This window comes from Solea solea, chromosome 7, assembly GCF_958295425.1.
Source record: "Solea solea chromosome 7, fSolSol10.1, whole genome shotgun sequence".
Classification (NCBI taxonomy): Eukaryota; Metazoa; Chordata; class Actinopteri; order Pleuronectiformes; family Soleidae; genus Solea; species Solea solea.
Window position 1 is genome coordinate 2,757,305 of NC_081140.1, and position 66,531 is coordinate 2,823,835.

General features: G+C 43.5%; 2 protein-coding genes and 2 long non-coding RNA genes across 11 annotated transcripts; 1 reads left to right on the forward strand and 3 right to left on the reverse strand.

Annotated features, from left to right (window-relative positions):
* Positions 1-4,122: 4,122 nt before the first annotated feature.
* Positions 4,123-5,269, forward strand: LOC131463045 (vomeronasal type-2 receptor 26-like). The gene is made up of 2 exons (XM_058634704.1): positions 4,123-4,244; positions 4,323-5,269. The coding sequence occupies exons 1-2, from the start codon at positions 4,166-4,168 to the stop codon at positions 5,231-5,233; spliced, it is 990 nt and encodes a 329-aa protein (XP_058490687.1). The 5' UTR covers positions 4,123-4,165; the 3' UTR covers positions 5,234-5,269.
* Positions 5,270-40,829: 35,560 nt separating this feature from the next.
* LOC131463055 (uncharacterized) lies at positions 40,830-43,369 on the reverse strand. Its single transcript, XR_009240938.1, has 2 exons — positions 42,750-43,369; positions 40,830-41,419 (listed from the first exon to the last, which is right to left on the reverse strand). It is a non-coding gene; the product is annotated as an uncharacterized LOC131463055 (long non-coding RNA).
* Positions 43,370-47,699: 4,330 nt separating this feature from the next.
* LOC131463043 (N-lysine methyltransferase KMT5A-A-like) lies at positions 47,700-55,096 on the reverse strand. Of its 8 annotated transcripts, none has more exons than XM_058634699.1 (11): positions 55,031-55,096; positions 54,483-54,599; positions 53,860-53,989; positions 53,021-53,228; positions 52,878-52,940; positions 52,170-52,232; positions 51,575-51,617; positions 51,380-51,487; positions 49,796-50,772; positions 49,553-49,642; positions 47,700-49,067 (listed from the first exon to the last, which is right to left on the reverse strand). In XM_058634699.1, exons 9-10 carry the CDS (start codon positions 50,698-50,700, stop codon positions 49,627-49,629), a joined length of 921 nt encoding a protein of 306 aa, XP_058490682.1. In that variant the 5' UTR covers positions 50,701-50,772; positions 51,380-51,487; positions 51,575-51,617; positions 52,170-52,232; positions 52,878-52,940; positions 53,021-53,228; positions 53,860-53,989; positions 54,483-54,599; positions 55,031-55,096; the 3' UTR covers positions 47,700-49,067; positions 49,553-49,626. The 8 variants fall into 6 exon arrangements, with proteins under 8 accessions (XP_058490682.1, XP_058490684.1, XP_058490681.1 ...); XM_058634698.1 differs by lacking the exon at positions 55,031-55,096 and having other exon boundaries at positions 54,483-54,942; XM_058634702.1 differs by lacking the exons at positions 49,796-50,772; positions 51,380-51,487; positions 51,575-51,617; positions 55,031-55,096 and having other exon boundaries at positions 54,483-54,931.
* A 716-nt stretch (positions 55,097-55,812) lies between these two features.
* LOC131463053 (uncharacterized) lies at positions 55,813-56,665 on the reverse strand. Its single transcript, XR_009240937.1, has 3 exons — positions 56,356-56,665; positions 56,145-56,270; positions 55,813-56,061 (listed from the first exon to the last, which is right to left on the reverse strand). It is a non-coding gene; the product is annotated as an uncharacterized LOC131463053 (long non-coding RNA).
* Between the last annotated feature and the right edge of the window lie 9,866 nt (positions 56,666-66,531).

Genomic DNA, 66,531 nt, shown 5'->3' on the forward strand with positions numbered 1-66,531 from the left:
TGAGTCAATATAGAGCTGTTAATTAAAGGAAGCACATCTTTAAACAGTTTGGTGGGGATAGGATCTAACTGACAGGTTGATGGTTTAGATGATGAAATTAATGATGTTAACTCAGGGAGATCTATAGGGGAGAAACGGTCTAACTCTGCACCTGGTGCTTCTAAAGCTCTTGTGCTAAAAGATGAGTCAGTCCCAATATGAGGGAGGAGATGATAAATTTTTTCTCTAATTTATGTTATTTTATTCACAAAAAAGTTGATAAAGTCATCACTGCTCAGTGTTAAAGGAATAGATGGTTCAGTGGAGCTGTGGCTCTGTGTCAGCCTGGCTAAAGTGCTGAAAAGAAACCTATAATTATTCTTATTTTCTCCAATTAAAGAAGAATAATAGGCAGCTCTAGCTTTGTGTAGGGTTTTTTGTCAGCTACAAAACCATCTTTCCAGGCTATATAAAATTCCTCTAGGAATTTTCTTTCTAATCTACGTAAAGCCTGTTTAAGAGCACAAGTATTGGAGTTAAACCATGGTGCGTCTCCTCTGATTCACCACTTTCTTTTTCAGAGGGGCAACGCAATCTAATGTAGTACGCAGTGAGGCCGCTGTACTATCAACAAAGTTATCTATGAGGGCGGGAGTAAAATCACAAAAGGTACCTTCAGATGTACTGACATATGGCACGGAGTTAAATAAAGGTTGCACTGTCTCTTTGAATGTATTAATATTATTATCAGACAGGCATCGAGTGTAGCTGAATTTCTTATTTTTGGGGGAAATATGTTTAAGTTATCAATATCAATACCATAAGTTAAAACAAGATGGAGGGTGTGACCAAGGCAATGAGTTGGTTTATTAACGTGTTGAATAAAACCAATTGATTCCAACTGCGAGTTAAATTTAAATGCGCAGCTAAGACTATCACGGTCAACATCTCATGGATTTTGAAATCCCCTACAATTATGATTTATCTGTCTTAAGCACTAACTCAGATAAGAATTCAGAGAACTCTGACAGGAACTCTGAATAAGGTGCAGGTGGACGATAAACTGTGGCTATCATAATTGGTTTCTGTGTTTTCCAACTAGGATGAGATAGATTAAGAATGAGGCTTTCAAACGATGAATATCCTGGTTTGGGTTTGGGATTGATTAATAATCTAGTATTAAAAATGGCTGCTACTACTCCTCATTGGCCTGTGCTTCTAGGAATATGGGTATTAGCATGAGTGGGTGGAGTCGACTCGTTTAACATAATCTTCTTAATGTAACCAAGTTTCAGTAACACAGAATAAATCAATACAATTGTCACTAATAAGATCATTCATTAAAACAGATTTTGAGGAGAGTGATCTTATATTTAATAGTCCACATTTAAAAGTGGTATTTGACTCTATTTTATTGTCAATATTGATCATTATTAAATTAGAATGTCTAACTCCTCTTCTGTTTGTTATTGATTTATTTACTTTAGTAGGTCAGGGGACAGACACAGTCTCTATTGGGTTTTTAATTGGTGACTGCTCGAAAAGAAGCTCAGAGAAGCGTCTAAGACTGCAACTCTGTCTCCGGGTCTCAAACTAGATTATACTTTACTGGTATGAAAGTATGAATTCATATACATGTGATAATACAATGTACAGGTGGTGAGGCAGAATGTGACAGGCCTGCAGTGGATTGCCATTGAAGCCTGGACATCAGCTGATGTGCTCCAGACTCCTCACCTCATGCCGTACCTGGGTGGAACACTGGGCATCGCCATCCGTCGAGGAGAAATACCAGGGTTCAGGGAATTCCTGTTACAAATACATCCTGATCTACATCACAACAACACTGATGGAAACAGCATGGTGAGAGTTTCACTCTGATTTGGTATTTTTTGGAGAAAAAAACATATTGTAATCAATTTAAGATTAACTACATTACAGGTGAATCAGTTTTGGGAACACACATTTCAGTGTAGATTTGCACCACCTCCAGCAGGTTGGGTGGAAGCTAGAGGAGAATTATGCACTGGACAGGAAGTTTTAGAGAATGTGGAGACTGATTTCTTGGATGATTCAGACCTCAGACCAGAGTATAATGTGTATAAGGCTGTGTACGCGCTGGCTTATGCTCTTGATGACATGCTGCAGTGTGAGCCAGGGAGAGGACCTTTCAGCAACAACACCTGTGCTCATTTACAAAGAATGGAGCCATGGCAGGTGAGATATCAGTTTACACTCAACTATTAATTTCACTTAATCCTTCGTATTTCATTTGGAGTGTGAAGTGTTAAGAAATAATAGACTAAATCCGACTTCTGGGATTAGGCAAATTGGACACTCCAAATTGACCATAGGTGTGAGTGTGAGAGTGGATGGTTATTTGTCTCTATGTGGCCCTGTGATGGACTGGTGACTTGTCCAGGGTGTGACTACGCTTTTAGCTCCATGTCAGCTGGGACTGGCAACAGAGCCCCCCTCATGTGGAGGATAAAGCGGTAGAATATGGATGGATCCTACTACTACTAAAATTTTAAGACCAGTTGAAAAATTGCAAGAATTTACATTTTGCATTGTTGGATCTTAACAAGGTTCTAAGTAGTGCTTCAAAATGCAAAAAGAAGAAATGGGAGTGAGACAAAAATAATTTTTAGTAAACAATGTATTGTAAACAACCATTAAACTGAAATAGGCTGTTCATCAGCTGATCAAAAATTTAAGACCACAGCATTTCAAAACGTAAATCTTTGCAAAAATGTGGATTCAGTGCCATTTTCTGTCAGGTATCCACACTGTCATGACCTTCGGACAGCAAGGCAAAAAAGCCTTCCATTGACAAGCTTAATTTGGGCCGAGGATCGTCCCGTGTCTTGACAGACAGCCATTTGGATCCTCCAACTCAGGGCCGGTGAAATTTATTTGGGTCTACCACTTGACTTTTTTGTTCCATATCGCTCAGGATCTTTTAAGAAGTTTAAAATGACCTGACAGAAAATGGCACTGAAGAAACAAAAAATATTGTTGAGGGCTGGGCCACATTTGAATTAATTAAAATTAAATTTGATCTCTTTTATCTAAAAAAGCAGTAAATTGTATTGTTTTGGTGTAAATTGGGCAGCATACAAACACACAATTACTAACCAACTCTATAAAAAAATATCAAATTACTACACTATATAATTCAATTCAATTCAATTTTATTTGTATAGCGCCAAATCATAACATACATTATCTCAAGGCACTGTACATAGACAACATCAAGGAGAGCAGAGAACCCCAACAGTTCACACAATGAGCAAGCACTAGGCATCAGTGGAGAGAAAAAACTCCCTCTTAACAGGAAGAAATCTCCCACAGAACCAGGCTCAGAGATGTGCAATCATCTGCCTCGACCGGTTGGGGTGAAAGGAAAAATGGGGGACAGCGGAGTGGTGGGGGACAGAAAGGGGGGAGGGGAGAAAGGACAAGAGGGCTATATAAAATTCCTCTGGCTAGCGTCACCTGTCACTGTGCAGACAGACGCAGATACGTGCGTCCATACGTCAGGCTTTTCAAAATAAAAGCAATACAGTTGTATTGCATGTGCAGCATAAATACTTGTTCATCTGTGTTTATGACTGACATACCGCGGGCCGGACAGGGATGACCAAAGGGCCGTATGTGGCCCGCGGGCCCTAAGATACCCATGTTTGAGTTAGAGCCTTCTTAGGATCCAACAGTGCATGTCAATTCTTGCAATTTTTCAACTGGTCTAAAATTTTGATCAGGAGTGTACTTTTAATGTTTTTTCTCCTTTGTAACTTTCATAGATTATTCATTACTTGGAAAAAGTCAATTTCACAACAACATTTGGTGATCGAGTGTCATTTGATGAAAATGGTGATGCCTTACCTGTATATGACATCATGAACTGGGTGTGGCTCCCTGATGGAAGAACTAAAGTTCAGAGAGTGGGTGAGGTTAAGAGGTTAGCCTTCAAAGGTGAAGAACTCACACTGGATGAAGACAAAATCTTCTGGAACTTTGAATCCAAACAGGTTATTTCAGACTACTCAGACTATTTATCTCTTTGCCTAAATCATTATAGATAAATGTCACCTGATATTCTCCACACTGATATTGATACTGATTTTTCTCCACACAGCCTCCTCGGTCAGTGTGCGGTGAGAGTTGTCCTCCCGGTACCCGCATGGCCAGAAAGAAGGGGGAACCTGAGTGTTGTTTTGACTGTGTCCCTTGTTCTGAGGGAAAGATCAGTAATACAACTGGTGAGTGTACAGTTTTAAACACCACAGTTTAGAGATGTTGTATAAACATGTTTCTCATCACTTTTCTTCTTTTCTTAGACTCCATTGAGTGCACCAGTTGTCCAGAAGATTTCTGGTCCAGCCCGCAGCGTGACCACTGTGTCCCTAAGAAAACAGAGTTCCTCTCCTACCATGAGCCTCTGGGTATCTGCTTGACAACCACCTCACTGTTGGGCACATTTATCTGTGTTGTTGTTCTGGGCATCTTCATCCATCATCACAGCACACCTATAGTTCGTGCCAACAATTCAGAACTCAGTTTTCTTCTCTTGGTGTCACTTAAGTTCTGTTTCCTCTGCTCGTTGCTCTTCATTGGACGACCCAGATTATGGACTTGTCAACTAAGACATGCAGCATTTGGCATCAGCTTTGTGCTTTGTGTCTCATGTATCCTGGTGAAAACCATGGTGGTTCTGGCTGTGTTCAGGGCCTCCAAACCAGGAGGTGAGTCCAGTCTCAAGTGGTTTGGTGCTGTGCAGCAGAGAGGGACAGTTCTGGTTCTGACTTCTGTTCAAGCAGCAATCTGCACTGTCTGGCTTGTCTCTGCTTCACCAGTGCCTCATAAAAACACCCAGTATCACAGTGGCAAGATAGTTTATGAGTGCGCAGTTGGGTCCACAGTTGGTTTTGCAGTTTTACTTGGTTATATTGGTTTACTTGCTGTCCTCAGTTGTTTGTTAGCTTTTCTAGCAAGGAATCTTCCAGACAGTTTCAATGAGGCCAAACTCATCACTTTCAGCATGTTGATCTTCTGTACAGTGTGGGTGGCCTTTGTCCCTGCTTACATCAGCTCACCAGGCAAATATGCTGATGCAGTGGAGGTATTTGCCATCCTGGCCTCCAGTTTTGGCCTGTTGGTGGCGCTGTTTGGACCCAAATGTTATATAATCCTGTTCAGACCAGAGAGAAACACAAAGAAAGCCATCATGGGTCGTGGCATTGGGTCATAGAAACTGTGAGACCACATTAGTCAATTCTAGCTTAAATGTACACATACAAATGCAGATAAAATAATGTTTAAATATATATTTCAACATTATATAAATGGAGAAAATAAATGTAATGGTAAAAACTGTTTCTTTTCTCCTTTCCCCCATTCTATTTAAGTCTATGTATGCGTATGATTCTTTTGATGCTCTGCTCAATGGACGGATTATTCAGATGTATCAACTCTCTCCTCACCAGCTCCTCAGCATTGCGTATCAGTTAAGAGGGATATAACCGTAGTCCAAAAATGTTCTCATCTATTCTCAGAAACATATCCCTCAGCTTCCTGTTCAGTTTGAACCACATATACAATGGTGGTGGACAGATGTCCTCCATATCATCCATGTCAGCTGTTTTCCATGTTTCTTCATGTTATCAAAACATCACTAACATAATGATGGAGGGTCTACCTTTTGAACATGTAACAATTTAAAACTTTTCAGTTTCCTTCAGTATGATTGAATTGCAGGAAACATGCAATCAAATCCTGATCTTCTAATGGTGAGACATTTTAATTATTAAAATGTCTCACCATTAGAAGATCAGGTTCTGAAAAACTACCAATTGTTCTTAAAAAAAAGCTGTTCTTTTGTAGTTACTTTGTGTTTTCATTGAGGCATGGGTTGTACAGTTAATGGATAAATTGAACTCCTCACATTACCTCAAGCCAGTGTCCATGGTTACCAACATGTTTGTTGTGGTCTTCTATGCTGCCACCAACTGGACAGGGAAGTGTTCTACACGGAGTCCCATGTTTTAATGTGTTGTTGCCGTAACGAGCTAATCTGAGCTAAAGGAGTTAGCGATCTTTGGAGGTCTCCTTTGTTGGAGGTCTCCAACCAGCTTGGTTGGTAACACTGCATACATCATTGCTAAATTGTTATTTGGAATTTAGCAGTCTGATGGCCAGCGGAAAGTAACTGTTCTTGAGTCGGTTTGTTCTGCAGCGGATGCTGCGGAACCTCCTGCCAGACGCCAGCAGGGAGAACAGTCCATGGTGGGGGTGGGTGTGGTTAGTGAGGATCTGGTGAGCCCTGGTTAGACAGCGCCTGTGTGCAATGTCTTTGATGGGTGGGAGTGGAGTCCCAATGATCTTCTCCGCTGTTCTCACCACCCTCTGCAGAGACTTCCAGTCGGAGGCCTTGCAGCGCCCAGACCAGACGGAGATGCCACTGGTCAGCAGGCTCTCGATGGTCCCTCTGTAGAAGGTGTAGAGGATGGGAGGGGGGAGAGACACCCTTCTCATCCGTCGCAGGAAGTGTAGGTGCTGCTGGGCTTTCTTCACCAGGGAGGTAGTGTGAAGTGTCCAGCTGAGGTTGTCTGTGATGTGGATCCCCAGGAACTTGTTGCTGCTGACGACCTCCACCGTTGTGCCATTAATGAGGAGTGGTGTATGGCTGGGTCGGGATCTTCTGAAGTCGAGGATGATCTCTTTTGTCTTGTCAACATTCAGAAGCAGGTTGTTCACCCTGCACCAGTCCACCAGATGTTGCACTTCCTCTCTGTAGGCCAGTTCGTTTTGTCCTGAATGAGGCCCACAACTGTTGTGTCGTCTGCATATTTTAGGATGTGGTTGGTGTTGTACCTGGGACGACAGTCGTGGGTCATCAGGGTGAACAGCAGGGGACTGAGGACGCAGCCTTGTGGGGAACCGGTGCTCAGGGAGATGACACTTGAGGTATTGTTACCCACACGGACAGACTGGGTTCTGTCGGTGAGGAAGTCCAGCAGCCAGTTGCACAGGGCGGTGTTGAGGCCTAGGGGGCCCAGTTTGTGTACCAGCTCCTGATTGTGTTGAATGCTGAGCTTAAGTCCAGAAACAGCATCCGCACGTGGGTGTTCTTGTCCTCCAGGTGCTCCAGGCTCAGATGGAGAGCAGTGGAGATGGCGTATCCAGTGGAGCGGCTAGGTTGGTACGCAAACTGGAGCGGATCGTATGATGGAGGCAGTATGGAAATTATGTGGTCCTTAACCACCCGCTCGAAGCACTTCATGATGGTCGTTGTTAGTGCAACAGGGCAAAAGTCATTGAGGCATGTGATGGTTGGTTTCTTGGGCACTGGGATGATCGTGGCAGACTTAAAGCACGGGGGGACAACAGCCTGGATCAGTGACGTGTTGAAGATGTCTGTGAGCACACAGGCCAGCTGGTTTGCGCACTCCTTGATCAGCCGTCCTGGGATGTTATCGGGGCCAGATGCTTTCCGTGCATTAACTTTTCTCAGGGCTCTCCATACAGCAGTGGTTTCGAGCCTGAGTACCTGTTCATCAAGGTGGGGGGTTGCTTTCCTCGCTGGGGTGTTGTTCAGAGCTTCAAATCTCCCAAAGAAGTTGTTGAGCTCATTGAGTAAGCTGATGTCGTCTCGGCAGGGTGAGGGTGTGGCTTTGTAGTCTGTGACGGTCTTGATGCCCTGCCACAGTTGTCTGGAGTTGCTGGGGTCATGGAAGAAACCTTGGACCTTCTGGCTGTGGGCGCGTTTTGCTGCCTTGATAGCCCGGTTCAGATTAGCCCTCGCTGTTCTGAGTGCCACCGCTTCACCGGATTTGAAGGCAGCATTACGTTCCCTCAGGCTTGTGCGCACCTCCTTAGTCATCCAAGGTTTCTGGTTGGCCCGTGTGAATATTGTCTTTTCTACTGTGACCTCCTCCACGCACCACTGGATGTAGCCGGTCACAGATGCAGTTGACATCATCTGTATGTTGACTGTCGGTTGCAGCCTCTCTGAACATGTCCCAGTCAGTGCACTCAAAACATTCCTGCAGTGCAGACATAGATCCCTCAGGCCACACTCTCACCTTCTTCACAGCAGGCTTTTCTCTGGTGAGCAGGGGCTGATATGCTGGAATTAGCATAACAGAGAGATGGTCCGAGGAGCCGATGTGGGGTCGGGGGGCTGCTCTGAAGGCCTTCTTGATGTTGGTGTAGACTAAGTCCAGTGTGTTTTTCCCTCTGGTAGCAAAATCCACATGCTGATGGAATTTTGGAAGAACAGTCTTCATGTTGGCCTGGTTTAAGTCCCCAGCAACGATGAAAACGCCCTCCGGGTGTGTGGTTTGCATGTCACTGATGGCACTGTAGAGGGTACTTAGCGCTTGCTTGGTGTTAGCGCTGGGTGGAATATACACAGCAACAATGGTGACGGTGGTGAATTCCCTGGGCAGGTAGAAGGGACTGCATCTCACAATCACAAACTCTATGTCCACAGAACAATGACTAGAGACCAGCGTAGCGTTGTTACACCAGCTGTTATTAGTGTTGATGCAGATTCCACCCCCTCGGGTTTTACCTGTGAGAATGTGACTCCTGTCGGCTCTGAATGTTGTTAGCCCGTCCAGGCTAATGGCTGTTTCGTGGCAGATGAGTTTAGTCACGTCTCAGTGAAAATGAGGATGCAGCAGTTTCTTGTCTCCCTTTTGGTGGTTAAGTCCAGCTTCAGATAGTCCAGTTGGCTTTCCAGGGAGCGTACGTTGGCGAGCAGGATGGAGGGAAGCGGCGATCGGAACGGGTTAGCTTTTAGCTTAGCTGTAAGTCCACCGCGACAACCGCGCTTCTGTTTCCTCCCGCACCGCCTCCGGTGTCTCCGTGGGCGGTCAGTGCTGGTGGGAGACTCCGCTGCTTTGTAGTGTGATCCGCGTCTCTAAATGTACGTAGTCGGAAGGACTGAATTTGCGAAAACTAAGCATAACCTGAGCTGTTCCGCTGAGCAGACAGTAATGTAGATGGCGAATTAAGCGATGTATTGGCTATTTTACCGGGAGCCGAAGCAGCCACTGCCGTACAGGGCGCCGCCATCTTGTTCTTGGCTGAACAAGTTTTCTTGGCGGAAAACTTGTTCAGTTTTCCGTCATTCCACAATTGGGCTCCCCCGACAAGTTCTCTGGGTCGTCGGGTGAGTGTCGCCCTTTCATTCATCAGTGCAGGTTGCATTTCAAGTTAACGCCACAAACTTATAGCTCTGAATTGAACAAAGTAGCATTCATTGTGTCTCATCTCACCGGCCACGCCTCTGTGTGGGCCACCGAGGTACTGGATCGACACGCACCTGCCTCCTGCACGGCGGAGGAGTTGTTTTCGGCTCTCTGGAAGGTTTTCGACACCACTCTTCCTGCCACGGAGGCGGCCCGATCCCTGGATAACTTGCACCAGAACCGTGACAGTGTTGGCAAGTACGCCATCAGGTTCAGAGCAGCAGCAGTGGTGCTGGAGTGGAATGACGCGGCACTGCAACACTCTTTTCGCCGAGGGTTGTCCACTGCAATCAAGGACGCTTTGGCGCCCCTCGAAAGTCTTCCTGATCTGCACTCGTTGATCGACCTGGCGATCCAGATGGATTTTCGGTTTCGGGAGAAGGAGAGGAGACAGGAGCAAACGGCACGCAGTCATCGATCTCCATTGGATAACCCCCAGATCGTTGGCCCCAGTTCCAACACTACTCCACGAGTCTCTGCCCTCCACTGAGCCGGGCGAGCCCATGCAGCTCGGCCATACCCGACTCGCTCCGGAGGAACGTCAGCGCCGCCAACGGGAGGGGCAATGTTTCTACTGCGGACAACTGGGACACCAGAGAGCTTCATGCCCGGTAGGCACGTCACGCACCACCACCCTGAGTGGACACTATTTACCAGGGCACATAACACGCAGAATCACCAGCATTACTGTGGGAGTGGGAGAGACTATGCGTCAGGTTGACGCTTTAGTTGACTCTGGGGCTGATGAAAACTTTATAGACTCCACTCTGGCCCAAGATCTCATGTTGAACTGTGCAGCTTCCGGCACCGATCACGACCAATGCGATAAATGGACAAAAACTGTTTGAGATCACTCATCGCACAGATCCGATAGAAATTACTATTGATTCGCACCACGAACAGATCGTTTTTCATGTGTTCAAGCTTTCAGTTCAGCACAAACCTCACATTAATTGGCGTACAGGGAAGGTCGTTTCGTGGGGAAAGGCCTGCTTAGACTCGTGTTTGCGTAAAACGATCAGCACCACCGCTACCTCGGCAGAAGTAGCGGCAGAATACATGCGTGTTTTGACTCCCGAGCCCATTGATTCAGACCTGACTAATGAACCTCCCTGTTATCACCACTTGAGGGAGGCATTCAGCAAGGCTAACGCCACCACCGTACCGCCTCATTGGCCATACGATTGCGTTGATTCCGGGGCAACCATTCCTAAGAGTTGCATTTACTCACTCTCTCAACCCGAACGTCTAGCCATGGACGTTCGCAGGGGCTGGCTTTTTCTTTGTAGCCAAGAAAGATGAGTCCCCGGGACCATGCATAGACTATAGCCCTCTCAATGCCATCACCATTAAGAACAGACACCCACTCCCACTAATGTCCACAGCCTTCGACCAGTTTCAGGGGGCTAAATACTTCACAAAATTAGATCTAAGAAATGCTTATCACCTGGTTCGCATCCGTCAGGGCGACGAGTGGAAGACTGGTTTTAACACCCCCACAGGGCATTATGAGTATTGGGTCATGCCTTTTGGGTTGGCTAACACTCCTGCAGTGTTCCAGAACATGATAAATGACGTGCTTCGTGATTTCCTTGATTTGCTCATGTTTGTGTATCTGGACGATATTTTGATTTTATCAAAAGATCTTGATTCCCACAAGAAGCACAATTGTCAGGTTCTCCAGCGACTTGGGGAGAATCAGCTGTTTGTAAAGGCCGAAAAATGCGATTTTCATGCCAGTTCTGTCGCGTTCCTCAAGTTTGCAATCTCCCCAAACCAAGTCAAGATAGACCCTACCCCTAGTAATCACAAGAAGGTGCAACAGTTTTTATGTTTCACTAATTTTTATCGACGATTTATCAGGAACTTTAGCAAAGTGGCTGCACCTTTACATGTCTTAACCTCTCCCTTAACCTGTTTCCACGTTTAGTCACGAGCCACGTGTTTCTAGTTTTGGTTTTCTAGTTATAGGTTTTGCTTTGCCGTTTTCTCTTGCCTTTGGTATTCTTTTATTTTTCGTGTTTTGAACAGCGCTTATTTTTTGTTTGTGTTTTTGAGAGAGCAATGAAGCCTCATTTTAAGTTTACGTATCTGACTCCGTCTTGTGCATTTTGAATCCAAGTTCTGTGGTACTATTCCTGACACCGGCTTGTGTGCCTGTTGTTTTGTTTCCGGTCTAGCTAGATCCAGTGTGGTGTTGTAGTTTTTCTACATAACTAGTTTTTGCAACAGCATGTGAAAAAAATTACAAAGTTTGCATTAATCTCGCGATACAAAAATTGACGCCATTAAAATAGGTTTACACTCAGCATCCCATCTTGACAGAAAAAAAACATAAATGTAGAAATTTTGGCAAATTTATTAAAAAAGAAAAACTGAAATATCACATGGTCATAAGTATTCAGACCCTTTGCTCAGTATTGAGTAGAAGCACCCTTTTGAGCTAGTACAGCCATGAGTCTTCTTGGGAATGATGCAACAAGTTTTTCACACTTGGATTTGGGGATCGTCTGCCATTCTTCCTTGCAGATCCTCTCCAGTTCTGTCAAGTTGGATGGTGAACATTGGTGGGCAGCCATTTTCAGGTCTCTCCAGAGATGCTCAATTGGGTTTAGGTCAGGGCTCTGGCTGGGCCAGTCAAGAATGGTCACAAAGTTGTTCCGAAGCCACTCCGTTATTTTAGCTGTGTGCTTAGGGTCTTTGTCTTGTTGGAAGGTGAACCTTCGGTCCAGTCTGAGGTCCTTCCAGGATATCTCTGTACTTGGCCGCATTCATCTTTCCTTCAATTGCAACCAGTTGTCCTGTCCCTGCAGCTGAAAAACACCCACATAGCATGGTGCTGCCACCACCATGTTTCACAGGTTTTCTTGGAGAGGAGAGGCTTCCGTTGGGCCACTCTGCCATAAAGCCCCGACTGGTAGAGGGCTGCAGTGATAGTTGACTTTGTGGAACTTTCTCCCATCTCCCTACTGCATCTCTGGAGCTCAGCCACAGTGATCTTTGGGTTCTTCTTTACCTCTCTCACCAAGGCTCTTCTCCCACGATTGCTCAGTTTGGCTGGACGGCCAGGTCTAGGAAAACTTCTGGTCGTCCCAAACTTCTTCCATTTAAGGATTATGGTCTTATATATAGCTGTAAGGTCTTATATAGACAAGTGTGTGCCTTTCCTAATCAAGTCCAATCACTTTAATTAAGCACAGCTGGACTACAATAAAGGAGCAGAACCATCTCAAGGAGGAGCAGAAGAAATGGACAGCATGTGAGTTAAATATGAGTGTCACAGCAAAGGGTCTGAATACTTATGACCATGTGATATTTCAGTTTTTCTTTTTTAATAAATTTGCAAAAATGTCTACATTTCTGTTCTTTTTCTGTCAAGACGGGGTGCTGAGTGTACATTAATGAGAAATAAAATGAACTTTTTTGGTTTTACCAAATGGCTGCAATGAATACTTCCATACCCACTGTATATACAGTATGTGTATATATATATATATATACATATACATACATATAAACATATATATATATATATATATATATACATACATACATACATACATAGCTGGTAAAGTACAAATGACTGTAAAACATAATTATTCACACTTACTGTATGTATGTAAGACTTGTGATCGTCCAGGGTCACTGGACCAAACAAAAAGACAGTCTTAGCTCTGCACTGTACTCTCTTTGCTGATATACAATATATATATAGTCCGGTTAGGTCTGAGCACTTCCTGTCTCACTAATATAACAGCCTAATTTATTTAATTAGGAAATACAAATGTAAACGTGATTATTTAACACCTTAAAATGATCGTTCCATTCAACGTGAAACAGAAAAACACATAATAAATCGTACATGTAACCCACTCTCCCACAGCCACTCACACACACGCCCCCTGCTACTCTGCGTTGTGTTCAGGTGTTGTTAACATTGACGGCGGGGGGAAGTGTGTCTCGTGAAAGAACCACGGGAGGCTGGAAAGTCGATCTTTGATGGTCAGTAGCATCAACAGCATGTATTGTAGAATAGACAGCGAACATTGAACGCAATACATCAGCTGCAGAGTATGCGGCACACATTCACGTCAGCTAGTGCCCGGGAGCTAACATAATTAGCCACCAAAAATCACAATAAAGAGCACAGTGCTTGCTCGGGATAACACAATGCAAAATATATCCTCCAGTCTTACACTCCAACAACACGGAGAACACAACATGACTCCCTCAGAGAGTTTCAGCAGCATTTTACACCAAAATGCGATATAATTTATAGGAGCAACATTCACCTTGACCTACCTGTAGAATAGACAGCGTACATTGAACACAACACGGCGTCTCCGGCGTAACGCACATTAATCCTACGGGCAGTGGGAATGGACAAATAGTGCAAAAAAACTTCAATACTGACTCTGAATATAACAGTGTCACCTAGTAACGCAGTACATACACCATGTTAAATACACATGAGCTATTCCACCTGCAGCCACTGCAAAGTCAGGTCACCATTACAAGGCTGCACAGCTAATGTGGTTGGCCTGAATTAGCATCGGAGGCTAGCAACAGTTAGTGGGGGTTTTCTCACAGTGAACGACCTGAAACACAAATGGCCTCATACCAACAATGTGAATACTCTTAATATCAATTTATATGGCGCGTGTGAACCTTTTCCTCACCTGTAACAAAACAAAAAGACAGTCTTAGCTGTGCACAGGGTTCTCTGGTGTCCACGTCTAAGTTCTTCCTTTTCACAGGAGTATAGCGCAAAACAGCAGAGTAGTCAACCAATTACTGACATCTACTGGTAGAAATAACTACTGTCCCCAGATCCCCACAGATATCTTCAACACCTCCCCCAGGCAGTCAGTTGTGCCCACCTGTCTGAAGACTGCCACCATCATCCCCATCCCCAAAGGCTCCACCGTGACAGGCCTGAATGACTATCGGCCAGTAGCTCTCACCTCGATAGTCATGAAGTGCTTCGAGAAACTGGTCAGAACACACATCAAGGACAGTATCGACATCACTGTGGACCCCCACCAATATGCATACAGGAAAAACAGATCCACAGAGGACGCCATCTCTTCTGTGGTCCACACAGCCCTCACTCACCTGGAGAGCAAAGACTCCTATGTCCGCCTGCTCTTCCTCGACTTCACATCCGCTTTCAACACCATCATACCACAGACCCTGATCCATAAACTTTTTTCACTCGGACTGAGCCCCCCCTCTGCAACTGGGTCCTGGACTTCCTGACAGACAGGCCGCAGTAAGTGATGATCCACAACATCTCCTCCACCTCCATCACCCTTAGCACTGGCTCCCCCCAGGGCTGCGTGCTGAGCCCTCTTCTGTTCACCCTGCTCACTCATGACTGCTCACCTAAACATCCGAGCAGTCATATTGTGAAGTTTGCTGATGACACAGCAGTGGTTGGACGCATCAGCAACAACGATGAGTCCAGCTACAGGTGGGAAGTGGAACACCTAGGGGGTTGGTGCAGGGAAAACAATCTCTGCATCAACACAAAGAAAACAAAGGAGATGATCGTGGACTTCAGGAGGAGCAGACATCCCCTCCATTCTCCCCTGCACATCGGAGGAACAGCGGTGGAAGTGGTCTCCAGCTTCAGGTACCTGGGCGTGCATCTCAAGGACGACCTCACCTGGAGCAGCAACCCTTCCAGCCTGGTCCGGAAGGCACACCAGCGCCTGTACTTCCTCAGGAGGCTGAGACGCGCTGGACTAGGAAGGTCAGCCCTTATCACCTTCTACAGATGTGTAGTGGAGAGTGTCCTGTGCTCCTGCATCACTGTGTGGCACGGCAGCTGCCTACAGCAGAGAAGAAGGCTCTGCAGAGAGTGGTGAAAGCTGCACAGAGAACTGTGGGCAGCAGCCTCCCCACCATCACGGACATCTTCACCTCCAGATGCAGGAAAAGGGCCACCTGCATCATGAGAGATCCCACCCACCCAGCACACACACTGTTCACCCCCCTCCCCTCAGGCAGGAGGCTACGGAGCATCAAGAGCAGGACAACGAGACTGAGGAACAGCTTCTACCCTGGAGCTGTCAGACTCCTGAACTCTCTGTAGCCCCCATAGCATTGCTGCCCCCACCCCCCACGGACTGTACTTGCACATGCCCCCAGTACTGTACGCCACCTTGCACCAATTTTTGCACAGCACCTTACCTCCAGAGGTTTAACATTTTAATCTTTTTAATTTATATTTTCTTAAGTTAAAGTGTTGGTTCTTCTTTCTTCTTTCTTTCCTTTATTGCTGGGCTGACCGGGTTCTGGAGGGACTGCAATTTCGTTCTGACCTCATGTCTTAATGTGTGTTGGTATGACAATAAAGAACTCTTGAATCTTGAATCTTGAATAATTCTGAAAATATAGGAAGGGGCTAAAGTTTACTTCAAGTTTACTTGTGTAAAATGTATAAAGTATAATCAATAAAATGAAAATGAACACAAAAAGGCTAAATACAAAGTTGTTTTGTAATTGGAGAAACAAATTGAATATCCAAGTGTTTGATAGAAAAAAAAGCAGGTAAGTGCATGTAAAATTTAATTTTGATTTTCAGTAAATGCTGTTGTTAATATTCTGTGCTGTGGCTTTTAATTTTTTATTTCTTCAATCAAACATCAAAAGCTGTCATTTACAATACTAAAGCTCAAATAATAATTAATAATAATATCTACAAAGTAATTTAGTACAAATCAGTATCAGTTGGGATTTATTTTGGGCCCTGCCCCTACAGCTTCACATCCTCCTCTGCACTGATGGGTGGTGTTACAAGATTAATCAACATGGGCAGCTGCAGATTAATAAAATGTGTTGATATTGTGATAAGACTGCACTCAGAAAAGGAGATGAGCCAAAGCAAAGTCATGAGGGCATTTTTAGACACCAGCCTCTTCTTCCTAATGTTGTATTTCTGCTTCTCCTCTGCTGTGTCCTCCTCTCTTTATTCCTCCTCTTGTCAGTCAAAGGGACAGTTTCATTTAAATGGGATGCACAAAACTGGAGATGTGATTCTAGGTGGACTGTTTACAGTCAACTTAATTTCAACTGATCCTGACCTGTCATTTACCTCAGAGCCACAAAAGTCTGACTGCTATGGGTGAGTCTGTGAGGGAAACAGCACAAAGCTGATGAAACCCAAGACTATAAGTAAACTGTATATATGATTCATGTAACATACTTACAGTGTGTATGTATATGTGTGTATATATATATATGTATGTATATGCCATTTTAAGTCATGTTACGTTTGCCTTCACATTTTGTTATTATGTTTTGAACTATTTATCTGACTGAATTCATAATATGTAGTTGTGAAACATGTAGCTTTGTATTGTTCCTTTAAAGTTTATTTTATCGTAAACACTTGTGCTATGTTGTTAGTTTTGATATTGTAGGATTCAGACTGGCTCAGACCATGGCCTTTGCTATTGATGAGATCAACAGAAACTCCAACCTACTGCCTAATGTGACTCTGGGATACAGTCTGTATGATAACTGCATCCAACTAGGAATTGGATTTCGTGCAGCACTGACCTTAGTCAGTGGTCAAGAAGAGCAAGTTACATTAGAGGAGAACTGTGTAGGAACTCCTCCAGTCCTTGGGATTGTGGGAGATTCTTCTTCTACACTTTCTATTGCCATATCCACAGTCTTAGGTTTGTACAGCGTGCCTCTGGTAAGTTTAAATAAATGAAATACATGAACATAACAATCAACGTTAAAATATTTTTTGGAATGTTGAATTAAAGAGAGTCTGTATTGTTTTGCAGGTGAGTTATTTTGCCACATGTTCCTGCCTGAGTGACCGACAAAAGTTTCCATCTTTCTTTAGGACGATCCCAAGTGATGCTTTTCAGGTGAAAATGTATCTACAAAAAGAAAAGAGTGTGTCACAAATCATGTTATATGTTTCATTGACAGAGTTGTGTGGTGTCAGATATTCAACACTTAAAGAAAGTGATTAAACATGAGTCTTTGATGAACCTGTTTAGCAAGATTTCTAGTAAAGATGATTCCAGCCTGTGCACTAATCCCTCTGCTCTGTGTCCACATAGGTGAATGCTATGATTCAAATTCTAAAACACTTTGGTTGGACTTGGGCAGGTCTGCTCATCAGTGATAATGACTATGGATTACATGCTGCCCGATCCTTTCACTCTGATCTGGGTCCAGCTGGTGGAGGTTGTCTGGCTTACACAGAGATTTTGCCCCGGGGTGATGACCCTGCTGAACTAAGGAGAATAGTGGATGTGATGAGGAAATCTACAGCTCGAGTGGTGATTGTGTTTGCAAATAATATTGTCATGATTAACCTCATGAAAGAGGTCAGTCCTGAAAAAATTATGTAGCAAAAACCATTTAACCTAAAAAAAAAAAAACAGATTTCATGAATTCTATTTCACATGTCATTTGTTAAAGCTGCTGCTAATGTTTAAGAGTAAGATTGTTTACTAAGACAAATTGAGATTTGACTGTAATTCTGGTAGTACTCTAGGTTTGTGTGTGACATCAACTGTGGAAACTAGATTATACTTTACTGGTATGAAAGTATGAATTCATATACATATGATAATACAATGTACAGGTGGTGAGGCAGAATGTGACAGGCCTGCAGTGGATTGCCAGTGAAGCCTGGACATCAGCTGCTGTGCTCCAGACTCCTCACCTCATGCTGTACCTGGGTGGAACACTGGGCATCGCCATCCATCGAGGAGAAATACCAGGTTTCAGGGACTTCCTGTTACAAATACGTCCTGATCTACATCACAACAACACTGATGGAAACAGCATGGTGAGAGTTTCACTCTGATTTGGTATTTTTTGAAAAAAAAAATATTGTAATCAATTTAAGATGAACTACATTACAGGTGAATCAGTTTTGGGAACACACATTTCAGTGTAGATTTGCACCACCTCCAGCAGGTTGGGTGGAAGCTGCAGGAGAATTATGCACTGGACAGGAAGTTTTAGAGAATGTGGAGACTGATTTCCTGGATGTTACAGACCTCAGGCTAGAGTATAATGTGTATAAGGCTGTGTACGCTCTGGTGTATGCTCTTGATGACATACTGCAGTGTGAGCCAGGGAGAGGACCTTTCAGCAACAACACCTGTGCTCATTTACAAAGAATGGAGCCATGGCAGGTGAGATATCAGTTTACACTCAACTCTTCATTTCACTTAATCCTTCATATTTCATTTGGAGTGTGAAGTGTTTAGAAATTATAGACCAAATCCAATTTCTGGGATTAGGCAAATTGGACACTCCAAATTGACCATAGGTGTGAGTGTGAGAGTGGATGGTTTGTCTCTATGTGGCCCTGTGATGGACTGGTTCTGGGTGTGACCCCGCCTTTTGCCCTATGTGATCTGGGACTGGCACCAGAGCCCCCCCCCCCTCGTGTGGAGGTTAAAGTGGTAGAATATGGATGGATGGATCCAACTTCGGGTATTCTTTATAGAGTGAAATTTACTGGATAGAAAGCACTATCCTTTAAATGTTTTTTACCTTTGTCCATAATCTGGATTTTCATAGATTATACATCACTTGGAAAAAGTCAATTTCACAACATTTAGTGATCGAGTGTCATTTGATGAAAATGGTGATGCCTTACCTATATATGACATCATGAACTGGGCGTGGCTCCCTGATGGAATAACTAAAGTTCAGAGAGTGGGTGAGGTTAAGAGGTCAGCCTTCAAACGTGAAGAACTCACACTGGATGAAGACAAAATCTTCTGGAACTTTGAATCCAAACAGGTAATGTCCTACTTTCTTAGACAACCAGGGATTTGTCTTACTCATTATAGCTAAATCTAACAAATACTGATGTTTCTCCACACAGCCTCCTCGGTCAGTGTGCAGTGAGAGTTGTCCTCCAGGTACACGCATGGCCAGAAAGAAGGGGGAACCTGAGTGTTGTTTTGACTGTGTCCCTTGTTCTGAGGGAAAGATCAGCAATACAACTGGTGAGTGTAAGGTTTTAAACACCACAGTTCAGAGATTTTGTATAAACATGTATCTTATCACTTTCCCTCTTTTCTCAGTCTCCATGAAGTGCACCAGTTGTCCAGAGGATTTCTGGTCCAGCCCCCAGCGGGACCACTGTGTTCCTAAGAAAACAGAGTTCCTCTCCTACCATGAGCCTCTGGGTATCTGCTTGACAACCACCTCACTGTTGGGCACATGTATCTGTGGTGTTGTTCTGGGCATCTTCATCCATCATCACAGCACACCTATAGTTCGTGCCAACAATTCAGAACTCAGTTTTCTTCTCTTGGTGTCACTTAAGTTCTGTTTCCTTTGCTCGTTGCTCTTCATTGGACGACCCAGATTATGGACTTGTCAACTAAGACATGCAGCATTTGGCATCAGCTTTGTTCTTTGTGTCTCATGTATCCTGGTTAAAACCATGGTGGTTCTGGCTGTGTTCAGGGCCTCCAAACCAGGAGGTGAGTCCAGTCTCAAGTAGTTTGGTGCTGTGCAGCAGAGAGGGACAGTTCTGGTTCTGACTTCTGTTCAAGCAGCAATCTGCACTGTCTGGCTTGTCTCTGCTTCACCAGTGCCTCATAAAAACACCCAGTATCATAGTGACAAGATAGTTTATGAGTGTGCAGTTGGGTCCACAGTTGGTTTTGCAGTTTTACTTGGTTATATTGGTTTACTGGCTGTCCTCAGTTGTTTGTTAGCTTTTCTTGCAAGGAATCTTCCAGACAGTTTCAATGAGGCCAAACTCATCACTTTCAGCATGTTGATCTTCTGTGCAGTGTGGGTGGCCTTTGTCCCTGCTTACATCAGCTCACCAGGCAAATATGCAGATGCCGTGGAGGTATTTGCCATCCTGGCCTCCAGTTTTGGCCTGTTGGTGGCGCTGTTTGGACCCAAATGTTACATAATCCTGTTCAGACCAGAGAGAAACACAAAGAAAGCCATCATGGGTCGTGGCATTGGGTCATAGAAACTGTGAGACCACATTAGTCAATTCTAGCTCAAATGTACACACACAAATGCAGATAAAATAATGTTTTAATATATATTTCAACACTATGTAAAAGGAAAAAATAAATGCAATGGTAAAAAAAATTGTATTTAAATGTAAAATGTTTGTTATTAAGCCCATAAAAAGCTCAGGTACAAGCAATTAACTTCAGAAGTCACATAATTAGGGAAATGATGTCCACCTCTGTGCAATCTTAGTGTCACATGATCTGTCAGTACATATACACACCTTTTTTGAACACTGCCACAAAGACCAAGGAACTCTCCAAACAAGTAAGGGACAATGTTGTTGAGAAGTACAAGTCAGGATTAGGTTATAAAAAAATATCCAAATATTTGATGATTCCCAGGAGCACCATCAAATCTATCATAACCAAATGGAAAGAGCATGGCACAACAGCAAACCTGCCAAGAGACGGCTGCCCACCAAAACTCACGGACTGGGCAAGGAGGGCATTATTGCTGTCTCTACGAATAAAGCAAAGTGCTGATGTCATGTGGCGTCTTGGGAACGGCGCTACTGTCAGGGCACTGTACGATGTTAAAACTTTATGAGAAATGTGAATAAATTAAGGCAATCACATTGTGGCCCCTGTCCGGATTGCCAATGAAGAAAAGGTATGCCAAGCACTTGTCTCAGAATCTGTGCCAGAAAACTCTCCGGAGGGTCGCTTTTATGTTCCTAATTCCATGCACTCTGAGGTCTTACAGTGGGGACATGGGTCTAGACTGGTGGGCCACCCTGGAGCTGACCGGACATCAGAGTTCATCCAGAGATGTTTTTGGTGGCCAAAAATCTCCTCTAATGTCAAGGAGTTTGTGGCTGCCTGTCAGACCTGCTCTAGTCAAAAGTTGTCCACACAGTGACCTGCTGTGCTGCTAGATCCACTCTTCATCCCTCACCGCGCATGGTCCCACATTTCCATGGATTTCATCCCAGGCCTACCAGAATCCCAAGGGGATACAGTGATATGGGTTATTGTAGATTGCTTTTCGAAGGCCGCAAACTTCATTCCCTTGCCCAAACTACCGACAGTTAAGGAGACCGCAGACCGGGTTGTGCAGGAAGTAGTAAGGTACCATGGTGTGCCATCAGACAGAGGGCCACAATTTTCTGCACGTTTCTGGAAGGCATTTTAATTTCAATTTCTCTCCTCAGGCTATCACCCAGAGTCCAATGGCCAGACAGAGAGGATCAACCAAGAGTTGGAAAAATATTTGAGGTGCTCATTACTCCCGAGTCATATAAAAGATTAGTTCATTTTGAACGAAACGTTCACGAACGACACATCACTACAAAGGAGTTCCAGGACGCTCAATAGTTCACAAAAACGCCACAAAATTAATCCACAGGCGGTTGGTCCAAAGTTGAATCGCCAGAGACCGAGGTCCCCAGAGCAGGAGGTAGATCCACGCCAACAGTTGGTAATGAGCGCTGAGGGAGAGTTTCAACTCTGCTTAAATGCTCCTCCTGGTATCACATGGGCAGCAGGTAAATCCATTCAGGCTTGATTGCAAATTGCTTCTGCACTGTTTGAATCCTGGATGTGCAGAATGTCTCCATCTAGTGGCAAAACTAAGGTGGAGCCTCAGGTCTGACAGACAGTGTAGTGTATTCTGTGTAAGATTTTGTATTGTATTAGTTGTGGGTCTGAACTTTTTTTTAATCATTTTCAATGTCATCATCATCATCATCATCCTCCGCTTATCCGGGGCCGGGTCGCGGGGGCAGCAGTTTCAGCAAGGGACCCCAAACTTCCTTTTCCTGAGCCGCATTGACCAGCTCCGACTGAGGGATCCCGAGGCGTTCCCAGGCCAGAGTGGAGATGTAATCTCTCCACCTTGTCCTAGGTCTACCCCGAGGCCTCCTCCCAGCTGGACGTGCCTGATATACCTCCCTCGGGAGGCGCCCAGGAGGCATCCTCACCAGATGCCCGAACCACCTCAACTGGCTCCTTTCAACGTGAAGGAGCAGCGGTTCTACTCCAAGCTCCCCCCGGATGACCGAGCTTCTCACCCTATCTCTAAGGGAAAAGCCAGCCACTCTCCTGAGGAATCCCATTTCAGCCGCTTGTACCCGCGATGTCGTTCTTTCGGTCATGACCCAACCTTCATGACCATAGGTGAGGATAGGAACGAAGACTGACCGGTAGATCGAGAGCTTTGCCTTCCGGCTCAGCTCCCTTTTCGTCACAACCGTGCGGTAAAGCGAATGCAGTACCGCACCAGCCGCTCCGATTCTCTGGCCCATCTCCGGCTCCCTCGTCCCCTCACTCGTGAACAAGACCCCGAGATACTTGAACTCCTTCACCTGGGGCAAGGAGCCATGAGGACTCAGGCTTGTGAGTATCCCCACACCCGCCCGGCGCCTTACACCCTGGGCAACTCCAGAGAAGAATAACTTCCAACCCCTATCCAGGAGTGTGGTTCCAGAGCCAAGGCTGTGCGTGGAGGTAAGCCCCACCAGATCTAATTGGTAGCGCTCCATCTCCCGCACAAGCTCCGGCTCTTTCCCCCACAGCGAGGTGACGTTCCATGTCCCCAGAACCAGCTTCTGCCGCCCAGGTCCATTACGTCGAGATCCCCGACCTTCACTGCCACCCATGTGGCAGCGCACCCGACCCCAGTCGATCTCCCTGCAGGTGGTGGGTCCACAGGAAGACGATGAAGAGGCCACGGGACTTGTTCGGGCTGTGCCTGGCCGGGCCCCGTGGTAGACCCGGCCACCAGGCGTTCGCTCACGGGCCCTCCGTCTGGGCCTGGCTCCAGGCGGGGGCCCCGGGCTTCCTCCGGGCAGGGTCACTCTCTTCCTCTGTTGTTTTTCATGAGGTCTTTGAACCATTCTTCGTCAGGCCCCTCCCCTGAGACCAATTTGCCTTGGGAGACCCTACCAGGAGCACTAGGCTCCAGACAACACAGCTCTCAGAATCACAGGGGCACTCAAACCTCTCCACCACGGTAAGGTGATGGTTCCCGGAGAGGAATGTATTAGATGATATTTGTAACCAGAAATTTTCATATAGTCTTATAGATAGTTCTCCCATTTTGTGGTTGGCAAAGAGATTGTGCAATCATTTTCTGTTAATAGTGCATGTGTTTTAGACCAGTGGTCTCCGGGCCGTGGACTGGTACCGGTCCGTGGGTCAATTGGTACCAGGCCGCACAGAAAGAATACATTACTTACATTATTTCCGTTTTAATTATTATCTGATTCTGAATGATGTTTTATTTTAAAAAATTACCGGATTCTCTCCGTCACATCTGTCTTTGACTCACCCTTGATGCATGTCAAGATGCTTGCCTCGGTCACATGTCACAGTCGCAAGAAGAAGATAAACTGCTGGAGATCGCAAATGACGGTGGCCTTAAAAATATGTTTGAGTTATGCCGGTGTGATAAAAAATAATAGTTTTTATATTTAAGTTGTCTGTATCCCTTCCACAAATATCCTCGGCCCATAACTACTACAACTCTGCCCTTATCTGCAGTTTAAATATTATGTTTTTATTATTCATCAACTCTTTTAGTGCTAATTGTTCTTCCCCTGATAAATTTGGAGTCACATGCTGGATCCTGAAATAACGGTCCAGATATTTTGAGTCTTTTTTTATTAAATCAATCACTAGATGGAGTAGTTGTGCATCGGGAGGGACCCAATCAGATGTGGGATTGAAAGGGGGGGGCATGGAATCACCCTCATCACAATAGAAAGATGCCAACTTTAATCTTCTATGGTATATAATCTAGACTGTTGCTTGATATTCCTGTTAATATTAAAACTAGGAACGAAAGTCAGGCCTCTGTTAGGAAGAGCAATCTGAGGTGTGGACAGTGGACAGAACTACATTTTTGGGGATCAAAAATAGTGGCAATAATTTGATTGATGAAATAAAATGAAATAATAAAAATAATTTTGATAAATTAATTAAATGTTAATTTATTCTAGATCAGGGCACCACCCTGAAAACAGGGACAACTAAAAAATCTATGCCTTTAGAATCAGTCTTAAATATTCACTATAATTGACTATGACAAAGATATCCCAATTTAACAGTATTGAAGGTATGAATCCGAACACCGACTCTCTCAACCCCCATTTGTCACAGTATTCATGTACAAAAGACACAGAGGCCGTTTCTCAATACTCAAGTAAGCAAGTATGTACTTGCTTACTTGGGAAGTATATACTTGAGAAGTACGCTGGGAGTATATACTTGCCAAGTATGGGAGTACACAAGTATGTGGTTGTTTCTCAATACTCAAGTATGCAAGTATGTATGTATTGTTGTGCTGTTTGAATGGTGGCTGGCGCCAAGTGCTGCAGCCTTATTACCGCCAGAGCCGGCCCTGGGCATAGGCAGTATAGGCAAATGCTAGGGGCGCCGTCATCCGCAGGGGGCGCCGAAAACGGAGAAAAAAAAAAGAAAAAAAAATATTTTTTTTTAATTATAAATACTACTTACCTAATAAGTAAGTACCTACCTACTACTTAACCCTAACCCTAACCCATTATTACTATTATTTCGAAATATTATATAAGCCCACAGCGACATAAAGTCATAGCAAATACTATTAAATAATGCAGAAGCATTTTTTTCTGGGTGCAACGAGCCGTCGCTCTGTACCTGCCCTCTGTGAGTGGGGCGGGGTCAAGAGGCCAGTTGCCTGAATCTGACCGGACCGTGACCCAGAGACGAAGAAAAAGATTAATGACACTGTATCGGAACTATGTCCAAAAGACTGAAGCCATCCGGCGCCCAAGGAAGGAAAAGAAGGAAAGAAGAGGAAGAAAAACGTGAAAAAGATTGAGGTATAGTAATGTCAATGTGATGAAGTGCATGAAATTAATAGTTTAATGCATCGTAGTTACCGTTGTTGGAGCAGAGTGTTAGCTTGCTAGCTTACTTCGGACGATAGCAACATTGTTTAATAATCAATAAATAGCTGAGTCGACGTGTGTTAATGTTACTCCACCTTAAATTCATCAGGGACGTTTGGAAACTTAACGTTAGGCCTGTTCAGGTGTTATTTTACAGGTGTCTTTCCTGCTTGTATGTCAGTTAAAATGCTTTTAGTTGTCCATCCCCTTTGTAATAGGGTGGTTGTAAGCCTTTGGTTTTATGTGTTAAAGTTTATGAGTGTTAAAGTGCAGTTAAAGTGTATTACTGTTAATATTTCATACCTTAGCTTTCCCATATCATTCATAGGCTACATATATATTCATTTCACTGCACTTTACTGGTTTTTGCACTCTGAATTAGTTAGACTGAATTGCATTGCAATGACAATAAAGTTGAATGAATCTCATCACATTTTCATTATTAGTCTATATTAGTCTCATGTATAGCACACCAAGCATCTGTTTTTTTATTAAAATGTAACATGCAGTCGTCACATATACTTCTCTTCTCTCTTCAGATGCACTTTTAAAATATTTCAGTACCACCCCCAGTGACACAGCATCAGGTGCTGCTGTCCCGTCTACCTCTGCACAGCCCAGTGACACAGCATCAGGTGCTGCTGTCCTTTTTAATTTTATCACTTGTTTCTTTCTTTAGTTTTTATTTGGTGTGATATTTTTTACTCAAAGAAATAAAATCTTGAATACACACATGCAGTTTCTGTGTGATTGTTTGAAAGTTGATTGTGAAATTGACTGCTGCGATGCAAGGGGGCGCCAGCTAAAATCTTGCCTAGGGCACCAAATTACTCAGGGCCGGCACTGATTACCGCCACCTACGGTGTTGATAAATGAACATATGAAATACTTTTAATAAATGCATATATATGTTGTTATTATTTTTACATTTTAAATATTTATTATTATATTATAATAATATATATTATTATATAATATTATTATTTATTAATTTATTTCTATTAAAATATACAATACAAATAATACAATGTGGAAAATAGATATATTACAGCATTGTAGAGTAGTATATATATGTATATATATGTATGTATGACATATATGTACGTGTACAAATATATACTACTCTACATACTATACTATACATATCTAATATTTACATATTATATTTAAATACAGATACAATGACCGTGCGACTTTAATATAAATCTAACATTCAAAGTTAAAATAAATAAAACATTAACAATATACAAACTCTCAAACTGTCAGGTTAAAACTTTTCCATTAAAAACAAAATAACACGTCAACAACAAATCTACGGATCACACCGAGCATCTAATGACAGCGACGTCTGAGCCAGCGGATAATTTCATCAGGACAGGCCGAGGTAACGCTGCTCTGTGCCAGGCACAGTGAGCGCCGAGCGTCCGCACAGGCGGAGCTTATCACCTCCGACAAACGTCGCTGCCAAACTATAAATATGTCATATCTTCATACACAAACCACACGTTTGAATTCTAAATGACTCATTTCTCGCCTCAAATGATGTTAAAACTTTGTTCCGGGACACAGAAAAATATTTATTTCAGATTTATATTTCTATTATTGAAATGTATTCTGGGAAACATGGCCATCGCAAGTGTGCTTAAGTCACCGCCGATGCATACTTGGTAAAAATGGGCGGAGTGAGAACACTTCCGGGTTTGAGAACCGTCCTCGCTGTCTGCTTACTTGAGAATTGGAACAGCACTTGGACTGAGGCTGATGACGTTTTCACAAGTATGGGAGTACGCAAGTACGCACAAGTACGCACAAGTATGGATATTGAGAAACGGCCAGAGTGTTCCTTCAGGTGAATAAAAGTAATAATTTATTAAATCAAATAACAAATATCAATTAAACAATCATATTCACTAAAAGTGAACATTAATGTGTAATGCAAATCTATTAGTTAAATCAACAAATAATCACTTGCTAAACTAAAACAATACAGGCTATATACAACATAAACACCTGTGTGTGTGTGTGTGTGTGTGTGTGTGTGTGTGTGTGTGTGTGTGTGCGTGCGCGTGCGTGTGAGTGTCACAAAGTTCTCAGTGATCATTCATACTCACTAATTTTGTGACGCACTATCTCTGTCACACTGTTCCTGGCCTGACAGAGAGAGAGTCCAGAGTGTGGCGACTCCACAGAGGGAAGAGCCAGCACCTGTCCCAATCTCACATGGACCATAGAGCTCAAGCTGGAACCAGTGGTCCTGTACCAGGTGCAGTTTATGGCTGCAGGGTTAGCTGTCGCCCTGCAGGTCAGGTTTACACTGGTGCTGTTTGATCGATGGCCAAGTTTACTCACTTCAATGGACTTGTTTAATAGACCATCTGTCCAAAACAAACAAAAAGTATATATATATGTATATATATATACTCAAGCTAAAAGCTGCTTTGTATGCATGCATGCACACAACTAGAAAGACGTGGGTGTCTTATCTGAAACAATAACTTATGTCTATGCAGCATCATCATACAAAATAGCAGTTCATAAGGCTACAGTGCAGCTGCTGGTGGTGGTGTTGATGACATTTATTGAATGTTTGTGTATTATTTATTACATTTACTAAACGTCATCAAGAACACAATATTAGATTAAGTCTAATTGTAACGGTGTGTAAAGAGGTGTGGTCAGCTGCATAGTTGGTGAAAAAGGAATTTAACCTCTGACTAACAAAAACCTGCAAAGCATAGTAGTCAAACACGCAGGGACACGCGTGTTTGACTACTATGGTCAAGTGTTTGAAGTGGTTCTTCTCCTCTTTCTCATCAATTACAAGTGGACTTTTTGTGGTGACCCACAGACTGGGACGAAGCAGGCAATGCTCTGCTAGCTGTCGCTGAGGCCATAAAAACCTCTTTTACTGGCATGGCCAAGATTGTGGTGTGTCATCAGCGGGATGGAGAAACTGCAAGAGTTACTTGGCGCGCCTCATGACAGCACACAACCTACACAGTGGAGTGGAAAGCCCTGACGACTATGTGCGAGGGTCTAGGGGACGGTGGGAGACACGTATGTGCATGAGAAATCTGCACTCACAGATGAGACAAGTGAGTCTCCTGTCTCCTCTACTGACACTAATACAACATGAGCCAATGTGGGAGAGGACGCTGACGCTCCATACGGGAAAAAACTTCGGGAAAAAACGTCTGTCTGCATTTTTGAACATTTGAACAGCTCCTGTCAAAAGTGTTCTTACCTCGCGGTGGTTCTGCACGGATCCTGCCCCATCTGACGGTACCCTAGCCTGTCATCAGCTGTGGTGTTGCAGTGACTACCAACATAGCTAGCTCCCGGGGGTCGCCGATATGGCCCGACCTCACTGTATTCTGCTCCAAGCAGCGGCCTACAGCCAGGTCACCGGCCGGTCCGCACTCCGGAGCAGCCAGTCAGCTATGCTGCTGCTTGTCGTTGCCTGTCTGCTGACCATACTGCCACTATTCACCATCCAGCAATGGCACTCCGGTACACATCCACGCAGCTCTGCAGCCTAAACCATCGCGCACCTCCCTCCTCGGACACTTTGAGAACAGTGAAACAGCTCTGCCTCCTCCGACGTTGCCCATACATCCACGTGGCTCACGTCGCAGATTCATCCTCCATTCCACAAACGAAAACAGCATTCCCACGCTCTGTTCCAACCGCAGCACGCACCATCTTGGACACCGGCACAACAACATCCGCATACGTCATCCGCGCAATGGTCACATGACTAATTTCAACCTCCACCCTGTCTCAACTTCCGTCACAAGGACTTCACAACAAAAGCCTCTCAAGACAGCTCTACTCAACACCCGGTCAGTCAACAATAAAAGTCTCCTTCTGCACGAATTTATACTGGACAATGAATTGGATTTACTCTGTCTTACCGAAACCTGGCATAAACCATCAGACTACATCGCACTCAACCAAAAAACACCATCTGGATACCTTTATCTGGACAACCCCCGCCCTGACCGTAGGGGGGGAGGCATTGCTGTCATCTACCACAACAGACTCAAACTCCGCCCCATCTCCATTCCACCCACATCATCATTTGAACACCTGGTTTTCCAACTTCCTGGTTCTCGGTCACTTCTCATTGCCATAATCTACCGTCCCCCCAGAAACTGTTCATCATTTCTCTCAGACTTCACAGACTTCTATACCCAGCTCTCTTCCATCTCTCCATTTATCCTCCTCCTTGGTGATTTCAACATCCACATCGACACTCCGAGTTCAAAATTCACTGCAGACTTCCTGTACATATTAAATTGCCTTAACCTCACACAACATGTCAACTCACCCACGCATTCCCATGGATATATCCTCAACCTCGTCTGCTCCTCAGCCCCACTCTCATTCCACAACCTTACACTATCCGACCTCACAATATCTGACCACCGAGCCATCACCATGGACATTGTCACCCGCACTCCAACACCCAGTCAAACCCGGTCAATAACCTTCTGCAATCTCAAATCACTCAACCCCATCTCGTTTTCATCCTTCATATCTGAATCACTATCTCGCTTCTCCCTCTCCACAGATTCCACCACTACAGAACATGTCGATCACTATAACCAGTCCCTCTCTTTCTGCCTTAACCAACTGGCTCCCCTCAAAACAAAAACAGTCTCCTTTTCTGCCTCTGCCCCATGGTATACTCCTGATCTCCACCAACTCAAACGCAAACGCAGACAACTCGAACGACTCCATAACAAAACCGGTCTTACTGTCCACGCTGATGCATTTAAACACTTCACCTCCACCTACATCACAGCTTTAAACACCGCCCAGTCAAACTACTTCTCCCAAATAATACACTCCAATGCATCAAACCCACGTACCCTTGTCCACCACCTTCGCGCAGCTCACCAAACCCAAAGACAATATCACCTCCACATTCACCACAGACAAATGCAATAATTACTTGTCATTGTCGGGGTCATTTTAGACCCCGACAACCTGGACAACATCAGACCCATCTCCAACCTCCTTATAATATATATATTATATATAATACTAGAACGCGCCATCATTTCACAGCTCCAGCAATATCTCCTCAACTCCCAACTGTTTGAAACATTCCAATCCGGTTTTCGCCCCGATCACAGTACAGAAACAGCCCTCCTAAAAGTCACCAACGACCTCCTCCTTTCCGCCGACTCTGGTTCACTCTCCATCCTCCTCCTCCTCGACCTCAGTGCAGCATTCAACACCATCGACCACAGCATCCTCCTCCACCGTCTTCAAACCATCGGCATCTCCAGCACAGCACTCTCCTGGTTCTCCTCCTACCTCTCCGACCGCCATCATTATGTTTCCATAAACAACTTCAAATCAAATACCTTCCCTGTCTCCACTGGTGTTCCCCAAGGTTCGGTGCTCGGCCCCCTCCTCTTCATCATCTACATGCTTCCCCTTGGTCATATCATCCGTCATCATGGACTTCATTTTCACTGTTATGCCGACGACACCCAGGTGTACATATCCAGCAAATCCTTTCACAATCCACTGCAGAAATCCTCATCCACGCCTTCATTACCTCCAGACTCGACTACTGCAATAGCCTCCTCTACAGTCTCCCCTCCACTCACCTTCAAAAAATACAATATATCCAGAACTCTGCTGCCCGTCTGCTCACCCACACACGCTCCAGTGACCACATCACCCCCATCCTCAAAAAACTCCACTGGCTCCCTGTTCCTTACCGCATACAATACAAGGTTCTCCTCATCACTTACAAGTCCCTCCATAACCTGGCTCCCTCATATCTCACCGACCTCCTCCACCTACACTGTCCCACCCGCCGCCTCAGATCCGCTGACTCCAACCTCCCACTCCCCTCAGGACAAAGCGCCGAACCCTGGGGGACCAAGCCTTTGCTGCAGCCGCCCCAACTCTCTGGAACTCACTCCCACAACTCATCAGGAACTCCGAACGGTTATAACTGTCCATGAACTTTACTTGACATAAGAAATAGCACACTGGTGTTGTGTTACAACTAAATCTAGTTATTGGAAAAAAAAACATATTCATATACTATTTTATTAACCTTTAAGCCCTGTTTTATACTTTCATCTCATACTTTCACACGAAATTGCAGATCTACAAGCTTACAACTCACATGTTGCAATGTGATGTGTCATCTGCTACGTTCACAGTTTTTTATCATTTCAACCTGTGACCAATGAAATCTCCCAAATCAGGTCACAAGAGTTAAAGTGTTTAAAGTGTCAACATGCATCTTTTTTAGAGGAAATCACCACGTTCTACAGTGAATGCATTGCTCTGCCATCAAACAGTTAACAACACCATAAGGTGAAGGTTGTTATTGCAAGAATCAGTTATTGAAGACATCAGAAATAAATACAAAAACACCAAGAAGGAGCGGGAGAGACAAATTATTGCAAAAATAACAATTGGAAAAAAGAAATACAGGATGCAGAAGGCAGCACATGCAACTTTAGGCTTTTCTAAGCGGGGTCAAAAAACAGATACAGGGCTCATGACATTTGAGAGAAAGAAGACATGATGAGGACAACGGGACGAAAACAAACTGTAACTCAAAAGCAGAAACGTCTGCTAACTGACACAATGAAGAATCTGCACCAGAGGTTCCTCACAGAACACGAAGATCAGATCTCATACTCCTGTTTCTGCACCTTAAGACCATTTTGGGTTGTGGTACCCACAGAGGCTGAACGTGAAACCTGTCAGTGCAGAACACACAAGAACCTGCAATTCATGGCCAACAGCCTATACAGGCAAGGTCTGTCAGCAACAAAAAACCTTGAAGACATGGTATTTGCAACAATGTGCAATCCAAAATCAAAACTCTGTGCATATGGTGAATGCAAAGAGTGTGTTAGCTCAACAAATACAATGCTGAGACCTCCAACAAATGCAGAGATATCCCTAACCCAATGGTCTCTAGAAGACAAAGTCAAAGTTAATGATGGAGATGAGTCTGGGAAAAAGTCAACAATCACTGTGAAGAAAACTGTGATGACAACAGAAGATGCAGTTGCATATGAACTCCATGACAGGCTGTTCAGATTTAGGCAGCACATATTTAATATACATTGGCAGTATGGGGCCTACCTACAGCTAAGGGAAACCTTAAAAACAAATGAATGTCTTTTACATATAGATTTCAGTGAGAACTACTCCTGTATGTATTCTCAAGAAATTCAATCAGTCCATTTTGGAGGGTCACACCAACAAGCACCTTTGCATACTGCCGTTCTGTACACTGCAGCTGAACAGTCACCAGTGACTTTCTGCTACATCTCACCCTCAAGGCGGCATGATCCCCCAGCTATTTGGGCCCACCTTGACCCTGTGTTAAATATGGTGAGAGAGAGATACCCAGTAATCAGTTGTCTCCATGTATTCAGGAACTCAATACAGACAGAAGGGCAACTTTTACCTTCTGTCAAAAGAGCCTTTTAAGAAAGGCTTCAAAGAGATCAGCTGGAACTTTTTAAGGCCAGCCATGGAAAGGGGGCACCAGATGGTGTTGGGGCTACCCTTAAAAGGTCAGCTGACAAAATTGTCCGCCATGGAGTGGATATCCCCAATGCAGAGGCCATGTTCAAACAGTTAAAGAACATGGGGACTTCAGTGGAACTTTTTTTTGTAAAAGAAGATGATGTTGAGAGAAAAGTCCAAGAAATGAGATCTGTGCCCCCACTTGTGTCGGTCAAAGGAACTATGAAAGTCATCAGTTTCTCTTCAGGGACAATTAAACATCGAGACACAACTTGCCTTTGCCAGGCAGACAGAGGTGTACTTGACTGTGGTGCTATGGGCTGAAGGAGACAAGCCTGAGAGAAGAGGAAAGCCCAAATTGTAATGATGAACCATCAAGGACATCAAGGTCATCAAGCAAGAAAATGTTGGGCAATGGTGCATAGTAAACGATGCACAATGACGATGAACCTTACCCAGGAATCATCCTGGATGTAGAAGAAGATATAAAGGTGAAATGTATGCACAAGAATGGAATCAACACGTTCTACTGGCCAAGTCCAAGAGAGGACATTAGCTGGTACAGGGATGACCAGGTTGTGTGCCTAATGAGAGAGCCCCAACCTGTAAACAAAAGATCTGTCCAGTTAGATAAAAAGGTGTGGGATTTAATAGAAAAACAAATGAGATAAAGGTTCAAATATAAAACTGGAAAATGTTCCTGATGTTAATGTTGGTTATGCATTAGGATATGGTGGGATAAAATAAATGAATTGCCTTATTAAAATGAAATTTATTGTTATACACTGTTGTAATGTCCACCCTGTTACATGTTGTCCATCCTGTTACTGCTGTGTCCACCCTGTTACCCCTGTATTTTTAGAGTAATACATTAAAATGGAATAATATTTTTGCTTGTTTTTGTGGTTACTAATATGGTGAATTAATTGAAAAACTCAAATTGTCTAAAAATGGCGCAAAATTCTGGAACTCCTGGATCGGCTGGGCACGGCTCGCTTTTTCACGACACTGGATTTAACCAAGGGCTACTGGCAGATTCCCTTGTTGCTAGAGTCCAGGGAAAAGACGGCCTTCTCCACTCCGTATGGTTTGTACCAATTTGTCACGCTTCCGTTTGGATTGTTCGGGGCCCCAGCTACATTTCAGCGCCTCATGGACCGGGTGATGCGGCCTCACTCTGCATATGCTGCGGCCTACTTGGATGATGTCATCATTCATAGAAAGACCTGGGAGCAGCATATGCAGCAGGTGGGAGCAGTGCTTGAGTCCCTGAAGAAGGCGGGGCTCACGGCCAATCCGGGGAAGTGTGCAGTTGGACGGAGGGAGGTACGGTATTTGGGGTACCACTTGGGGGGCTGCAGCGGTTGGAGCCTGCCTTTCTCGGAGCTGACCAGCCCCCTCAACCGACCTCAGATCTGGTCCAGTGTACAGAGCCGTGTCAGCTGGCGTTTGAGAGGGTAAAGCGAGCCCTCTGTGGGGAGCCACTTTTATACACCCCCAACTTTTCTCTCCCTTTCATCCTGCAGACCGAACAGCGGGCTGGGGGCCGTTTTGTCCCAGGAGGTGGAGGTCGACCGCCCCGTACTGTACATTAGCCGGAAGCTGGCTCAGTGGGAGGTGAACTACAGTACGGTGGAAAAAGAGTGCCTCGCATACAGTGGGCGGTTGGTGCCCTCCGCTACTATCTCTTGGGGTGCCCATTCCCCCTCTGGTCGGACCATGCCCCATTCCAATGGCTCTACCGCATGAAAGATGCCAACGCGCGGATCACTCGCTGGTATCTGGCGTTACAGCCCTTCTGGTTCAAGGTGATCCATAGGCCAGGTAACCGCATGGTCGTGGCTGAGTTTCTCTCCCGCTCCATGGAGGGGGGTGGAGTGGGCTTGCGGCCGGCGAGATCCCGGCCTAAGTCGGGCGGTGGGGGTATGTGGCAGTGGGGTATGGTTAGAGCGGCGACTGCTGGAGGAGATGGAGGAGTGGCTCAGCCGGTGATCAGACAGCTGGACAGAATCAGGTAATCAGTCAGCTATATAAGCACACTTGTAACCTGGTTCTGGTGTCTTGCAGTAGGCTGGGTCCAGAACGAGGGAGCAGGAGCGAGAAAGAGAGCGACTGCGACAGCGAGACAGCATATTATTTCTGTATTTTTGGTGGACTTTTTCTGTTGGACCAAAATAAAAGATTAATTTCCACCACCACTTTTTCCTTCCTCTGAACGAGCTGTGAGTGGTGAAGCTCACATATATATTTCCACAAAATAAACTTAACGAGATTTGCATCAAATCCAGAATAAACATTTTCCCTTTAAAACAATCAGTCATCTGTCTACTATCAATCATTCACTTCTCCCTTAAACACATGTCCTCTTTATCTCCTCATCAAAAGAGTATTTCTATGTAACTGTACATTTCATTTTAAGTTCTTACTTACTATAACAGAATAAATCTCGTTTTTCTCAAAAAAGTGACCCTTGACCCAGACATTTTAGCTAATTACCGACCTATATCTAATCTTCCCTTTGTTTCTAAAATCTTAGACAAGGCAGTTTTTAATCATTAATGGCCTGTTTGAAGATTTTCAGTCAGGTTTTAGATTAAACCATAGCACATGTTGGGATTAGGAGCGTGATTGGTTATGAATTTAGAATATTAATAATTAATTAATTATGGAATAATTAATTTCTTACAAAAAGTTGAGTCAAATCCTCACACGTGGCAACAATATGTTGGGCATCAACTATAGTGGCAATAATTTGATTGATAAAAATAAAGTAATAAAAGATAAAGTAATAAAATATTTTAATTAAATATTTTGGAACATTAATTAAATGTTAATTAATTAATTAATTAATCAGGGAAAAGACAATCAATCTATGCCTTTAAAATCAGTCTTAAATAATAACTGTAATTGACTATGATATCAAAGATATCCCAATTTAACAGTATTGAAGGTATGAATCCGAGCACAGACCCTCTCAACCCCCATTTGTCACAGTATTCATGTACAAAAGACATAGAGCATTCCTTCAGGTTAATAAAAGTAACAATTTATTAAATCAAACAATGAAATTAATTAAACAATCATGTTCACTAAAAGTGAACACTAATGTAAAACGACAATCTATTGGTTGAATCAACAAATATCACTTGCTAAGCTACAACAACACAGGCTATATACAACATAAACACCAACGTGTGTGTGTGAGTGAGTGTAACATGAGACAAAGATAAGACAGGGGAGTGACGCGGTTGGCCGAGCAAAGCCACTCCCACTTCCAACACCAAAGTGGAGAAGGCATGCGCAGTAGCAGTGACTGTAGACGCACGCTTCCCCCAAAGATGGCGCCAGAAACACATTAACACGAGGTCGCAGATCTTGGGTCGAACATGTGATAGCATGGCTGCAGAGACACGTGTTTGACGCAAGATGGCGCCTATGAGGAGACTCTCATTCATGAATGAAAGAGAGAGAGTGAGTGAGTGAGTGAGAAAGAGAGAGAGAGAGAGAGTGAGTGAGAATCGCGCTTCAATAGCGGCAGACCAAAGGTGTGTTTCAAAGCACAGTGTGTTCAGTGAATGAAACAAAAGGATCACGTACGTGAGAGTTTATGTCAGTTTAAACCACACAGACTTGACACAGGCAAAGCCAGGCCAGTCTGTGAATCTTAACGTTCATGCCGACATTCTCTCACCACGTGATCTGTCTACGCGCTCACAGCGGGAGAAGACACGTCACTGCAGGGTGAGCGGTGAGCTCTACTTTCAGCGGCACATTTAAACATACAGGGCGATCACAGAAAACTATCTCACTGCGTGATCACATGGCATGAGAAGGGAATTAACAAACGTGTAAACAAATACAAATAGTTAACAATTGTAGAACAAATACGAACGTGTGGGTGCGCAATCCAACACGTTTAACACAAAGGAAAGTTTATAAAACACAGAACCTTAACCTAACTCTGCCCAGAACACTTTGCCTCTTACTGTGAGCTGATAACACGTTTTGCGGTCCGTCGGGTCCGGTCCAGTTCGTTGGAGTCGCAGAGCGTGGACGGGCCGTGGTGTGGATCACAGCGGACAGCTGATGATTCTATGCGTCGGCGGAAGACGGTAGTTTGTGCGTCAGGTTCGGAGAGAGATGTCGGCTCAGGTGCGGACATCGCGGGTCGGAGGATGGCAGCTGGCGGCTGCAGCGTCTCCATTTCAGTTCTGGAAGGATGCGTGGTTAGACGCAAATCAAGTTTCTCACTCGGGCAGCGAGTGTGAAACTGGCACGGCTTCTTCAAAAAGGGCATAGTTCGTGTGGCATGGGGCCACATGGCCGGAGCTCTGGACTCCAGGGCCCCGGGGGCCCTTTGGGCGGCCCCCGAAGGAGAGGAGCACCAAAGAGAGAAACAAAGAGCAAGAAGAACAAAAAACAAGAAGAGCAAAAATAGGAAGCGAGCGAAAAATGTCTGTCCTCTGGTTTTATAGTGTTTTCAGGGGCAAGGCCATAAAACAGAGATTGGCCAATGAGATTCACTGACCCTATGGAATGCTGACCAGTCGTAAAACCAAGAATGTCTCAAATGGTGGACTGAGACTTTGTTGAAAACTCAAATCAGGCTTTTGAAACTGCATGTAGGCCTTACCCATGGAGAACAATAGAAAAGTGGATTACAGTAGACATCTCGGCCCCAAACAGCACTAGTTGAAGTTAGTAACAACCTTCTCTTGGCCTCAGATAATGGTCTAGTCTCTTTACTTGTCCTGTTGGATCTTAGTGCTGCATTTGACACCATTGATCATAATATTCTACTGCAGAGATTGTAGCAGACTCTTGGTATCACAGGTGCTGCCCTCTGCTGGTTTAAATCATACTTATCTGATAGATTCAGTTTGTTCATGTTAATGATAAAGCCTCACTACAAACAAAAGTTAATTGTGGAGTTCCACAGGGCTCAGTGCTTGGGCCTATACTTTTTACCTTATATATGCTTCCTCTAGGGAACATTATTAGGAAGCACAACATACACTTTCATTGTTATGCAGATGACACACAGCTATATTTATCAATGAGGCAGGATGAAATAAATCAGGTTGTTCAACTTCAGGAATGTCTCAGAGACATTAAGTCCTGGATGACGTGTAACTTTCTACTTTTAAACTCAAAAACTGAGGTCATTATAATCGTCCCTAAACACCTCAGAGTAAAACTTTCTGATCACATTGTCACTTTAGATGACATCACCATGGCTTCCAGTTCTACTGTGAGGAACCTTGGAGTTAATTTTGACCAGGGAATGTTATTTGATTCACACATAAAACTAATTTCCAGAACAGCCTTCTTCCACCTGCGGAACAATATGAAAATTAGAAACATTCTGTCCTTACAGGATGCTGAAAAACTAGTTCATGCTTTTGTTACATCTAGATTAGATTACTGTAACTCCTTATTATCAGGATGTTCCAACAAGTCTGTTAGAGCCCTTCAGTTAATTCAAAATGCTGCAGCACGAGTTCTGACAGGAACTAGAAAGAGAGACCATATAACTCCAGTGTTTCTGGAGCTCCTCTACACTCGCTCCCCGTACAGTTTAGAATTCAATTTAAAATCCTCCTCCTCACGTACAAAGCACTTAATGGTCAGGCCCCTTCATACCTTATCACCCTAACAGATCACTTAGGTCCCAAAATACAGGTTTACTTGTGGTTCCCAGAGTCTGGGAGGCAGAGCCTTCAGTTACCAGGCTCCTCCTCTCCTGTGGAACTAGCTTCCAATGACAGTTCAGGAGGCGGAGCCTCTCTCTGTATTTAAAGTTAGACTTAAAACTTTCCTTTTTGATAAAGCTTATAGTTAGAGCTGGTTCAGGGAAACCTGGACCATCTCTTAGTTATCTGCTATAGACCTAGACTGCTGGGGGATTTTCCTGTGGTGCACGCACATTCACTCTCTTACACTCAGGGTATGAATATGACTTTTTATATGTCATTAACCTTGTCTCTTTATCTCCCTAGTTTGTGTCTTTCCTTCCTTCCCTCTCTCTCTCTCTCTGTATCCTCATCTTGCAGGTTGCAGGATCCAGATCCAGTTTTCGAGGCTATCCATAACATACATATCATCACCATTATTATTGTGCTATAATTAAAAGTCAATATCAGTATAATTTTTATCAACACTCTCTGTTGCTGCTTTATAAATTACATTGTATTGCTATAAACATGTCATCATTGACTGTATAAACTTGTAACTTGATACAGTTGTTGTGTATCTGCTCCTGGTCTCTCTCTCTCTTCTGTCTCTACCTCATCTCCCTCTTGTCTTTTCTGTCCCCCATTTTCCTTTCACCCCAACTGGTCGAGGCAGATGGCTGCACATCTCTGAGCCTGGTTCTGTCAGAGATTTCTTCCTGTTAAGAGTTAAGAGTTTTCTCTCTCCACTGATGCCTAGTGTTTGCTCAGTGTGAACTGTTGGTTTTCTCTGCTCTCCTTGATGTTGTCTATGTACAGTGACTTGAGATAATGTATGTTATGATTTGGCGCTATACAAATAAAATTGAATTGAATTGAACTGGTAAGAGGAGTCAAATGAGAAAAAATAATGGGACAGAAAGCATAATCCGTTCCATGGTGTTTATTGGTCTGTTGGTCAATATGAGGAGCGATTGAGGTCTATATGCAGTAGAAAGAATCCTTGACACTTGCCATTTAACAACACTTGGTGAGGCACATGAATATTTTCTCCATTTTATATTGTTTAATAAAAGCATGCCGTCTTTTGTTACAAAGTGTAAAAAAACCAAGTTTTCAAACCTACAAAGTAATAAATGATGGTGTCAGTTATGGAGTGTCACAATGTAAAACCATTATCAGTTATTATCATTAGAATGCTTTCACTAATTCCTCTGATAATCTGCTCATGTCATCGGGAAGCAGACAAACCACGACTGACAAAGGACAGCACTTGGCAGTGTTGTACTGGCACTACAGGGCCTATTATCTGTCCTCAATGACAGGAAATCCCATTCTTTTCTCACTGACACATATGAGCAGGACGTAACGATTCATTCACTTCAACCATGGCAACACAGAAAGGGAATATAGCTCGCTTTTAAAAAAAGTCAAGTTGGTTATAGTTGTTACTGTGTGTACTGTGACAGAGAGATGTAAGGAACATTCTCTTCAATTGAATCCATTTTTAATTTATTATTACATCAGTATGAGTGATGGTTTAGAACAGGGGTGCCCAACCTTTTTTGACCCAAGATCTACACACATCGTTTCCAGCATGCAGTAACTAACCTCTGTCACACCCTGACTCCAAAGGCATGACAAATATGCGAGATACATCACTTTAAGGAATATAAGGAATAACAAAGTAATTTATTGAACAAAAGTCAAATTACGAAATTAACAGCTAAATATTTACTATATAATTACTATGCTTACTATATGTAATGCTACTATATAACTATAGTGTGAACATCAGTGCAGTCAGTATAAAATATACAGGGATTGCCTGTCCCTCTCTCTCTCTCTGACTCTGCTTCTCTGTCTCTCTCTCTCTGCCTCTGCTACTCTGCCTGTCTCTCTCTGTCTCTGCTTCTCTGCCTGTCTCTCTCTGGCTCTGCTTCTCTGCCTGTCTCTCTCTCTCTCTCTGCCTGTCTCTCTGTCTCTGGTTCTCTGCCTGTCTCTCTCTCTCTGCCTCTGCTACTCCGCCTGTCTCTCTCTGTCTTTGCTTCTCTGCCTGTCTCTGCTTCTCTGCCTGTCTCTCTCTGGCTCTGCTACTCTGCCTGTCTCTCTCTGACTCTGCTTCTCTGCCTGCCGGGAGAGTTGTACTTCACGATCTCCGTTTTATTTTTAAAGTCAGCAAAAAGGCTATCCGCTGCCTCAAGAAAGGCTTCCTTCACCATATTGCCGTCTTTGAATGGCTTCTTGTGCTTAGCAAGGACGTGACTGATGCGATAGGAAGCAATAGTTGCGGCCTTACCCTGAGTCTTCGTGGTGAAGATTGACTGCTGTGTAGCAAGCTGTGCTTTCAAGTCCCGGACTATTGTGGCACGTAAAGGCGTTTTTGTAGGGAAATCCCTCCCGTGTACTGTTTTAAAATGCCGTTCCAGGTTCCATTTCTTTGCCAATGCCACATAACACACACACCCCCAAAAATAATAATAATAATAAAAAACAACATTTTTTTATTTATTCCAACACCCATCGCGGTCGACTTGGGATCAGTCCGCGATCTACCAGTATACCGCGATCGACTGGTTGGGCACTCCTGGTTTAGAACAATGATTTAGTTTTTAATAATGGTTTTCCATTTCATATCAAAACCAGTCACATTCATTAGAGCATTCTGTCATACAGTCAGTTGCATATTGACATAAATGTCTGTGGATTCATGAATCGATCCTTGGGTTCCTCTTCACAGAAGGCCCCTCAGCTTATTGAGGTAGTAACCTTGTTCCTGAGGGTTTATGCTCTGGCCTGTGCTGCCAGCTTCCTGTGATTGTAGGCATTGTGCATGTCCAGGAACATGTCCTTGCATGGTATGAGGCCTTCAGCTTAGAGCAGATGAGGAAAGAGCCGGCCATCTTGCGGTGGAGGGAGTAAGTCTCCTCAGGAGGAGGGGTGAGCCTGTGGCGGAGCATGACGACGAGGCTCTGGATGCGTTGGGTGGTGCTCTGGGTGCCGAAGTCAAAAGGCTCTGAGGAAGCAAAGGCTTCACCGAGGATCATCACTGCCTCAACGAGGGCGTCCTCAAATGCCTGATGTTGAGCAGAGGGAGGAGAAAGAGTTAAAATGCCGTGCATTAATAACTTGATTGTGATACAATATGAAAGAAAAATCAAGGCAAACATACATTATTGTTAGTGGGTGGACCCTAATCCTAGATGAGCAGCTGGCTGTGATACAAGCGAGCAGGGACTGTCTACAAAGCACTGACAAAGCAAATGTTCAATATCTTTACCATAATAAAGTGTAATTACTACACACTTCATTAACCTCCTGTAGATTATACTACGTTCAGATTAATAAAAATAATAATTATCACTATAACTCACTATAGTGACAAAGTAAATCACTATAGACTGATTTTTCATCATTTCTGGGAATTTGTATTGAGAATATTAGCAAAAACCATCTTCATAATACAATGTAATGCCCATAAAATCATTATAGGTGTAGGTATTCCATTTTTGTAGATGCAATATGTTGTGATGCTGTTATAATTCATCTTTAAACAAACTCTTTTGCCAGTAAAGTGAAGGTTTGTATCACTTGGTCAATCACACTCCAGACACAGACAGACGTCCACAGAGAAAATCAGTGGCACAAATCTACCAGAAGGGGCAGCAGTCAACTGGCAGTTTTCTGTGTCCCACAAACAGCAATAAACAGCTGTTTCTGAACAATAGTGACACGTTCAAATGGCGCTGTCGTGCACGTTTAGTATTGAAATGCAAATACAATCACCACTGGTACACACTCAGTAAAAAAAATAACTACAGTGGTCCCTCGGTTCACCTTTCGCTGCCTTTTCTTTTAGTACAATTTTGCATGTTTTTTTTACAGTGTACTAACACGCATTGTGTTCTGCGTCCTGAAAAAGACGCACCCGAGTGGCGTGAGGACGAGGAGGCTGCGGCATCGTCAGAGGAACTGTGAAATAACGCGTGAGTCACATAATAATTTCTCATGTGTCCTCGTAGGTTGATGATTAAAATGAAATGTGTTATTTCTAATAGCTAGGAAAACATTTATATTTTTATTTCTCAAACAAATGTTTGAGCCTGAAAACAAGTTTTGATTTTTGGTTTCATTCTATAATACTTTTGTGTATTAAAATCTATGAAGGTTGTGAACTTGAACTTGAGAGTGTTTAAACTAGTAAGAAATGTGAGAAAATGGTAATGTCTGTCTGAGAAGTGTATAAAGTGTGTGGTGAGGGGTTTTACATCACTGTATTCACCAACGCTGAACCATCTGAACGGACTGAAGTGGACTAAAACGAAACAGGATCAAACACAGAGTCACTGAGGTGCAGAAATAAAAAGATAGAGGAGACTTAAACACATCAAAAATAAAGGATTTTACCTTTGTCTCAAAACTTGTCAGGAACTTCAGCTCCTTTGATTTGGAAAGAACAGTCTCTCGATCCCACGCTGAAGCAGCATGCACCAACTACACAACACACACACACACACACACACACACTTGACTCTATGGAAATGCTAATCCTAAACTATTTTTTAATTTAAGAATTTATATGTCAATAATTATATTACTATTGGTATTTGTAGATCCTCTTCTATATTGTTGCAAAATGAATGTGTGTCCATGTTTCAATAAAAAATGTGGAAAATGTACAATTTTATTGCGCACTATGGTAAAAAGTGATAAATGTGGTGATTTCCCATGATCTGGATAATCAGGAATGGTGATTATTATCATTAATAATTTACCCTAGCTCATTATCATGCAGTCCTAGTGATTTCTTTTAGATGCCAAAAGGGGTAACCTGCACCTTCCCGGTCATTCCAGTCAGACCTTGTGATTAACAATTATTTAACATTCATATTTTTCACTTTAATATGTTCACTCAAAAAATTGTGTGTGGTGAAGTGTATTTTAGAACGTTAAACATAATCTATGTTTAACCTCAAATTGTTCTCGTTTTGTCCACAAAACCAAAATGATTGAGGTTAAATGGAACAAAGAAACCAGAAAATATTCTAATTTCTGACGCTGAAAAATCATATATACAGTATATATATATATACAGTATATATATATATATATATATATATATATATATATATATATATATATATATAGATTGCCACTCTAGTTTACCCTCTAAGGTTTCCTTTAAGTTACATAGGTCAGTGACGACAGAATTAGGGATGCACCGAAATTGTTGGCCAAAAACCGAAACACCAAAATAAATGATTATTACAATGCTGTAGCATTGTTTTTATAATCTAATTTTGTTGTTATGGCTGGGACCAGAGTGTACTTACCTCACTACAGTCAAGGCATTGCAATTATAGTATATTATATTAGAGAGTGCAGATTAATATTAATGCTTCAAAGAATAAATCAATTAGGAATCTATGAAAATATTTAGGAGGATCTCATCAAACATATCAGATCATCTGGACACCTGGACCTCATCAGACGAGCCTGTGGCTTCTCCGGATCAAACGCAGACTGGATCCTTTCTCTACACACAGTTTTCGCATAAGTGAGTATAAGTGAGCATATAGTTTGTCCTACTATGCTTTCCATACTTGTTACGTCATATCCTCTTAACGATGCATTGATTCTGAGATATGGTGGAACTATAGCGCCTTGTTGGACAGTGACTACTGTTACTGTAAGTCAATAGTATTGTTTTCTTGCTGTTTTACTGAGGGTATGTTATCTATATGTATCCAGAAATGCAGACTTTGTTTCACTTGCAGTTTAATGCCATCTGGCCTTTTCGAGTACTGCAGTTATTTACTTTGTCCGCTAGATGGCGACATTGACCATAAGTAGTGCATTTTGGCAAGTTACAGAGGGATGATGTGTTTTCAGTCCTTGTAAAGTATTTTAAAGCCAGTTAAACTGATAATTAGCCCAGGATGTTTAAGTCTAACTTCATTTGTATAGTTTTGGTGATTATTTAAGATTAATAATCATATGTTATTAATGTTTATCTATATTTGTAGATTATGATGACTGATTCTACAATATAGAATTCTATATAATTCACACACACACACACACTCACACACTTGCTCCTTCTCCACCAACTCCCAAAGCTGGCAACCACCTTGACCTCATCTTCACCAGAAACTGCTCCACCTCTGACCGTAACTCCACTTCATGTCTCTGATCATTTCTTCATTTCCTACTCTCTCCCACTCTCCCAATCTGATGATCTCATCAGATACTGCACTTGTCCATCGTAATATTCGCTCTCTCTCCCTCCTCTCTCTCCTCAACTGTTCTATCAGCACTTCCTTCAGCTGACTCCTTCTCCCTCATGCATCCCAACTCTGCCACAGACACATTCCTCTCTACTCTGTCCTCCTCTCTTGACTCTCTCTGTCCTCTTACTTCACGGCGGGTTTGTAAGTCCTCCCCAGCCCCGTGGTTGTCGGACTCATTGCGTGCTGAGAGAGCCACGATACGGGCAGCAGAAAGGAAATGGAGGAAATCAAAACACCCTGACGACCTGCTTTCCTATCACTCTCTTCTCTCCACCTTCACTGCCTCTATCTCTGCAGCCAAACAATCTTTCTATCAGACTAAAATTCAATCCTCTTTCTCTAACCCCAAAAAACTTTTCTCGATCTTCTCTAACCTCCTTGACCCCCCCACCCCCCCTCCTCCCTCCTCCCTTCTACCAATTCACTTTGTCAACTACTTCACAAAAAAAGTAGATGACATTCGCTCTTCTTTCTCAACCCCACCTCCTGATCTCACCTCTCTATCAACCACAAATTCAGCTCCTTCTCTATCCTCTTTCACCCCTCTATCTCATGATCAAGTTCTTACCCTAATAACCTCTGCCCACCCCACCTCCTGGCCCCTTGACCCTATCCCCTCTCACCTTCTTCAGTCAATTGCTTCTGATCTTCTTCCTTTCCTCACCCACCTCATTAACACATCTCTATCATCTGGTTGCTTTCCGGACTCTCTTAAAGAGGCCAGAGTGACCCCCCTCCTTAAAAAACCCACCCTTGACCCGTCTGAAGTAAATAACTACAGACCTGTCTCTCTTCTTCTTTTTCTCTCCAAAACTCTGGAGCGTGCTATCTTTAATCAACTCTCCTCCTACCTTCACCGAAACAACCTTCTTGATCCTCTTCAGTCTGGTTTTAAAACAGGTCACTCGACCGAAACTGCACTTCTTGCTGTCACTGAGCAACTCCACACTGCCATGGCTGCCTCTCTCTCCTGGACCTTTCTGCAGCGTTTGACACAGTTAACCACCAGATCCTTATTTCCTCCCTTCAAGAACTAGGTGTCTCAGGATCTGCACTTACCCTACTCTCATCCTATCTTCAAAACCGAACATACAGAGTAACCTGGAGAGGATCTGTGTCGGAACCCTGTCCTCTAGCTACTGGGGTCCCTCAGGGTTCTGTCTTGGGCCCTCTCCTCTTCTCTCTATACACCAACTCTCTTGGTTCTGTTATTCTCTCTCATGGTTTTTCCTATCACAGCTACGCCGACGACACCCAACTCATTCTCTCTTTTCCCCGGTCCGACACACATGTAGCAGAACGGATTTCCGCTTGTCTGACCGACATCTCTCAGTGGATGTCTGACCATCACCTGAAACTCAATCTCGACAAGACTGAGTTTCTTTTTCTCCCAGGAAAGGGCTCTCCCACCACAGACCTAACCATCACCCTCGACAACTCTGTGGTAACTCCGTCTCATACCGCAAGGAACCTGGGTGTGACACTTGATGACCATCTCTCCCTCACTGCCAACATTGCTGCAACAGCTCGATCTTGCAGATACATGTTGTACAACATCAGAAGGATACGGCCTCTTCTAACCCAGAAGGCGGCACAGGTTCTGGTCCAGGCTCTTGTCATCTCACGCTTGGATTACTGGAACTCCCTCCTGGCTGGTCTCCCTGCATGTGCCATACGACCCCTGCAACTCATCCAGAATGCAGCAGCTCGACTGGTCTTCAACTTACCAAAATTCTCCCACACTACACCTCTCCTCCGCTCCCTTCACTGGCTTCCTGTAGCTGCTCGCATCCGCTTCAAGACTCTAGTGCTTGCGTTCCATGCTACAAACGGATCCGGTCCAGCCTACATCCAGGACATGATCAAAACCTACACCCCAGCCCGCCCACTTCGCTCTGCATCGGCAAACCGGCTCGCTGCCCCCTCACTGAGAGGATCGCAGAGGCATTCACAGAACTCGAGACTGTTCACTGTCCTCGCTCCCAAATGTTGGAACGAGCTCTCCATCGACATCCGGACAGCGGAAAGCCTCCACATCTTCCGCCGCCGACTAAAAACACATTTCTTCCGACTCTACCTCGACTAAGACGATGATGACGACGACAAAAAAAAAAAAAAAAAAAGTATACGACTAGCACTTCACAGTTTGGCTTACTTGAAGCTCTTACTTACTTCTAGCTCTTATTTGTACCCAAATGTTTAAATGCACTTATTGTAAGTCGCTTTGGATAAAAGCGTCTGCTAAATGACATGTAATGTAATATTTTCAAAAATGTTACTTCATCCTATCAGCTTGAAAGACATGTCAAATTTTTATTTGAGCCCCAGAAAACTAATCTAATCTAAAATTTTAAAAATTATTTCACTTTCAGAACATGTATAAACTCAATATGTGACATATGACCGATTTATGGGGTCAATCACAGATTATGGTTTATGTGACCACCTGGGTTTATGAGGTCAGTTTGTTTACAACACACAGATCTAGCCTCTTGGTGGTCTATGAGGACTGAGGTTTTGGAGGTCTGTTTACTTACAACACACAGATCTAGCCTCTTGGTGGTCTATGAGGACTGAGGTTTAGGAGGTCTGTTTACTTACAACACACAGATCTAGCCTCTTGGTGGTCTATGAGGAGTGAGGTTTAGGAGGTCTGTTTACTTACAACACACAGATCTAGCCTCTTGGTGGTCTATGAGGACTGAGGTTTAGGAGGTCTGTTTACTTACAACACACAGATCTAGCCTCTTGGTGGTCTATGAGGACTGAGGTTTAGGAGGTCTGTTTCCTTACAACACACAGATCTAGCCTCTTGGTGGTCTATGAGGACTGAGGTTTAGGAGGTCAGTTTACTTACAAACACACAGATCTAGCCTCTTGGGGGTCTAAGGACTGACAAATATTACAAGGCTTATACAAACAATGTTATTTAAAACTTACCACTAGGTGGAGACAGAACCTTAATTTCTTTTCCTATGTAAAACCATTTTGTGATTATGTCTGTAGTATGCCACACATTACCCTTCAAAAACATGGAATATGAACAAAATATACTGCATTAAAAATGTGAAAAACATGAAAATGTTTATTGATAATTATTTATCAATTCATGCAACTGACATAACATTCAAATTTGCATAATCTGAGCAACTTCTGTGCAAGTGACAAAGTGCTGGACAGTTTAACTGATTATATCAAAAACTAGTACACTGCTCTCTTTCTCACTCGACCACTTGTGCAATGCGAGCACGCACACACTCCTCTCTCACTAATGTGAGAACGCACACCCACACTCCTCTCTCTCAATGCGAGCACGCACACTCTCTCTCTCTCTCACTCACTCAATGTGAGCATGCACACCCACTCCTCTCTCTCTCACACTCACTCAATGCGAGCACGCACACCCACACTCCTCTCTCTCAATGCGAGCACGCACTCTCTCTCTCTCACTCACTCAATGCGAGCACGCACACCCACAGACACTCCTCTCTCACTCAATGCAAGCACGCACACTCCTCTCTCACTCTCTCACTCAATGCAAGCACGCACACTCTCTCTCTCTCTCACTCACTCAATGTGAGCATGCACACCCACCTCCTCTCTCTCACTCTCTCACTCAATGTGAGCATGCACACCCACTCCTCTCTCTCTCACACTCACTCAATGTGAGCATGCACACCCACTCCTCTCTCTCTCACACTCAATCAATGCGAGCATGCACACCCACACACTCTTCTCTCTCTCACTCAATGCGAGAATGCACACACACTCCTCTCTCTCTCACTCAATGCAAGAACGCACAACCACACAGTCCTCTCAAACTCACTCACTGCGAGCATGCACACTCCTTTCTCTCACTCACTCACTGCGAGCACACCCACACAGTCCTCTCTCACTCAATGCGAGCATGCACACACTCTTCTCTCTCTCTCAATGCGAGCACGCACAGTTATCGCTCGCTCACTCGACCACTTGCCTAATGCAAGCACACACACTCTCTGCTCCCTCTCTTAGCTCAATGTGAGCATGCATGCACACACACACACTCTCGCTGGATCACTCATGCATTGTTGCCTGCGTAAAAATGTTTGAAATTATGAACAAATACCTTGATATAAACTTATAGTAAGAAACACCAGCACTAATTCACATTTGAAAAAATTCTGTACAACCAACAACCAACTTACAAACAACAGAAACAAAAAACATGATCCCCTTTAATGCCTTTTAAACGTGAGGCCCTTGTTTCTGACCCAGTCCCTGATATTCTGGATTGTTCTTTTCTTCAGTGCTGGATGTTGTGCTTTTTTACAGACCTCACATTCTTTCTTGGACGCCAAGTTGCCTTTGCTAATGTGACCACTGAAGTGTCTCATCACTGCGCTTACTTCAGTTTTTGTCCACTTTCGTCTCACCATGTGACGCCTGCTTACCACTGAAAAAAAAGAAAAGATTGTTAGTTTGATTGGCTACAATATTGTACGTACGTACGTACATACATACATGCGTACATAAGTGCATTCAAATAACTTACTATTGCAAACTGTACTTGGACTACTATTTTGGGTCACTTACTAATGTAAATTAGTAGGGTAACTTTTGTTTGTTAATTCTTTTTATCAACCAAATAAAAATACATTACCGTTCAGATAAAATATATGGAGATGTAACCTTTGATTCATATGTCTCAGCCCTATAATACATACAATTGCACATTAAACCCAACTTGACCCTACCATTCACTCTTGGTTTCTTGAATGTATTAAAGACACAAGGAGACAAATGAAAAGGAATATCCTGAATAACAGTCTATCAGCAAATATCTAAGAGATGGTGCATATCCCTCCATTATATATCCACATACTCTATAAGGCGCTGTAGAGTTCTCGTCATTCTCGTGACTTTATTCAAAATACATACCATTTATTTCATCAGGAACATCGCTGCATGATGATTCACCAGCCGCAATAGTTTCCTCATCCTCACTCTCATCCTCATCCTCTGTGACATCTGTACAGAATTAAGAACATTTTTCTTTTTTAATTATTAAAATATAAAATATTTTCTCAATTAATCAATTGGTTACTTTTTCTATTAAATGCCAGAATGATGAAAAAAAAAACTTTTCAAAACATCAAATCATCAATGAACAAGCTCACTCACTTGAGTGAATGTCCAATTTTCAGGGCAAGAGTTCTATAACTGTTTTCATCCATGCTGAATCCTGCGGTCTCTTTTACTGCCTCTATGACATTCAAGAAGTTTTCTGGTTTTAGAGCTTCTTCTAAGGTTAAGGCTGGACAATTGTTGCGCATTGTCTGTAGGAATCTTCCAAGCTGACAAATTTTCTGGCGGATGTAGTCATGTTTTGAAGGGTCATGTCCATGTTTGCTGTAAAGGGACTCCGCAAAGCGAAGAAGGCAAAAGTCATTGCGAATTACACTTGCAATATCATCATCATGCATACGACTTAACATCTTCAACAACCCATTCCCAACAGTTCCTGAAGACACCGACTTGATGAATGTTGCCACGCAAAGCACTCTTTTTCTCCCTTCCACTTCCCGGTCTTCTGGCTTAGAGGAGCACCTTCTCATGTGTCGCCATAGCTCTGTTCTCACAAACATTCCTTTGCAATGTATACAGTATTCATATTTTTTATGTTCATTCCGAGCTTTACGTTTCACTTTAAGAGAACCACTTCCACTGTTCAGGACGTTAATGTTATGCATGAAGTTTCCTCTGTTCTGGAGATTCTCTAGTAACTGCTTCCTACTTACAGAGCCAACAGGGAGACTAACAGCCTTTGCTATGTCAGCATTCTCCTTGACATGGATTTTGAAACGCCGAGCTATCTTGTGATGAGCCTTTTTGCAAACAAAGCAGAGGTTTTGCCCTTTTCTTAAAGTGGTACATTGTATGTCGTTTGAAGTTTTGTCAGGTGATTCTTCAACATGAGTGTTGGCTCCAACATCTAACTCCAACGAGGTATCCAATTGAGACTCTTCAGCAACCGGCAACTTAGAACTTGCAAGGCTAATTGGTGGTTCATCATCTCCTGTATCCATTTCAGAGTCAGGAACATATTCTGGATCACAATCATCACCCGAACATTCCTCTTCACTGGATTCAGATTCATTCTGATTAAAATACAAAAGGTACATAAACATGAACACACAAGAGACCGAAAAGAGAATTCAAGAAGCCATTTTCATGACATCAACCATTAATTCTGAGTTAGGTAGTCAACATATTCATTTTCTGGAAGAGAACATTGGAACCCAATTGAGCAGGGTGTAATATGGGTGTAGTGTACTGCTGAGCTGGGATCAGTCAGCTGTACCCAAATACCAGACAATTTCAGCTTTGATATCAAGCTGCTATATGTATGATATTAAGTAAAAATAACTTATGGGATTATCATGAATGCTCTAGGCTTGTCAGTTAAGCGTTATTATCACACAAAACTTACAGATATCTTTTGTCGTTTGACCCTTGTCCCAAAACAGCGTGCACGCCATACAATACAGCATTCTTAAATATTTGGGCTCACATTAACCAAAACACATTTGTGAAAAAGAAAACTGAATGACAAAAGATACACTAACTCTGTAACTGCTGTAAATAAAGAGAAGTTACCAAATCAGGCTACAACTGTCTAAATAGCCAAATGTACACAAATACTGTGATGTATTGCTAAATGTTTTGATTGGTATAGCAAAATATATACAAAATATTTCAACCAACCTCTACATCTTAGACCCGTCCACTTAAGGGGCACAAAAGGCCCATAGCAAACTGAGCACTTTTCCAATGAGGAGATCTCTTCTTGCACAAACTTGTGTGTCTTGCGTTCTGAAAATTAATGTGAAAAAGTAATAAATCAAATTAAATGTGATTGTGCTCTTAAAGATTTGGACAGTAAATGCAATTTAAATATACCTCTTGGCCTCTTGGCAGGCAAATTACCATCAACAATAGTCCCCTGCAGAAAAAGTGGTAATTTGAGTCAGTTAAGAATGAATTTAATACAGCCACAACTAAGTGGAAACTGGAAAAACAACAACATTTTACTGGTATAATCTATAATTTATGAAGGAAAAGTAAAAATTAGGCTGGACTGCAAATCTCAAAGTAAGCATAAACAGAAAAGTTAGCATTCTAGCAGTAATGTACAGTATGTCCAGAATGTCTAACACTTAATAGCTCAAGTGATCCCAAGTTCTTATGGGATACGCTACAGTTTGCTCAAACACGTGTCCATCACCTATGCGACACAGGAACATACCTCTACAATAACAAATATGTGACCCAGTCAGAAATACTATACAACTAAAAAGAAAATTCAGTCCTAAATGTCAGTTCATGACTTTTTCAGTTCATGACCTCTTAAACCATGACCTCAGATACACAGTAATGTTCAATGATCTCATTCAACAACTTCCTCCATCCTCCAAATAAAAACATGGTAAGAAAATAATACCAAGATTTTGGTAACAAATACATACTAAGTTCTGGCAATGAGTGTGTGACAAACCTCTTCTGGGTGGTCAGTGGGAGAAGGAAGCTCTTCAAGAGCATTGACTGTAGCTGTGAGTGTCTGTGGAGACAGAAGTACAGGGTGAAAAAAGACAAAAACAGTCACCTGAGAGTCTAACATCTGATTCAGAAATATATTTCTATATTACCTACATGTGACATGGTTATATATGTGAAATCATGCCAAGTCCTTGTGAGAGAAACAGTAATTTACTTAAAATCAGTGTATCACTGTCTACCAGTCGATGTCCTCTTACACCCATGAACACAGACACACAAATACCAGCAACGGTCAAACAGCTTTTCTGTTTGTCACGTACAGTTGACAGAAAGGGTCTCGCATACCAGTGCATGACCTCTTATACCATGAACACACACACACAAAATATGATGGTCATTAGTCATCCTTGTAACAGAGAAGACATACTCGGTCTTCATGCACAAAGACCCCTTAAACCATGACTGCAGACACAGTTATTTACAGTAGCAGGAAGAATCACAGGTCACATCACCAAGACAAACCATACATGTGAAGCTCAGTTTGTAAGTGTCTGCAGCGACTGGATATGTCATCACAGAGCACCCTGCATGTTACTGCTACTCCCCCCCATATGCTTATATAAAGCTGTATTAGCATAGCTATATATCACTCCATGACTCATTGTTGTGAATTGACATTATGTAAAGAAGTTGGAGTATCACAAACCTCTACAGGAAGATCACATGCAGCGATGATCTGGGCGGGGTCAGGAGCTCGAACCACGAGGGTCTGCGGAGAATATTGAAATTCTTTGCAATCAACTTTATTCATTTAAACAAAATACTGAATTAGATGAAAGAAAATTGTACCACTGGCTTTTCATGTTCATGTCCACGCCATGGCAAATTATGCCCTCCATAGTCGTAAGTGATTTCTTCGCCTGCTTTGATGGCCATTATTGCAAACAAACAGAGGTGTGGAACGCCATCCACATCAATTTTTTTCATTTTGGCATTTGGATTTGGGTCATCGTTGACTAGTCTGCCAAGGGAGCCATCCTCAATGCAAGCATCAATGCTACAGGGGTAATAAAACAGTCACCAATTAAAAATATTGAAAATGATGTTCTGTCAGATTATTAATAACTATTAATTTTCCTATCAACATAAATTAGGACCAAAACAATTTGATTATCAAGTTAATCATCAAATAATTTGATAATCAGTTTGAGTGTTTTTAAGAAACAATTAATTAAGAATATAATTGTTAGTTGCAACTCTACCGGATATAGTTATGTTACACTCAATCATGTATCCTCTCTCTCAGCCGTATATTTTGTAATGTCAGACACTGCAGATGTGCGCAAAAAAGACACAGAACACCATGGCAAGGCAACAGTGTCACATATATGTTAAAATGGCATTCCATTGGGGGTTGATATTACATATTAAAAAGCCAGTGAATGAACAAATACTTTGTTTAATAGCTCATTGGGGGATTTTGACAGGATTGCTGCACAAAAAAAAAAACAATCAAAGAAAAATCAGAATGCACACATTTCAGATGCAGGGAGAAGCAGCCTGAATGTGAGTATGTGTTGTGTTGAGTGTAGACACAGTTTGAGCAAAAGCATAGAGCTATTATGGACATAAGCAAGGGCTATCACAACTTGCAAACAGGATTGAAATATATGGTACAGGTGACTTACCAATAATAACTTCCTTGATGTTTGAAGGTGTAAATGTATTCATTTGAATGGTTTTTCCTCGTCAGGGTCCCTCTGTATTCCACAATAAACGAACCCTTTTCGATTTGCCCTTTGGCAAACACACCCCGACCTGTTAAACAAAAAAAATCTGATTGATCGAAACACCACTACACCAAACACTTCGAACATGGTTGAATCACCACATTTGCATATCTTGGACCAGGATGAATGAGATGGTGCACAGACATATGGACAGGTAGGGGGAGTCCCTGGCCGAATATGATGTGTGTGGTCCTGTGCTTACATTAATCGGGGTCAAGCAAATGTATATGTGGAAGCAATGCTCAGCTACGACACAAATAAGTGCTATTTTACAATTAAAACAAGACTAGTAAGCACTATTGTATGATACACTGCTGGTTATTTTGATTTTAAATCATATAGATATATATATATTTACATATCATTAGTCACAAGTCAGCAAGTTGGTAACACTGGTTATTAATGTGTGGTTACATTACTATTGTTATCAGCAATAGTAAAGTCTGGATTGTGGTATTCCGTATACATTTGCGCACTTTAAAATATTAAAACTTAATTGGGAAAAGTCTGAAAAATCCTACCTTTAGTCTCATTAATAAATCTCCATGTTAGAACGTCCTTGTCCTCCTTTCGTCTGATGTGCTGTTCAGCGTCCTGAAGTGGTTTAAATCCCCTTGTTCTCCTTCCTCTTAGCATGTCTACGAAGTAAATGCCATGTTATCAGTGTCCATAGATATGCAGTATTAATATTCACAAATAATTTACTTCCACGCAAGCCAAAAATATCAAAGCTCCCGGGCGGTTGTCTTATCTGCCGATGCAGCAGTACGCAAAGCGTCACCCAAAGCAAGCTGCAGCTTAGCACCGGGAGCGAACCCAAGGCTAACCGGTTAGCACCGGAGCCTGGCGCTACGATGCTAACGTTACCTCGCGAACGTTGGTAACGTAGGTCCGGTGTAATGCAGCGAGGCTCTGTCACCAGAACACCCAGCTCTTACACAAAATTCAATAAATGTAATGTCTCTGAAGTCCGCCAATAACAATGTCAATGCGTTTATATACATACACATATATATATTCATAATTATTTATGTTCATATATACAAACTTACATACGAAAAGCACTTACCTGTCGAACGGTAGTAGCCTTCACGTTATTCTGGCTTGTAGCTTCCAGAATGACGTATATGGGGCGAAGTTGTGTATAATATGGCGCTAACTTGTGTGTAATTTGGCGCCTTGTGTATAACCATGCAGTAACAAATCTCTCCTCTAGAGGCCACTGGTCGACACACACGAATACACATCATTGTTTATAAGACCACTGTTTGAAAAGGGATGTTTATAATCGTCAGATATTGATATTTATTCATAATACCACTTATGTATTAATATTGCTTTTAAGTATTATTAATCAATAATACTATCAATTTATATTTCTGGAATTACAAGGACATCAAAATTGGTCCCTTAAACCAATTGGTCTCGTAATGCTGGTACACACACACCTTTATTTATTTTTGTCCCATTATTTTGTCTCATTTTAATGCTTTTATCAACGTAGAAAAGTGGATTGGCTTCCTTTGTGCTAATGTTTTTTTTTTATTGAGACAATATCTCTGTCACTCTGCATATTTGGACTTATTCCTCTTATTGTGAGAGCTGCGCAATAATAAGAGAGGCTGTGGATCAGCCTGCAGTGTTTGAATAAAGAGCCGTTCTTCAATGCAGACAGAGTCCCGAGCTGAAGGAGCTGTCTACGGAGGTCTCCTTACTACGGTTCAGGGGTCTGCCAGCTTGAAAACGGGACGTTAGCTTACTACTCTCTGGCCGGCTTGCAAGCCCAAACAAGTGTGTGCAGCGTGCCTGTTGTTGTGTTTCCGGTCTAGCGAGATGGTGTTGTAGTTTGCTCGGCCAAAAAGAACGCTAGTCTCGCGCTAAAAAAATTGACGCCGTTAAAATGGGTTTGTGTTAACACCGTTAACGCGTTTAACTGACAGCACTAGAATTAAGATAATGAAAAATAGTAAGTAAAATATCATGCATAATCAGGAGTACAACAAACAGTGATGTATGTGTTACCTTCAGGCACGACCACACTCATTTTCAGCACAGACATGAGATTATTTGTCACTGGATACTCTCTGCTACTCCAGGATACTAGGAATCATATGAGAATAAAAAACAAATCAGTACAGGCAGACAAAGACTGGAGTATGGAGTGTGTTTGTGTAGCCTCCTACCTGAATCTTCATGGCTATTTCAGGACCATGATGCACCTGGCCAATGGAAGCAGCAGCAAATGGTTTGTCTTCAAAAGAGGACAGTTTTTCTCTGCATCCAGGGCCCAGATCTTCCTCTAAAACGTTCTACATACACATACAGACATGAGAACTCCCTCAAGGCCAATGCTTCGTAAAAAGATGACGTGCAACATCATCGCACTCCACTTACATTTATCTGCCAAGTGGGCATGAAGTCTGCGCTCTGTCGGACCCACTCAAAGATCCTCTGCAGCTCGGGGTTGATGAAGGAGTTATCTGAAGTGATAAAAACATAATTCACTTTCCACTACAAAAATAGTACCTACTCAACGTGGGCAGAGTCATCAATATACGGCTGCATGAAACTGCCGTGACTTTGTTTCACGCATGCACACACACACAGAACACACACACACGAGTGACTAGTGACTTGTAAAGCAGTTGCTTTCAGTGTAACTGAATCATTAGAATCAGTTCATTTCAAATATTTGTTCAGTACTTCCCCCATGAGCGGAGCATATTTCTGTGCTGCCGTAAGGTTCTTATTCTGACACAACACCAGTGTTGTCACGTGCGTCATATACTGCTGCTGAGGCTATGACAGTCTCTCCTGCTCAAAAGGTTTGTCAAATGGAAGGTGCTGACACATTAGAAGTGACTCTGGGGTTGACCAGCTGTCCATGTTTGACTGGATGCAAGTAAAGGAAATGTGAGAAGAGAACGCTGTATGCTTACCTCCTTTTTGTTTGCCTCCCAGTGACTGTTTTGCCACTTCTACGATGGCACCCAGTCCCAGCCTCACTGCCAGTCCTGTAGTGTAGTCAAATCCAGGGCAACTAAAGAGATGTTTGAAGGCTCAACTGATCTGACACAGTTGTTGCTGTTGTATGAAGAGTGAAACTACATTTGTCTGGTATATTTTGATAAACGTTTACCAAACTACAATGCCTTCTTTTCACTACATCTACTACGTCTACTTTCAGGGTTCTCCCTTACGGGTCACCACAGTGGTTCATCTACCTCCAATCCTTGAACATATGTCTTAAATTGTGAGAAATCCACTTGTTCACCGACGGCTTCTTAAAATTGTAATTGCAAACCGGCTGTAAACCATGTGTGACCTGGTTTCTTCTATACAGTCCCTAAGTTCACAACATAAAACTGACAGTATTGTTAAGAATAAAACAATGATCCAATGTGTCGTGCACAGACCTGGTCAGGCAGTGGAACCTGTGAAAGAGTGAAACTGTGGTGTGGAGGAAGTGGGCATTCTGCCTTGGCCAGCTGGTCCCTCCTCCTGCTCCACCTGAGCGTGGATGTACATCTGTGGTACAGAGAAGAAAGAAGAAGAAGAAGACGAAGAAGAAGAAGACATTAAATGCTTTGGTAATTCAGAAACAAGCTGTTACCTTGTAAATACTATAGAATAAGACACACTGAGGTTTAACTGTTTGCAAGAACAAAAGGATGTGTCAGCGAGCAGACAGATGAGATGTCTGTGTGTGTATGTAACTGACCGGGAGAGAGAGATTAAAAAAAAGAAAAAAAGAAAGTGTTAACCATTAGAAAAAATGAATTATACGGCAATTAGAGTTAATACTGTCATTTAATGTCTGAGCTCTGATGAAATGCTGTCGGTCAAACAGCGCCACTTCATGAGGTGGTCTCTAAACCATCCTGAAGACTGATTGCATTGGTGCATGCTTCCTAAAACCCCCTCCAAATCTGCTTTCAGTGACACATTTAGGACAGTTCAGATGTGTACTTTGCCTAATCTGGCCGTGATAGGAGTTAATACTAGGTCTGAACAGGGTCTAAACAGGTCTCCAACTTCCAGTTTCCACCCCCAGTTGCTTTCATGCGGCACACCACTTAATATCAAGCTATAATGAGTTTGATAGAGGATTTAATTTTGCATGATAAATACTTTATATTGTTCCATATCAAAAGAAACACTTTCATGCTGAAATTCTGTCACATTTGTCCGACATCCTCATCTCCTCCACTGGCTCAGTGCAAGGCTGTGTCCTCTCTCCTCTTCATCCTCAGATCTGCCCAGTCAAATTGTCCCATTGTGAAATAATAACACAACAACAGCACACCTCAGCTCTGCAGGACTTTGTTGGGTGGTGTGGAAACTCTTGCCTTGAGCTCAACATGGAGATGATAGTGACCTTTTCCCCCTAACCAGAGACAGATGCTGAGGCAGTCACCACCATCGTACAGGGGGATCCAATATAAAGTATCCAGTATAAATACCTGGGAACAATCTTTGACAATGTGCTGAGGTTTTTCTCTAAATCCTAAAAAAGTAAATGTATAAAGAAAGACAGTACTTCCTCAGGAAGTGTCTGCTGAACACGGTTAGGGTTGACCGGCCCCCTTCCTCACCCGACTAGATGGGCATTGGCCCCTGGGTCGTTTGGGTTTGAGATCCCTGGACTAAAATATGTCCTGGATGCATCTCCTGTGACCACATATGATCGGATCTTGTTATTCAAATACACACTGACATCATGTCTGTTTGTGAGAACACATTTATGATTTTGTCTGACTGTACAGAAAAAAACCCTGACAGTAATTCCCACACTGTTGTAACATGGAATACGTTTAACCATTAGAAATAGAAATCAGTGTTAATAATGTGGCTGTGGCTGCAAATACACTGTTGTCAAACTACCACTGATCAGACAACATCAGACGATAAGGCCGTCTCCAATCTGTTATGAGGGCGGTTTGCATTCATGCAGCTCAGCAACGTGGTCGCATGTGTCCTCAAACCACCTCTGCATGAACATTGGGACTGTTCAGACCTGAACCTGGGATCTGGACGTGAGCTGTCTGACAGGATCAATGCTTCTTGTCGCCAGCTGTATACACTCAAACGCTCCTTCAGTGAGGTCTGACGGAGCTGAGCGTTTTCTGATGAAGACCACGGCATACGAATAATGTTACATTGTTCTGTTCAGCAGCAGAATAAGAACAACAAAGAAAACCACCAAACGTTATGCAAAGTAGTTTTAAGCACTTGAACATTTAAAATTGTATTTATCTAAATTTTCTGACACTTTAGTATTGGATGACTTTTCAAAAACCAAGACACAATATTGTAAAAATAACCCTGACAGTAAGTGAAACAGCAAGAAAGAAAAGATGTCACTAATATATTATGGTTAAAAAGTATTAATGCTTTAATGCTAATATTTGTGAGTGTACGTCAACATGTCTGCATGCATAAGAATGGTCTTTTTTTCCATTACCTGATGGCATATCTACTACAGCTCCAGCTTCTGTATGGTTTTGTTGCATTGCATCGGAGGGGAGGTCAGAGCCAACAGCCCATTTAGCTGCTTTACCCACATCCATATTGTCCCAGCCCTCTGCATCAGAAACACATCTTCCTTTACTGAGTCTGGCTGTTAAACAGGTCATTGAGCAAGTTATTACAATGTGTCCTTTTAACTTTAGTTAGTCATAGCAAAATAAAATAATTGAACATAAACACAACATAAACAAAGAGTCCCTCTTATAGCATCTCCCCCACAAAACTCAGCACCTTCATTTTCTAACTGGCCCCCTGGCAACATGTCTGCACAGGGGAACTTTCAGAGGCTCACAGCTTTGTCTCATTATTTTTCTTTTCTGCCTCCATCCTTTGTTTGGCTCCCTAATGCATGGTTCATTGGTGTGGATAACGTCAAAGTCAACGTCATAGAGCCTTTCATAATAACATTGATTGATTGCACAATAAATAATATCCATCAATAAATGTATTTACAATTTGATTCATTTGAATATAGTAACATAGCACACGATTTGGAAACATGTCCACTTAGTTTGGGGCTCTGGACAGTGGGCTATTGTGTACACGTATTTTATTTCTGATGCTCATCACACTTCCCAGCAGACCCTGCACCAGACCCTGAGCTACTTTCACCCCTGCTCCCAGACCTTAGAGGTCACGAGGCAGAGCTGCTCCCCCTGCGTGCTCAGCTGAGCAGAGCCCACTTTACCTGCTCCACTTCAGACAGCATCACTGCACGCACACACACACACACACACAGAGACAGGCGGACAGACGGAGTCACGTTAAACTGTGACAGTGACACACCCACCTAACTAATCAATCTACGATATAATTCATCTCATCCAGACAATAATCACGTGACAGTTTGCCCTTGGGTGTAATCCACACATTATGTCACGAACACGTTTTAAACATCATACAGATAAATTCATAGTTTTCTGTATTTGACTCACTGTGAATTTAAGCGGCGTTCTTTGTCTCTGTAACCTTTGCCGGGCTGGATGTTGTCAGATATCTAATTAGATTAAATTAAGGCGGGGCTAAAATTAAACACGTCGAACGAGAACGATTCCACATGCACGTGCAGCGAACAGCTGTATAAACACGAGCCGTGTGTCATTCCAGGGTCTGGATCCTGAGAATTCACGGGTTTCCCTTCTCCTATTAAATCTGTCAGGCTAACACTGCCCTCTACAGTTCAAAGTCCTGAATCACAGTTCTCCCGCCCCTCTTTCTTTCTTCTTTTTTCAGGTTTTATGGCAGTTGGCAAACAACGATTTGGTGCATTACCGCCATCATCTGGTGTGGAGGGTGCATCAAAATGTGGATGAACCATGGATGGGATAAACTGAACTATTACTATAAAAAATAAAAATAAATATATACATATATATATATTAGAGCTGCAGCTAATGATTATTTTCATAATCAATTAATCTGTTGATTATTTTCTCGATTAATCGATTAATCGTTTGGTCCATAAAATATCAGAAAATGTTGATCGGTGTTTGTAAAACCTGGAAATGATGATGTTCTCAAATGTCTTGTTTCGGCCACAAACCAAAATGATTGACTTATTTATTTGTTATCCAGAGCAAAGAAATGAAGAAAATATTCATATTTAAGAAGTTTAAACAATTGAAAATCTTGTTTTAATCATGAATAAAGCTTCAAACCGATTCATCGATTATCAAAATAGTTGTTGATTAATTTAGTAATCGATTAATAATCGATTCATCGAGTAATCGTTTCAGCTCTAATACATATACATATATATATATATATATATATATATATATATACATACAAAAATTCAATCAACTTTGTGGTTTTAAGAGAATGAAATAATATGTTTATGTTCTTTTGTAATATTCATCATCATCATCATCATCCTCCGCTTATCCGGGGCCGGGTCGCGGGGGCAGCAGTTTCAGCAAGGGACCCCAAACTTCCTTTTCCTGAGCCGCATTGACCAGCTCCGACTGAGGGATCCCGAGGCGTTCCCAGGCCAGAGTGGAGATGTAATCTCTCCACCTTGTCCTAGGTCTACCCCGAGGCCTCCTCCCAGCTGGACGTGCCTGATATACCTCCCTTGGGAGGCGCCCAGGAGGCATCCTCACCAGATGCCCGAACCACCTCAACTGGCTCCTTTCAACGTGAAGGAGCAGCGGTTCTACTCCGAGCTCCCCCCGGATGACCGAGCTTCTCACCCTATCTCTAAGGGAAAAGCCAGCCACTCTCCTGAGGAATCCCATTTCGGCCGCTTGTACCCGCGATCTCGTTCTTTCGGTCATGACCCAACCTTCATGACCATAGGTGAGGATGGGAACGAAGACTGACCGGTAGATCGAGAGCTTTGCCTTCCGGCTCAGCTCCCTTTTCGTCACAACTGTGCGGTAAAGCGAATGCAGTACCGCACCAGCCGCTCCGATTCTCCGGCCCATCTCCGGCTCCCTCGTCCCCTCACTCGTGAACAAGACCCCGAGATACTTGAACTCCTTCACCTGGGGCAAGGAGTCATTCCCTACCCGGAGAAGGCAATCCACCGGTTTCCTGCTAAGAGCCATGGCCTCAGACTTAGAGGTGCTGATCCTCATCCCGACCGCTTCACACTCGGCCACGAACCGATCCAGTGAGCGCTGAAGGTCGCAGGCCGACGAAGCCATGAGGACCACATCATCTGCAAAAAGCAGCGACGTGATCTCAAGCCCGCCAAACCACAACCCCTCTCCCCCACGACTACGCCTCGATATCCTGTCCATGAAAATCACAAACAGGATTGGTGATAAAGCGCAGCCCTGGCGAAGGCCAACACCCACAGGAAACAGGCCTGATTTTGTGCCGAGAACCCTGACACAGCTCATACTTTGGGCGTATAGGGATTGGATGGCCCTAAGTAGTGCCCCCCTCACCCCATACTCCCGCAGCACCTCCCACAGTATCTCCCTGGGAACCCGATCATACGCCTTCTCCAGGTCCACAAAACACATGTAGACTGGATGGGCGTACTCCCAGGCCCCCTCCAGGATCCCTGCAAGAGTAAAGAGCTGGTCCGTTGTTCCACGACCAGGACGGAATCCGCATTGTTCCTCTTGAATCTGAGGTTCGACAACCGGTCGAACCCTCCTTTCCAGTACCTTGGAGTAAACCTTACCAGGGAGGCTGAGAAGTGTGATGCCCCGGTAATTGGCACACACTCTCAGGTCCCCCTTTTTGAAAAGGGGGGCCACCACCCCAGTTTGCCACTCCTTTGGCACTGACCCCGACCTCCACGCAATGTTGAAGAGACGTGTCATCCAAGACAGCCCCTCCACACCCAGAGCCTTCAGCATTTCTGGGCGGATCTCATCAACCCCTGGGGCCTTGCCACTGCGGAGTTGTTTAACCACCTCAGTGACCTCCCTCAGGGAGATTGACGATGATCCCCCATCAGCCTCCCTCTCTGCCTCCACCACAGAGGGTGCAGATGTCGGATTCAGGAGTTCCTCAAAGTGTTCCTTCCACCGTCCGGTTACCTCCTCAGTCGAGGTCAACAGTGTCCCATCCTTACTGTACACAGCTTGGATGGTCCCCCGCTTTCCCCTCCTGAGGCCCCGAATGGTTTTCCAGAAACGCCTTGGTGCCGACCGATAGTCCTTCTCCATGTCCTCTCCGAACTTCTCCCATACCCGCTGCTTTGCGTCTGCCACAGCAGAGGCTGCCGCCCTTCGGGCCCGTCGATACCTTGCAACTGCCTCAGGAGTCCTCCGGGATAACATATCCCGGAAACACTCCTTCTTCAGTCGGACAGCTTCCCTGACCACCGGTGTCCACCACGATGTTCGAGGGTTACCGCCCCTTGAGGCACCTAAAGCCCTGGAGCCACAGCTCTCCACTACAGCTTTCACAATAGAGTCTTTGAACACTGCCCATTCAGGTTCAATGTCCCCAGCCTCCACAGGGATACAGGAAAAGCTCCGCCGGAGGTGAGAGTTGAAGGCCTCTCGGACAGGGGCATCCTCCAGACGTTCCCAGTTCATCCGCACTACACGTTTGGGTTTACCAGGTCTATCCAGAGTCCTCCCCCATCCTCTGACCCAACTCACCACCAGATGGTGATCAGTTGACAGCTCTGCCCCTCTCTTCACCCGAGTGTCCAGAACATGCGGCCTTAGATCAGATGAAACGATCACAAAATCGATCATCGACCTTCGGCCAAGGACACTCTGGTACCAAGTACACTTATGAGCGTCCTTATGCTCGAACATGGTGTTTGTTATGGATAGTCCATGACTTGCACAGAAATCCAATAACAAACGACCACTCTGATTTAGATCAGGTAGGCCGTTCTTCCCAATCACGCCTCTCCAGGTTTCCCCATCGCTGCCCACGTGCGCGTTGAAATCTCCCAGCAGAACTATGGAGTCCCCCGACGGAGCCCCTTGCAGGACTCCATCTAGGGCCTCCAAGAAGGCCGGGTACTCCGAGCTGCTGTTCGGTGCATAAGCACAAACAGCAGTCAGGGCTTTCCCCCCCGCAACCCTAAGGCGCAGGGAGGCGACCCTCTCGTCCACCGGGGTAAACTCCAACACAGCGGCGCTCAGCCGGGGGCTTGTGAGTATCCCCACGCCCGCCCGGCGCCTTACACCCTGGGCAACTCCAGAGAAGAATAACTTCCAACCCCTATCCAGGAGTGTGGTTCCAGAGCCAAGGCTGTGCGTGGAGGTAAGCCCCACCAGATCTAATTGGTAGCGCTCCATCTCCCGCACAAGCTCCGGCTCTTTCCCCCACAGCGAGGTGACGTTCCATGTCCCCAGAACCAGCTTCTGCCGCCCAGGTCCAGTACGTCGAGATCCCCGACCTTCACCGCCACCCATGTGGCAGCGCACCCGACCCCAGTCGATCTCCCTGCAGGTGGTGGGTCCACAGGAGGACGATGAAGAGGCCACGGGACTTGTTCGGGCTGTGCCCGGCCGGGCCCCGTGGTAGACCCGGCCACCAGGCGTTCGCTCACGGGCCCTCCGTCTGGGCCTGGCTCCAGGCGGGGGCCCCGGGCTTCCTCCGGGCAGGGTCACTCTCTTCCTCTGTTGTTTTTTCATGAGGTCTTTGAACCATTCTTCGTCAGGCCCCTCCGCTGAGACCAATTTGCCTTGGGAGACCCTACCAGGAGCACTAGGCTCCAGACAACACAGCTCTCAGAATCACAGGGGCACTCAAACCTCTCCACCACGGTAAGGTGATGGTTCCCGGAGAGGGAGAGGGAGAGGGAACCTTTTGTAATATTACCAAATCTAATTCCTTCCCTTTGATCAGGGCCGGCCCAAGCCTTTATGGGGCCCTAAGCTGAGTTTGAATTTTCAAAGTGAAGCACTAAGTGTGGTGATTTTGATCTTGAATTAAACAAGTAAACTAGTTTAAAGGGATAGTTTGGATTTTTGAACATTAAGTTGTATGACATAGACCCCAGGAGTAGAGTGGATGCAACACTGTTCAATCATTCGAGTCTCTGGTTTGGAGATCTCGCCCAGGTTCGGAGTGCAGAAAAGCAGTTCCAGGAGAGGGCTGGTGTCACAGACTAACAGGTTTTAAACCACAAACATGCATTGAATAATAAAACTGCTGTCCATCAGTATGTAAGATCAGTTTGGCACTATTTTCTGGCCCGTATCATTACGCTGAGGGAAATTAAACAAACAACAAACAAACATGTCTGACTATGAACGGAATCCAGACGTCAAAAAGTCCCCTGTAAACACAGCATTGTTTGGTAATGAACCGAATCAGGGGAAAGAAAGGGAAAGTTTGTTTGTTTACATTTATGTTTCGTGCACTATCCCTTTCTTTTGTTAAACTTGTACAGATGTACAAATGTGCACTAAATGAGAAAATTTCCAACTACAAAATAAGACCAAATAACTTGAGCTCAACACTATTTTTCTCTCAGGGGTGGTCCGTCATGTTCATCTTTATCCGATACCAAGCACTTAGTGTATGTCTAACAGTACTAATAATTCTGGAGTCACTTGTACTGGTTCATCTGTGAGGCTTGTGAGCTGGAATATTAAAGGTATGGGGAGCCCCATTAAGCGGTCTCGGGTACTTGCCCATCTAAAACGACTTAATGCGGATATAGTGTTTCTACAAGAAACCCACATGCATACTAAAGATCAAGTTAGGCTTAAATGTCCGTGGGTATCTGAGATATTTCATTCAAACTTCAATTCCAAGGCCAGGGGGGTTGCAATTTTAATCAGTAAGTCTATTCCATTTTCACCTATTAAATGCATATCTGATACTAATGGCAGATACTTAATACTCTCAGGCAAATTATTTCAGGTCCAGGTATTATTGGTCAATATTTATGCTCCAAATTTCGATGACCCTCACTTTATGCATAAGCTATTTGAAAATCTTCCTCCTTTACACAATTCTCTCCTCATATTTGGTGGGGACATGAACTGTGTTATTGATCCAAAATTAGATCGTTCCTCTCCCAAAACTTTGAATCCATCACTAATGTCGAAGGCGCTTTCTGATTTTATGTTAAAGAATGGCTGTGTTGATCCCTGGAGATTTAATAAGCCCGATTCTAGGGAATATTCTTTTTTCTCACAGATGGACAAGTCTTTTTCTCGAATTGATTATTTCTTCATCGATGCCAAAATAATCTCTAAAGTCTCAGCAGTTAAGTATCACCCTATTGTGATCTCAGATCATGCCCTTCTTTCTTTGGATATACAATTTTCCCCACAACCCCGGTACCGAACACCATGGAGGCTTAACACTTTGTTATTGTCTGATGCCGGATTCAATAAGTTTATTGCAACCTCAATTGAGGACTTCATGGTCACCAACCGCAATGAGGCTGAACCTGTTTCTTATTCTCTATTGTGGGAATCACTGAAAGCATTCTTACGGGGCCAAATTATTTCTTATTCTGCACACTTAAATAAAGCTTGTGCTGCCAAACTTAAGGGGCTCTTGATTAAAATTGGTGACATTGATAAACAACTTTCTATTAGCCCCTCTCCTGTCTTACTTAAAGATCGTGTTGAATTACAAACTGACTTTGATCTCACA

Bases quoted from the DNA above. Each gene is read 5' to 3' on its own strand.
- LOC131463043 (XM_058634696.1), bottom strand. From the start codon at position 50,802: ATGTTTATGTACCTTTTGTATTTTAATCAGAATGAATCTGAATCCAGT.
- LOC131463045 (XM_058634704.1), top strand. From the start codon at position 4,166: ATGGCCAGAAAGAAGGGGGAACCTGAGTGTTGTTTTGACTGTGTCCCT. The intron at 4,245-4,322 runs GTGAGTGTACAG...TTCTTTTCTTAG, and splicing joins AAAGATCAGTAATACAACTG to ACTCCATTGAGTGCACCAGT.